The 60931-nt window shown below is 32.1% G+C and overlaps 7 protein-coding genes, 1 non-coding gene and 2 pseudogenes across 12 annotated transcripts; 6 read left to right on the top strand and 4 right to left on the bottom strand.

Moving 5' to 3' along the window:
* Nucleotides 1-1799: 1799 nt before the first annotated feature.
* On the bottom strand, nucleotides 1800-4147 carry LOC100795143 (probable transcription factor At5g61620). Its single transcript, XM_003523594.5, has 3 exons — nucleotides 3654-4147; nucleotides 2522-2724; nucleotides 1800-2110 (listed from the first exon to the last, which is right to left on the bottom strand). Exons 1-3 carry the CDS (start codon nucleotides 3982-3984, stop codon nucleotides 1967-1969), a joined length of 678 nt encoding a protein of 225 aa, XP_003523642.1. The 5' UTR covers nucleotides 3985-4147; the 3' UTR covers nucleotides 1800-1966.
* Nucleotides 4148-8039: 3892 nt separating this feature from the next.
* LOC100794619 (abscisic acid receptor PYL2) lies at nucleotides 8040-9662 on the top strand. The gene has a single exon (XM_003523593.5). The coding sequence runs from the start codon at nucleotides 8595-8597 to the stop codon at nucleotides 9162-9164; it is 570 nt and encodes a 189-aa protein (XP_003523641.1). The 5' UTR covers nucleotides 8040-8594; the 3' UTR covers nucleotides 9165-9662.
* Nucleotides 9663-13770: 4108 nt separating this feature from the next.
* On the top strand, nucleotides 13771-17728 carry LOC100820354 (homeobox protein ATH1). Of its 2 annotated transcripts, none has more exons than XM_006577803.4 (6): nucleotides 13771-14010; nucleotides 14904-15014; nucleotides 15178-16425; nucleotides 16663-17015; nucleotides 17121-17181; nucleotides 17270-17728. In XM_006577803.4, exons 3-6 carry the CDS (start codon nucleotides 15283-15285, stop codon nucleotides 17438-17440), a joined length of 1728 nt encoding a protein of 575 aa, XP_006577866.1. In that variant the 5' UTR covers nucleotides 13771-14010; nucleotides 14904-15014; nucleotides 15178-15282; the 3' UTR covers nucleotides 17441-17728. The 2 variants fall into 2 exon arrangements, with proteins under 2 accessions (XP_006577866.1, XP_006577867.1); XM_006577804.4 differs by lacking the exon at nucleotides 13771-14010 and adding an exon at nucleotides 14097-14825.
* Nucleotides 17729-18162: 434 nt separating this feature from the next.
* On the bottom strand, nucleotides 18163-22410 carry LOC100817684 (protein NDL2). Of its 3 annotated transcripts, none has more exons than XM_006578013.4 (11): nucleotides 22219-22410; nucleotides 21416-21515; nucleotides 20759-20856; nucleotides 20539-20627; nucleotides 19890-19950; nucleotides 19705-19791; nucleotides 19551-19628; nucleotides 19410-19466; nucleotides 19247-19302; nucleotides 18796-18931; nucleotides 18163-18688 (listed from the first exon to the last, which is right to left on the bottom strand). In XM_006578013.4, the coding sequence occupies exons 1-11, from the start codon at nucleotides 22279-22281 to the stop codon at nucleotides 18467-18469; spliced, it is 1047 nt and encodes a 348-aa protein (XP_006578076.1). In that variant the 5' UTR covers nucleotides 22282-22410; the 3' UTR covers nucleotides 18163-18466. The 3 variants fall into 3 exon arrangements, with proteins under 3 accessions (XP_006578076.1, XP_003522239.1, XP_006578077.1); XM_003522191.5 differs by having other exon boundaries at nucleotides 22231-22372; XM_006578014.4 differs by lacking the exon at nucleotides 22219-22410 and having other exon boundaries at nucleotides 20734-20856; nucleotides 21416-21519.
* Nucleotides 22411-32495: 10085 nt separating this feature from the next.
* Nucleotides 32496-35157, top strand: LOC100817153 (NADH dehydrogenase [ubiquinone] iron-sulfur protein 7, mitochondrial). The gene is made up of 2 exons (XM_003522190.5): nucleotides 32496-33178; nucleotides 34696-35157. The coding sequence occupies exons 1-2, from the start codon at nucleotides 32772-32774 to the stop codon at nucleotides 34928-34930; spliced, it is 642 nt and encodes a 213-aa protein (XP_003522238.1). The 5' UTR covers nucleotides 32496-32771; the 3' UTR covers nucleotides 34931-35157.
* A 1131-nt stretch (nucleotides 35158-36288) lies between these two features.
* On the top strand, nucleotides 36289-41252 carry LOC100815560 (far upstream element-binding protein 1-like; annotated as a pseudogene). Its single transcript, XR_136437.5, has 5 exons — nucleotides 36289-36704; nucleotides 36832-36921; nucleotides 37052-37123; nucleotides 37350-37469; nucleotides 39967-41252. The product of XR_136437.5 is annotated as a far upstream element-binding protein 1-like (transcript).
* A 1063-nt stretch (nucleotides 41253-42315) lies between these two features.
* LOC100813423 (ferrochelatase-2, chloroplastic) lies at nucleotides 42316-45741 on the bottom strand. The gene is made up of 9 exons (XM_003522187.5): nucleotides 45505-45741; nucleotides 44592-44922; nucleotides 44322-44465; nucleotides 44059-44160; nucleotides 43771-43874; nucleotides 43560-43686; nucleotides 43296-43448; nucleotides 43058-43158; nucleotides 42316-42923 (listed from the first exon to the last, which is right to left on the bottom strand). Exons 1-9 carry the CDS (start codon nucleotides 45570-45572, stop codon nucleotides 42608-42610), a joined length of 1446 nt encoding a protein of 481 aa, XP_003522235.1. The 5' UTR covers nucleotides 45573-45741; the 3' UTR covers nucleotides 42316-42607.
* Nucleotides 45742-48391: 2650 nt separating this feature from the next.
* LOC100794081 (uncharacterized) lies at nucleotides 48392-48849 on the top strand (annotated as a pseudogene).
* Nucleotides 48850-51614: 2765 nt separating this feature from the next.
* On the bottom strand, nucleotides 51615-51717 carry LOC113001537 (U6 spliceosomal RNA). Its single transcript, XR_003266931.1, has one exon. It is a non-coding gene; the product is annotated as a U6 spliceosomal RNA (small nuclear RNA).
* Nucleotides 51718-51998: 281 nt separating this feature from the next.
* On the top strand, nucleotides 51999-54633 carry LOC100811289 (zinc finger CCCH domain-containing protein 23). Its single transcript, XM_003522184.5, has one exon. The coding sequence runs from the start codon at nucleotides 53686-53688 to the stop codon at nucleotides 54385-54387; it is 702 nt and encodes a 233-aa protein (XP_003522232.1). The 5' UTR covers nucleotides 51999-53685; the 3' UTR covers nucleotides 54388-54633.
* Nucleotides 54634-60931: the final 6298 nt, after the last annotated feature.

Below are 60931 nucleotides of genomic sequence, written 5' to 3'. Positions count from 1 at the left end.
TTTATTTACTTATTTAGAAACTTTTATTATAGGCTTTTAAATAAGTTAGAACAAACTTTTGAAAGGGTAAAGTTATATCTTAAAAAGACATATTACAAAATAGATTAAATTCAAATAATAAATTTAAAAAACACATTAGATTAGTATCTTATAAAGTTTAACATAACCTAATTCATTTTTTCCTACTAAATATAAGTATATAAATGCCAATTGAATTTAAATAAGAACACAAAAGTAGTTACTTGAACAAGTATAGATTCCAACACAAGCCTTTTTTTTTTAATATGGATATGGAAATGATTGCTCTATTGCGTACCCAAATCTTACTAACTCCTAAAAAAAAAAAAAAAGAAGAAATAGAGATAGAGATAGTTTGTTCAATGGTGATGGAATATGGACAATATCCCGACCGAGTACATCAGCTCAATTCTGTGGGCTTTTAAAGCGAAAATTAGAATTCAGCCTTCCTTTTCAAGCTTTTCGAACGAAAAATACTTTCACAAGTAAATACTAAAAAAAAATCTCAAAATCCTTTTTGAAATTTAAGTTTGTGTTTGCACTCACTTCTATTTTTTTTTCTTTAAACATGATTTTGGTCCTCTAAATATTTTTAATCCTCCAAAAATAATTTTATTGCATTTGGTCCACAAAATTTTCAAAATTTCTCTTTTAAGTCTTTTATTTAACTCTGCTTATTTTTTCAGTTAAAAGTTTACCGTAATAGTTGTTTCAACACTTGTATTATCATTTACAACATTAGCATTTAGTGTGCCATGAAATAATAGAAAAAATCAAATAAAATTCTATTATTTTCAAAATAAGTACATACAATTAAACTCATATATTATCACAGTTGATAGTGAAACCTAATTGTTGAACAAATCTTAGCAGGTGTTTTGATTGTATCAATTTGAGTCTCAGTGACATTGTCTACAATAGGTAGAGGTAGCTTAGATTTAACAGAAAATACTAACAGAATTAAATAAATGACTTAAAAGAAAAAAATTGAAAATTTCAGGAATCAAATGTAATAAACTTATTTTTGGATGACTAAAATAAATATAAATATTTGGAGGACTAAAATCATATTTAATCTTCTTCTTTTTTTGGAATAGCTTGACTCCTCCTGCCTTTGTGCATTGAGAATGAATTATGAATAATTAAAATTAAAACATGTAAGTCACATGAGTTCACATTCACAATAAAATTGATAGAAAATATTTATTTCTCCTTCTCATATAAAAAAAAGTGTACAAATCTTAATATAATTAGTTAAAATTAAAACATATAAGTCACGTGAGTTTACATTTATAATAAAATTTAATAATTAATATTTATTTTTTCTTTCCCTTCTCACAGGAACAGAGTGTGATATATATATGGGGCTACTAACATGCACCCAACAATAAACATTTGTTTATATTTGAAATAACACTTTGTCAAAATAAAATAGTATGATATAATATTATTTAGTTTCTGATTTGAATAAATTTTTTATAGTATAAACTTAATATTTCATAAAAACTTTCAATTCAACTTTTAAGTTGTTTAATTTTGTAAATTCTATAAAGTTATTATGTGGTATAAGTGGAAAAGTTTCATACTAGTGTATTCATTTCCCGGCCGTAACGTTATCATTGTGTTTTTTTTTTTTTTTGGTTATCTTCCATTCTCTATTTTATTAATTCTTAAATTAAAATAGTCATGATTTAACGCGAGTTACGAAGGAAAGAGTAATCTTTTGTCCCGTGAACAAAGAAATTAATTGGGGTAACAAATTCTCTTCAATCGGATATATTTAAGTACGTATAAAGTGAAAAAATAAAGATAAATATATATAATACTACATTCTTCATTCCTGTCTTTTTTTGAAAGATAACACTACCCTTCAGGGCTAGGAAAATATACATAATTTTGAAGTCACAAAAAGTAAAGCATGCTGACTAGAAGTCAAATATCACACATTCTATGTATCTGCTACTGGTAGCTCAAATGGCGTGGGAGTTGCAAGTTTGAGGTCTAAATCTGGGTTCGCTCTCTGAACAGTGCAATTAGTTGAAGTTGAAGTGGTAGCCCAATTCAGCACTGAATGAGGACGAAGAGAAAGCCACTGCATGTCAAAGAAAAATCCAATCCAATTGCTACTTAAGTGGCTGTAGCAGTTTATGTATCACATTGAAGTCAAACTAGTAAACAAAAATAAATTAAATGAGGTTTTACTTTCATTTCCCTCTGCGAAAATTTTCAAGATTAATAGAGAAAATGCTTATTCCATCCAATCCATAATGAGTTAAAACCGATCGACTATCTAGCCAAATAGTAAAAACTAATGTTTGTGCAACAATAATTTAAAGTTCTACCGAAGACAAAATGGGACTCAATATCTAAATGAAAATCAAACAAAGGAGAAATATTAAGGTGGTCTAGCGCATTTGAATAAAATGAGTTATTATAAATTTTTAATACTATTTCAATCAATTCCAAAAGATTAAAAAAAGGAAAAATGTTTTAATTTACTCACATTATCTAACAGGCTGGGACGGTGCTTTCTTTTATTGAAGCTATTCTGTGATTGACGGAGATAATATTTTTGTGCATGACTAGCCACTTGGGTGGGTGTTCTTGTTGTCACAAAACTTCTAGATATGCCTCTCCAGTTCCCCTTACCCAGCTTCTCAAGCCCTATAAGAAATATCTGATGCTCCTCCTCTGTCCACGGGACACCTGACCACAGACAGAAAAAAAATAACACCACTTTTTTTTTTGGCTGAATGAATAATACAACTTAATGACTCAAAAACAAACAAGTGGAAAGCTCATCAAAAGCAACTTCCAAAATTTTCCAAGTTACTAGAAACTTTTGTAGCTTTTGCATTTTAGGGAAAAGTTAAAATTAATCTTTAATTTCTATTCCTATAGTGAAAGTGTCTATTTAGAGATCAACTTAATTATTTATGTAAAGTCTGACTCTCTTAGGCCCGATCATTGTTTAACTTTAAAAAAACTTAAAGTGGTTTTTTTTAACGATTTTAACATGCAAGTTATATTTTTTGTTTGTTTGTAATTATAAAAGGAAACTTTTATTTTAAATTTTAACTATAATTTCAGGATTTTAAACATTACTCTGAATGGAATTTTAAAATAACTAACAATTTATATTTTTAAACAGTAATGTTATCTTTTATTTAAAAGTCTCACAATATTTTTTTTTCTCTTTATCTTTCTCTCCATCCCATATATAACTCATTTTTTCTTATACTCGTCTCTTCTTTTTATTTTATGGTAGATTTTTTTTGTAAAAAAAAAATAAGTAAGGATAACATTATTATTTTTCTTCATTAAAAGCTTAAATAAACATATTAATAATTTATAAAAGTGATTTTCTCACGAAATGAGTGAAAACAGATGAGCTTGTAAAATAGAAGAAATTATCAAGTAATTCAAAATTATCATAATATTGAGTAATCTTCATGTCATACATAATAGAATTATTCATTATTTCCTAAATAAAAAAATTTAAATATATGTTACATAAAAAATAGTTAGAATCATAAACATGATAGTCTGGTACCTAATAATTTCACCTACCAAAGGGACCCGAAAATTTATTGGAATCCATAAGAGATAAGAAAATATGAAGTGAGAAAAATAACCTTTTTTTGCGTCTTGAATTGTTGATATGAGGCTATTTGCATTGAGCAAGTAACCATCTAAATTTTCATTTGCACCAAGTAGGGAAGGCGAGGAAAAGGAGGAGGGTACAGAGGAAGAGGGCCATGAAGACAACAAGTAATTCGTGCTGAAACTTCTTTTCATGGCAGAATATGAAGGTGATGATGAAAAAGAATTTGAGGATGAAGAAAAAGAAGAAACATCTAGTTGCACTCCGAAGAGCTTTAGTTGTCCTTGACTGAGAGTGCTTTTACAAGTCCTTGCATTGTGGCCTAAGTTACCACAATATGAACATTTCCTTGCTATTCCCATATTCTCAACGAGACAAAGAATATCCCTCGCATAAACTACTTACTAACCCACCCACACAATACCTAATTAACACCCGAAACATACATGCATATATATAGACTCAGAAAACAGAATAAAAGCAAAGAGACAAAGAAAGCCATAGAAATCGTACATTTTGTATTGTGCGGTCTTTAGTGGCGCTATTGTTGAAGTGCGCATTGGAGTTTAAAAAAAAAAAAAAAGTGGAATTAGAGAACATAGTTTTTCTTTTGGGACCCTTTCCAACCCAAGGTTTTGCAGTTGAAAACAAAAACAGAAAGAAACCCAATTACTCTCTTTCAACTATAATTGGACAAACTTATAAAAAGCTTATCCTTAATTAATACATAATAAAGCCATCTTTTCAAGTGGCACATTAGGCATTCGGGGATCAAGAGAATTATTCTTCATTTCATGTCTGCACTGCATCACCCATCAGCTGAGAACAGTAATTCACAAACTCCGTACATTAAAAAAATCATCGTTTTCCTTTTTAATTACTATTAATACATTTATTTTAATTTTCCATGTATTTATTTTTAAATATAGAATCATGTTAAGTGGTATATCTCCCGAGTATAATAATTAAGAAATTAATAACTAATTTTTTTTATTAGAATCGCATTAAAAATCACGGAAAATTATTACATTTAAAAAAATTCTACTGTGTTTTTTAAAATAGAAAATTTCTATATTTTATTCTCTATTAAAACACTGGTTAGCATTTTCATACGATGATCAACCACCATCGCCAACTTCGTTTTCTTAACCTGTGCGGAAAAATAACTAGCTGGAACACAAGGACTGGGATTATATCACATGCTTATAATTAATCTGTGTGAGTAACAGTTGTCCCCATCTAGGAAGAGAATCCTCCTTACTCGTTGATCTTTCTTTAACAGCCACTTGTTTTGGCAACTCGGTTTCTTTTTTATCTTTTTTTTTAAAAAAACTTCCCCCCTCCTTTGTATCAATGTGTCGTATATATATATATATAGTCCTGTATTTAGCAATTTCACTTTTTAGCACATAATTCTTTCGACGTTGTATCCTCAATTAATTATTCCAATGGCAGAACAAACTGATGCTCTGCATTTGATTGTGAACTAGTTTAACGTGATTAACCTCTCTAAATAGGTATGGGATTAAAAATATAGTTTTAAAAAAAATGCATTCTCTTATCGAATTTTTATGAAATGATAAGTTATTAAATTGTTAATGTGACTTTTATGTTAATAATTACCGTTGTTACTTGAGAATAGAAATTAAAACTGATAACAAAAACCAAGTTCAAGAACTTTAACTTGTTTAAAAGTAAAAATATGAAAAAGTTTAAGAATCAAAGATTTATTAAATAAACCTAAAAAATTATTTTCTCCTAATTGATTGCGTAAAAGTGAAAAGAAAAAATATGTATAGAAAAGACTTAAATAATGTAAACAAAGAATTAAATTTAATATAAATAAGGATTTTTTTATTATTATATATAAAATCAACTTTTTCTCTCCTTTTCCATTTGATTTTGAAAGAAAAATTGACTGATATTGGACCCATGTATTATCTTTCAAACACCAGGACTAAAAGTATAAAGCCTTACAAATTAGCTTCTAAAATTAAGAAAGTTTTAAATAAGGCTAGGATGTTAAATAAGCTCATAAACTTAACAACTTAATATCACTTAAGTTCTTCTACATATTTTAATATTATCACTCAAGTTACATAATTTTTTTAACTCTGAACTAAAATAATTGACAAATTATGTTTTGAAGAATTTTTTAAATTTTCTTATTTTTAAGAATTAATGTGAAAATGTTACAACACTTTCAGGACTCAAATGATATTTTACTTTATTATTTTCATTTTATTCTTTTGTCGAGCTATTACAAACAACAGAAGTATAAGAAAAGGCAAGGTTTATTTTTATTAATATGAATAAAACAGATTTTTTTTTTCTTCTAGGAAAATTATACTCATTCATCTATTTTCTCTTTCATTCCATTTTTTTTCTTTATGTTTCTCTTCTTTTTTAATTACATCGCCTATCATAATTATTACTTTCCCTTTACTTTTTTTTTTCTTTTCTTTTCTTCCTGTCTCACTTATTTTCACCCCATCCATCCCAAATAATCAAATACATAAAAATATCATTTATATCTAACTAACCCAGCCCATTTATGTTTCGTTCAATTCAACACTTGGTAACTGGTAAGCATGGAAGAAAGTCACACACCACAGTCCACAGTAAACATCGTCATATCGCAACGCAACGCTTTATTTCACTGATAAGCAAGGGAATCTATAAGCAATGTACGATTTCTCATTTTTTATCATGTAATATCAAATCAAATACAAAACAAAACATTGTATTGCAGCAACAAAATTAAACATACACATTATTATGTTGGTCATAATCAATGAAAAACAAAATTGCAGGAGGAAAGGAATGGTGGGTCCAGTTGAGGGTGAGAGTTCGTTAAAGAGTTCACATGAACCGCGTATCTCCAGTTCAGCCTTTCCCTTTTCAACGATTGCGACCACTTTTTCTCCTCTCCCACCTCTGTCTCATCTTCAAAAATCAAATTTGCATTCACATAATTAATTACTAACTAATTATTTCCTGCCCTAAATTTTTAATTATACTGTTAATTAGTAGGGTGATCGAGCTGCTTAATTGAAAAAGAAGAAAATTATGTTTAATGACTTTCATATATTTTTAAAACAATAACAAATAAAAGACTAAATAAATTAATTAATCATTTAATTATTTCATCATAAATTTGTAATTAATATGAGGTCTCTAATTGCATATTTTCACAATATATTTTTAAATTATTTTATTTGTAATTAAATAGTGCATGAAACGTAATTAAATGATATATTTTTAAACTAACAATAAGTAAAAGAGTGAATAAATAAATTTATCATTTAATTATTTTATTATAAATTTATAATTAATATGTTATCTCTAATTGGATCATTATCATAATATATTTTAAACTACTTTATTTGTAATTATATAGTGCATGAAATGTAATTAAATTGTATTTTAATTAAATCTTTTATTATTGAAAATTATTGTTTTAATTCGTTTAAAACTGCCAAAATAACCTCAAACTTTTGGGGAGAAAAATTAGACTCGTATATATTATTTTACATAATAAAAATATGATTTTTTTAGTTTATTCTTCATCTAGAAAGTATAATTTGATGCATTGTCTGTGTGCAAGATTTTAGTCAATTATTTAATTATAAATTATTCTAAATATAATTTTGAAATAATTATTATAAAAATTAACAATTTTAATATATATAATAATTTATGGTTAGATAATAATATAAAAAATATTAATATTTTAACACTATTAGTCTATTAGACCATTTTAATTAGTTTCTTATAAAAATTAGGAATGATAAAGTGGGTCACCCGATTTGTTTTGGTCCGCCGCGCAGGAAGCTGGGACAAAAACAGGTTGAGATTGACAAACACAGCTTCTGAGCTGCTAGTCGCTGGAAATAAAAAAAAAATAGTATCTTATTTAATAAAATTAACCCAAATTAGTAAATTTAATTTTTTTTTAAGAAAAACAAATTTAATTACAAAATATAAGTATATTAATTGTTTATTCTAAATTTGATCTTAATATAAATTTTCCTATAAATATTAGAGAAATTGAAGATATAAAAATAATAACTAATATGTATTTTGATTTTTTGAATTATAAACTTAAAAAAATACAAAATGATCATCCAAAACCTAAATACCTATTAGTATTTATATATTTTTTATGTATGAAAAATCTGTGTCATGTCCTATCGTCAGTTAGCCCACCGGGTTGGTATGTTAAACAAGACTAACCAATGCAGGCTAACAGATTGAGTCACTTAACCCGACCTTGTTGAAAAATAGGCGAGTTGAGAGTTTGAACCGTGATATTAACATATCACTCAAATTCCTTATTACATTTTATAACTTTGTGTGTCTTGTTTAACTTGAAAACTTGTTTAATTTTACCACTTTTTTCTCAAAATATTATTTTTAACTTAAGAATTCAAAATATTAAGAATTTTTAAGCTCAAATTTTTGTAAAAATGCTTAATTAATTATTTATCTCTAAATTATTTAAAATAGCTTAATTTAATTGCTAATTTTCTAAAAATTCCATTCAAGTCTTCTAACTTTTGAGAATACTTCAATAAGGTCTTTTCGATTAAATAATTATGACGGATTTCACTTATAAATATTGACGATTTTTATTAACAACGTCAGTTTCAATTTAATGGAAAAAACTTGATAATATTTATAAAAAAAAATCTAATTGAAGCATTTAAAATTTTAAAGATTAAGTTGAATAATTTTAAATAATCTAAAGACAAAAATATTAATTAAACCATTTAAAAAAAGAAAAGTGGAGGGCATATCTGTCTAAAAGAAAAGAGTAATGGCATGGTAGCCAGAAAGAAAGATAAATGAGAGTGAAATGAGGAAGCGTGTTGTTGGATTTGATGTTCAGTATTCATGTTCATGTATGAAGACAAACACCAACCTGAGCTCCTTCATTAGCCTCGTCCCTCAACTAAAATCATAATAATATATGGCTTCAGAAGCATATCCTGTGCTGGGTCTAACCCCAGAGGAATTCTCGGAACTCGAAAGCATCATCAACACGCACCACAAGTTCGAACCTTCCCCTGAAATCTGCAGCTCCATCATAGCGCAGCGCATCGACGCGCCGGCACACACGGTGTGGCCCCTCGTCCGGAGCTTCGAGAACCCTCAGAAGTACAAGCACTTCGTCAAGAGCTGCAACATGCGCTCCGGCGACGGCGGCGTCGGCAGCATCCGCGAGGTCACCGTCGTGTCGGGCCTCCCCGCCTCCACCAGCACCGAGCGCCTCGAGATCCTCGACGACGACAAGCACCTCCTCAGCTTCCGCGTCGTCGGCGGCGAACACCGCCTCCACAACTACCGCTCCGTCACCTCCGTCAACGAGTTCAAGAACCCCGACAACGGTAAGGTTTACACCATTGTTTTGGAATCTTACGTCGTCGACATACCCGAAGGAAACACCGGTGTCGATACTAAGATGTTTGTTGACACTGTCGTCAAACTTAACCTTCAGAAACTCGGCGAGGTCGCTATGGCTACTACCACACTGCACTGAATTATATAAGCACATAATTAATATTAATTTGTTCCTCCATCACTGCTATAAGTATTACATTAATTGGTTGATTAGTGTTGCATCAGCATGCTTTATTTGATCATCAAGCAGGTGGATTAATATTTGAAAGAAAAAAATATATTGTCTATAATAATTTTATTTTGCTTGAACAGAATTATTATCAAGGGAAAATACACGTTGTTTAAACAAAAAAAATAAAAAATGCATACTTTCCTTGCAACCTCCAACATTTCATTATTAAATAATCTTACTTCTATTGCCTTTAATTACTTAATTACGGTCGGGTATATTTTGATAAAATAATTAATTGTTAGTTTAATTTGCATGCCTCGTACATTGAATTAGGCTAGGCTCCAAGAATATTGATTTTGAATGTAAGTCAAATGGTTAGTTAATCATTTCCGATTTATGATTGTTAATTACTCACTTACACCCTTCTTTAATAGAAATAGCATCTAATTATGAATTACGTGCACTTCCGACTTTTTAACTTATTATTGTTATGGTATAGCCTCCAAATCTTGTATTAATTTGGTATTGCGGCCAGTGGTGTTTAGAGAGGAAAACAGAACATAACAAACAAAGAAAGGAAAATAGATTACGTTTAAGAAAAGGTCAGGTATTTAATCTTAAGACGACGATGAAGAAGAAGAATGTTAGTGATTACTGATTAGTCGTCATGGGTTGAGATATTTGACAATTTATTGCCATCACTTGGAAATATGATTTAACATTTGCGTATGTTATTGGGGATGGATTATTGGCTATTAATTTGCATTGCAACTTGCGAGATTGTTGGGAGCTTTCGTGTACTCAAGTATGAAACAAGAATTATCCAATAAGTGTAGCTCATATCATAAGTGTGTAATTAATTATGGACACTGCCAAAAACATGAAAGTAGAATGCTAATAAGAAGCAAATTAAAATCATTTTAAAATCAATATAGAGGTCTTTAATTTAATTTAAAATACATTGTAATTTTTATGTTATGAATTAATTTTTTTTTAAAATGAATAGACTTACACTTATATTTAAGATGAATTCACGTTAATATAATTACAGTATATTTAAAGGTTTATTGACACATATTAATGTGAATTCATTTTAAATAAAAGAAAATTAAGAAACATTTCATATATTTTATTATATGTTCAAACTAAATACAAATATAAATATTAAATATTAAATATTAAATATATAATAAGCATTTTGTACTCTTTTAATTTTCCTTAATCACCGAACAATATTTACCTTATATTAAGAAGAAGAAAAAATAGGGTGATTGGAAGAAAAAGGTAACAGGTAGTTGAGGTTAAAACCTTTTCGTGCGGTCCATATGTTAACCCTGAATTCAACGGCAAAAATTAAAAGTTACAAAATCTTGTGATGATCCCTTGTGACCAACCTTGAGGAACATGTGACTGTGAAGCCTCACCCGCGTAAAATCTGCATCGCTGAATTAGTTATTTAGAAGTCAAAAAATATTAATTTCCATTAAAAGTTCGAGGGACAAATAATTTTCATTGATGAAATTAATGTTTTTTTTAATTTTTATAAAAGATTTGATTTTCTAAATATTCTTTGATTCACAGGAATTTTGGTTATATATTCATTAATTATGAATTCCATTTAGTTCATCAATTTGTTTTTCCTCAATAACTATGTAAAAATGTATGAAATACAAAAACACCTTATCAAAATAATTTTTCAAAAACATTAAACAGATCAATCTTTTGTTTACACTTAACATCATCTCATGAAATAATCATTAAAAACTACTAGTTATTTCTATTATTACAAAATGACAACAATCACTATTAACATGCTATTGGTCCAAATGAAATTCAGCTCAAGTTATTTAAGTAATTTGTCCTGTTTGATTATTGTGGAAGAATCAAATGTTCAAATATGGGGCCACTCAAGTTTTCTAATGAATATCATTATCGATAAAGTTAATAAATATTTCACACTCATAATATGGTGACTAAAAAATAATAACAAAATCTTAATCAAATTAAAATAATAATAACACGTAAAAGAAACAAAAAAATGTCAAAAAATAAGCAACGAGGTGCAGTACAAGTATATATGAAGGTGAGGGGTATGTGGCGGAGAGAAGAGAATACAGGGGTAAAGAGGAGAAAGAAGAAGTGAATGACAGGGGTAGGAGGTGTGAGGGAATGAGGTAGAATAAGAACTTTAATTAAAAAAAGCATGTGAGAATAGAAAAAAGAAGGTGAAAACAACAAAGCCCTTAACATTGACAAGTGAGCTCGGCCTGTAAATGGGCCATTTTCTTGGGTTGAAATAGCGTCGGACATGTGATTGTAACAAGAAGAAAAAATAATGCCCATGACCTGAGGCAAATTTTTTTTATTAGTTGTTAAGCTAAATTAAATTAAAGCTTAATAATAATAGGTGGACCTATTGGCAACAAGCCAAGGCCTACATAGCAGATATGGCCTTGTCATTTATGACACCCCGTGGCCATGTTGATGGCTTTTTTTATATAAAGGGTTAGACAGAGCCCATATATGACCTTGTATTCATTACTTAATGAACCATGTGAGCATTCTGCACTGCTCGCCTACCAATCAATGACATAGTGAATAGGAAACAAAGAACAAATAAATAATTGTATGACACGTGCACAGTCTTTCTCTTTCACATAAAAATAAATGTGTAACAGAAAAATAATTCTTTCTTCACTATAAATTGTAAAAAAAAAAAAATCCTAACTTATTTTATATATATTATCACTTCCAACATCTGAATATACTTCTAATAATTTACTATCTTAAAATTAGGACAATAATTTTTAAATTCCATATTATAGAACGATGATAAAGATTTGACATTTTATGCTTAAAAGAATTGTGTAATAGTGGCGACAAAACGATCATGGTGCCCTATGGTCAACCAATATAGTTTTAGGCCTCAAATAAATTTTAACGGAATAATTTAAAATTAGGATCTTACAAAAAATAAAATTGATTTTTCTTGAAGCATAGTTTGGACCCCATTTACCAAGAAAAGGCACAACTTAGCAACAACTACATTAAATAAGCTAATAATAAAAGTTGTATAAATATTAGTGGAAATCATGTCTTGAGAGAAACAAATCAAGTCACAGATGGCCAAACATGTTCTCAGTTTTAGTAGTTGTTGTCATGTTTTTTATTTTGCCCATAGTTGTACTGTTAATGCTTTGAGAGCTGATTCAACTCATGTTTTGTTACCCAAATGCTTCTAGTCCTCTTATATATATATATATATATATATATATATATCACCAAAAGTAAAATAGTGCTAAATAAAATTTTTCTAGGGGGCTAAAGTAAGGGTTTTGGAATTGTCTTATGCTTCGTCGACTCTGAGGCTTAAGGTGCTATTGACAATGCATATTGTCACTTTGCGGGCGAGAGTTAAAGATGTGAAAGACAAAATGTGACATAGCTGAGAGTTAGATAATAATAGGTAATAGGGTTTATAAACTGAAAAAAAAAAAAAGATAAAAAATTATTTCAAGAAATTAACAAGGATAAAAAAATTGGTAGACTTTGAGTTAAAAACTATATAAAGTAACTTGTAAAAACAAGGTCCGAGGTACTAAATGAAGCTCGTGCATCAAAGAAATTTATTTTAGTCAAATTAACTTATAGCTAATCAAATTATTAGCTCATAGTCTACCAGAAAGAAAGAAAAAAAAAAGCTACCTGAGTAACTTATCAACTACATTACTATATAACTTAATAAGTACTCGTAGGTAAAATAAATAGATTTGTTTTTCTAACATCTTACTACATTAACAAAGTGGAGCAAGTAGTAAGATACTTGTATCCATGTATACTCTTTATTTATGATTTTGTTTAATTTTAGTATAATATAAAAGTTGCACCTTAATAAAAACTCTAAAGTTGCCATTAATGCTTTGTTTGGTCGTGAGAAAATATCCGTTATCTTAATAAAACTTTTTTCTTTAATTAAAAACAATACGTTACATTTAATTACTCTAAGAAATTGAAAGCATTCCACTAAAAAATGAAATTGAAAGTTGTTCGGTGGATATTGTTCAAAACCGCTTCGATGACATAAGTACGTTCCAGATCCAAGATCTAAGGGTTGAGCTTGCCAGAATAACATGACAACGATGGTGGAATATTTGCAAGCAATTCAATACTCAAGCAAGTGTTTGTGAGAAATGAAGAGTAGATAATGAGAAATGAAACTATTTCATATCTAATATTGCTTTATATATTAATGTTTTAGGTAAGAAATAAGTTACAGTCACGTAGCTTGCGTGACCTAGGTGGGTGTCACGTGTTTCATGCGTGCCCCCTTTCGATAGATGGTTGGAAGTACTCAATCTAGTGCTTGTTTGGATAGCTATAAACTTTTTTTTGACAACTTCTCTACTGGAAATATAAACTATAGGTTAAAAAAAAAAAACTATGTATTATGTTGATGACTCACTCTTTCAGCGCACCCACACTTTTTATTATTAAATGGAGTTCACGTAAAACCATTCAATTATGTGTGTCCCACAAAATCAAACACAAATTTTATAGTGGCACTGTTTGCATTTGCACGACGAATATAGAGTTTGTGGTCTGTAGTTACGGTGATTACCCGATATGCAAAGTTATAATTCTGTGTGAAGTCATGGATTTGGTCATGCAAAGATGGAAAATCTTAAGTAGGCAGTGGCAAGTGGCATGCAACCAATAGCAGCGAACAATGAAGAGTTGATAGCAGGTTCCGTAGTGTAATCCACTTATCGGTATTGGTAATAACAAAACATCAAACAACAATAAATTGATGAAGGTAGCTACCAAAAATTGTCGTCATTAGTGTGGTTTGCTTACATCAGCCTTGAATGAATGAATGAATGAATGAATCTTCTCTGTGTCTGGTCACCACCAAGAAAGGACACTGCTATAAAGGCTATAACAGTGTTTCTCTTTCTCTGTTCCTCTCATTTCATTTGCCTTGTGCGTTTAGTTGTTACATTCTGAAGGGAAAGCTTGCAAACTTATTTCTTTATTTACTCTCCTTTCTCGTCACATTAGCCCCTTCTTGGTTTTAAAAATAGCTAAAAAGCAAAGGGCTTTCTCTGAAAATGTTTCTGAGGGTACCTGCCATGAACAGGAGTTTGAACAGAGAGAATCCAGATATTTTGATTATGATGATTGCAGGGAAACAGAAAAGAGATCAGATCAGAGAGAGAGAGGGGGAAGATGGGCCCAGTAAAGCCTGCAACTCAAATGAGTGCCATTGCACCAAACACTCCTCCCCTCTCCTTTCTTGTTTGTTTTCACTCTTTTACCTTTCCCTCTTAATTTTTGGCTTTTTTTTTCATTTTCCATTCAACTTCAACACTGGCGCATCCCCCACTCCCTTTTTGACTTGGACTTTAAACAAACACTTTCTCCCTTTTCATGGTTTTCTTCTTCAACTTCTTGTCTTAAATGTGCAAAGACTAGATAACATTATTTGACAAAGGAGGGAATCTTGATGGGGTCTAAGAAAATGAAACTCGTGTTTTGGGGTTGGGATGCTTGAAGAAGATGTTTCTGTTCATGCAAAAGTAGTCAACACAACTTTGGTGTTGCTCTTTTATTTGGCATGGTGTAAGCAAGGTTGGAATGCCTTGGCTTCTTTTCCTTGTTGGTTTTTCTTATAACAAATAGCCTTGTTGTTCTTTTACATTCCTGTAGGTTCACAATGGAGAAGATATCTTGGTAAGGAGTTGTTAAATATTAAGAAGATATCTGGTTTGACATGAAAAGTCTCGTGTGATGGACTACTCTTTTGCAGATTTAGTCAAGGTTGGTTGATACTTTAATTCATTTGTCTGTTGTTATCATCTATTTTGAATTTTGAAAGGAGGCTCAATTAAGTCATATGCTGCATAATTATTGATCCTTTTGCTCCCTTTCTCCTTCCAATTTTCTTTTCTAGTTTATGGTGGGGATGTTTCTTGTTATGTAGGTCTATTTTCTACTACTGTGGGATCATACCGTTCCTGAAGTAAAGTTTTTCTGGAAGACCACTGCAAAATCAAGAGCCTCTTGTTACATTTACTAATTACTGCTTATGTTGATGGAGAGTGATATGTACACCGCTGCACTGGGCATTTCTGGCCGAGATGCTAGAGTAATAGATGAAATTTCCCAACATTCCACCTCAAATCCTCTCGTTCAGTGCTATTCACTTGACCTTAACAACCAATCCCACATCATAAATGGAATTTCAATGCTTTCTGGAGAGCAAGGTGAACCTATAAATAATGTCCATGGTGATGCTTGCTTCATTAATCCTTCAATTATTGCGGACTCTAGTCCGTTAGTTACATCACAAGGAAAAACTATTGTGGGAGATGCCTCAAGTCCTATGGAGAACACCGAGTTTCAAGAGCATTTAGTTGGAGGAATGTCAATTACTCCCTCTTCCCTTGTTGCCATTCTTGCTGCTAGAATTGGTTTTGAAGAAAATTTGGAGAACTCATCATCAGCCTTGCCTCCCTCCCTCTGCTCAATAGGGGCACTGGGGGCATTCTTCAACAATTTGCAAGGTACTTCAAATTCAAACCCTTTGTCTGCAACTTTTGAGGACTGTGGTTACAATGAAGTTCCTGGTAATTGGAATGCTAACAAGTTTCCTAAAGCTCCAGAGATTCATGGAACTGGGTGTCAGCCTTATTCTTCTTTAGCAAATCTTGATCCAAATGAATGGACATCATCAAATCTAGCAAACATGGCCAATCATGCTAACCATTCCTCTAGCTTTAGTAAGGAACTTTCTCTAAGTCTCGCAACATCGACAACCACAGGACAATGCTCAGAGGTAAGTTGCTCTAATGTGACCCCATGCATGAATGGAACCATGTCAGGCTTGGAGCAAGCCTTCTGCGGCAGTAGTAGGGAACTTTCTATGAACTTGGGTGGTGATAAATATGTACAGTTTTCACCAAAAGTACTGGAATCGAGATATCTCATTGGGATTCGAGAGATACTTGCTCAAATTGCAAGATATTCATTTGAAAATCTAGAACAGTTAAATTATTCAGCTTCTGGTAATAGATCAGGTGGAAACAAGTCAAGTTCAGCTTTCCCACCCAAGAGAAGAATATTGATAGATAACAATGCAAATTCTACGTATGAAGCTCATGCAGAGCCTCCACTGCAAAGGCATGCTGCTGAATCAAAGAAAGCCCAACTCCTGGCACTTCTACAACTGGTATGATGCTACTACATCTTAAATTACTTCATTATTGTGTTCATATCAATTATGGTCATGGACAGAATCATGTTAGCTTTGCGTTGCACATTTCCATATTCAAATGCATGGATGGAAAATTAATTGCTAAAATTGGTTTATAATATTGATCTGAAAAACGGATGATCTCCATATTGCGATACTTGTTACTCGCACTTGGACTCCAACAATTAGTAATATCTTTTTTTTTTTACTTAGGCGGACAATCGATATAGCCAGTGTTTGGATGAGATACATACTGTTGTATCCGCTTTCCATGCTGCTACAGAGCTGGACCCGCAAATACATGCACATTTTGCTCTTCAAACCATCTCTATCCTTTACAAGGACCTACGAGAGAGGATCAGCAATTATATTCTTGCCATGGGATCAAATTTCAACAACTCGTGCTCAGAAGAGAATGAATGGTCTGCTGAAACTTCATTCCTTCAGAAGCAATGGGCTCTCCAGCAGTTGAATAGAAAAGATCAGTTGTGGAGGCCACAAAGAGGCTTGCCAGAAAGATCAGTCTGGGTTCTACGGGCTTGGATGTTTCAGAATTTCCTGCATCCGTGAGTTTCAACCATAGAAACATCAGTTTATACTTTAATCATCAGAGTATACATGAAATGAACTTAGAGAAATTATTTATTTATTATTTGATGATGGATTTTCAGGTATCCTAAAGATGCAGAGAAGCATTTACTTGCAGTAAAAAGTGGGTTGACGAGAAGCCAGGTATTTTACCTACTAGTCTTGTTGTTTGTTACTTGGTTTAAAGAGGAACAATCTGATATGCTTGGTTTGGTTGTGTCTTCAAACTCAGGTATCCAATTGGTTTATAAATGCTCGTGTTCGTCTGTGGAAACCTATGATCGAAGAGATGTATGCTGAAATGAATAAAAGAAAGGCTTGTCGAAATGAAGAAGGAATGCAGAGCAACCACGGAAACAGGATAAGCATGAGCAATCAAAGGTTTAATCAGTGTCAACTATAGGTGAACAAAGTCGCATAACGATATCATGGACCCTTTTCTTTGTTAAAATAGAAAGAACTGAAGCCAAAGTCTGCGCATAATGCTTTTGCATGGTTGGAGTATATTAGTCTGAGGATGTCCATGACAAAAATGGAATCTCAGAAAATAACACGGGATTTATTTGAATGTCCATAATAACTCGTTCGTTTTAGCTTAAGATTTCTTTTTATTGGGATGCGGTCGTAGAAATTAGTGTAAGGGTATAAATTGTAAGTGCCGGTTAAATCACTTTGGAAATTCATGTATTAACTGGTTAGTGGTTATGGAATGCTGCTAAAACGATAATAGCGGTTAAGCTACTTAAGAAGATAAATCCAACAAGGCTAAAAGGTGAGCTAATGTTACAGCAAAATAAAAGGGGTTATACTCTCTAACAAGATAATCCAAGTCAGATAAAATTAACGGGTTGATGCTATAAGTCATCAATTGGAGGTTTGGGCATACTTGCAAGTTGCAAGTTATAGCAAGTTCGTCATTGGAGAAAAATGATAAAAACTTTTTATGTTTTAACCAATTAATTTCCATAACCGTGTTAACAAAAATTGCATCATTATTTCATTTCAGGAATCTCGGGACGACGAATAAAGTAAACTAATGAAAGTATCAGTAGGTAGAAAGATAGTGACGACATGAAAACAATGTGTAAGATTGCATGGTGTCGGCATTATGCTCACCGCGTTAGCTTTACAGTTGTAACAAGAACTTTATTATTTTATTTGTCCAAAAATAACAATTTCGAAGCTTTACCAATCATTCAGGCTCGCTAACTAAAGTCTATGATTACAAATGAAAGAATGACTATAGCTGCTTTCAGCTAAACTCTTCCCCTTTTTCCCTCTGTTTATTTCTTTCTCGTCTCCCTCTATCTACAAGGTTATGACATCCCTCATCAGATTTTTGACAAAACAAAGAACTATAAACTTGTTCAACAATCAAATCAAAAAGAGCGGCAATCTTTATTCACCTACTACCATTACTACTACTGTACTATATCTCCTCGGAAATTCGTGTCTTTATTGGTTTCAATTTCAAACCCATACTTTCTGGGGAGTAAAGCTCAGGAGAAATGCAAGAGGGACTCAGGGGACTTCTTGGGCTGACACTCAGCTTAGATGGTCTGTACAAGCCATATCCCATGAGAAAATACTCCATCGGTATTAACATGGCATGAGGCTGCTCCTCTGTTACCATTGATCCACACGCTTGAACCTGCACCTCCGCAAACAATAGCTATTAAATCTAGCTCTTTTTTTTTTTGTTGATACACAACAAAATTCTTATAACAAATTAATATAAACTTGAATTATCTTACACACCTCGACTAAAGCACTGAGTCGTCTATCCAACTTTGATGTCATATGGAGAGCCTCACCGTGAAAGCAAGACATATCTCCAACAAAAATTAGTGAACGACACTCTAATTTTCTCAATCCTTCACTTATGTCATATCTCCTGCAAAATGCCAATACAAAGTCATGGGCACATTGTTGTTCACAGTACGTGGAACCTACAGCATCACCACATGCATTTGTGCATATAAAGTGGTAAATTAAAAGCAACGAGTGCATGTATTATTAAATTCTGACTGATATTGAAACTCTAGCAATTATCTTTTTTTGGCTACATAGATGGCATGGAGGTTTCAGGCAATAATTGATATCCCGCAGAGAACTCCACCCTATACACCCCACCCCACCCCATACATATATATTATAGGTAATCACATCTGAATTGGAAGAAAACCACAATTTTGAAGTGTTATCTTACCCATTAATTGCTTCAAGGAACCGCCACACATTCAAACTCTGCCTCTCGTCTAATGACTGTCAGGAAATATTTCAAAGAGAGTCAAACAAGAGTTCAGTTTCAAAATTCCCACTGTTAGTTATAACCCAGTCCACACATGGAAACAAAAATAAATTGGGCTAACCCTTTGGCATGCTTGAACTATATCTGACTCTGGCAAATAATCACTGCCTCGAACTTCCTATCACCACCAATAAAATTGACTGACTCAATCTTCACACACTGAAGGAAATAGGGGGGAAATTTTCTTTTGAAAGAGGCATACCTTGCTGAAGTACCGCTTTAGCAATATTTCTTTTACCACCCCACACATGCCATAAAAGTAGAGTAAATTTGACATGACCTGCAATTATCAGTCTTTAGCAAAAGGTGGTATGTATTTTCATAAGGAGACAGGCTTGCAGGTTTAGAAAAAGAACCTTGTTGTACAACCATTCAGTCCAAGATGGTGCTTTACATAAAGGAGAAACAAGTATCAAACCAAGAACACGATGTCTATACTTCATCTGTTGTCAAGAGAGAAAGATATGAGATCCCATTATTTGAAACTAGGCTATTTAAGAATGGAAAGGAGAGAGAAAGTGCAGCATATATAAAGACTCACAGCAAATAAGGTAAGAATGTAAGCCCCAGCAGTTACTCCCATACACATAACTGTACTATGACTGCAAAGAGAGAGGGGAAAGATATTAGATTGCCATTTCCAGATCAAGGAGACGCAATATCAGCTTCTAGCCTCAGTTGCAAAAGCTATAAACCCATCACTTTCAATGCACAACAGAAGGAACTTTCAGTCACAAATATAGTAAATTAAAAGATAACATAAGCAAATACAGCAAATTGAAGCCAAATGGAAATTGATCTAATTAACACTAGGAGAGTAAAAGGATGGAAGTAGGGAATAAGACCCTTGTTTAGGAGTTCAAAAGTTTCCGAAGAGGAAGAGATTGTGCGGGGTACAGCTTAGCTTCTATTTTGAATACTTGTCATTCACTATTTCACTCCATAAACTTGGTTACTTGAAAAAAGTTTAAGTTTATAAAGGTTTTATTGAAATTTTACTTTCAACCTTTTACTATCACATTTTCTCCATCATTAGTAGTTAAATCTCCAAACATAGGGAATGAACTGTTTTCCATTTCATATTTCATTCCATCACTTCAGTTTCCATTTGATCCCATTTCATTATCTCCAAAACTTTCTACCATAGCCTAAATGGAAAGAAATTGACGAGTAAGGTAGAACATGCCCACCCAAAATAGTTAAGAACTTCAGCTATTTGATCAACCAAGTCATCAGCAGAAAGAATTGGATCATCTGGATCAATGGCAGCAGCTCCCAACTGCAATAACTCATGAAAAAGTACAAAATGATAAGGAACTAGATACATCCAACAACAAAAATATTTACAAATGAGGAGAGATAAGTAGCAAGTAACAGCATATTACAGTTTCAAGACATAAAGTTAGAGACCTCATGCCCAGGTGGACTAATATGATATATGCAGAAATTGTGGAGCAGCAATGAACAGGCTTCTGGACAAAATAATAACCCCTGAAAGCAGGAGACATCTGATGAAACCACATGCAGGAAAGCAAATGGTCAGATTGTTGGTTTGTAAACAAAACAAACAGTGTTAACAAAGTCATAAAACATCGTTCTATCTATATTTTGGCATTCTCATCATAAAATCTTTTAAGAGAAAACTAGCTAACTACCATTATTTCAAAATTCTAGCATTGAATCTACCTAATGAGACGGCGTTTTCATCTTATGATTAAAACAAATCTATAAATGCCCATCAATTTTTGTTCTTTTTTTTAAAAAAAAATTGACTTTTGGGGGGATAATAATAATAATAATATTATTATTATTATAAAGGAAAATGCTAACTAGAACTGAAATGGTAAAGAAACTAAAACAAAAAAGTATAATACAAAATAAAACATTTATTTTATTTTTTATAAGAAAAAAATTTATTATATTAAAAACACAAAATCATTTAATAATTGTTTGTGAAGTAGTAATTATTAGCATGTAATAAAGTGTATTAAAATGACGTTAATCATGGCCTAAGAGTACTCATTGCTAGAAGAATCATATAGAAAAAGTAAAAACCATTTTGCTTACAATTTAAAGCCAAATCAGGATACGTGATAAGCGCTGGCTTGTCCTGGTCCCCATACACAGCAACTGAGACACAACCATGACGAGTTCTAACAACATGTTCCTGCAAAAATATTTCAGCAGCTCGTTAGCCATAATAGACAAGAAAATCAGATATGAATACGAAAAGCCATCTCTTTCATGTTTACACAACAAGAAAAAGGGGCAAACTAAAGAATCATTCTCTATTTAACCACATGTATGATTTCAGCATGGGCAACAGAAGCCTGTAAACCCTCTGGTTCTTTCTTATTCTCATTCACAGAGGGAAAGAAAAAAAAACAAAAATACAAGTTAACAAAAAGTGCAAATATTTGTGCATGCGAAGAGGTTAAAAAACTATATTAATCTGCATCTGCGAGAGTCTTACCAGTCATAGAAAAGTAACATAAAAAGAGAAAAATTCAAAAACAAATCCCAATTATTTAACTAGAAAGCATTTACGCATTTAGAAATGAATGATTAATATATAACCGAAATTCACATGGCGAGTGTCCAGGTCAGGTCCCCCGCTAAAACAGAAACTAAAGTGAGCGTATAATCCTATTCTTAATTGACTGAACTCAGAAAGATTCTATTGGAGCAAACGCAACAGCATTGTGTGATGAAACGCAAACGAAGAATATGGTTTTTTGCTTAACGAAGCGATGAAGAAACAGAATCAGTTAAAAAGATAGTTGAAGACGTTGTCAAATGAATCGAGAAGGGAAACTGGAAACGACGAGCGAGCGTGTAATGAAATGGTTGTTAGTTAGTTAGTTACGTACGTGCGTACGTACCTCGGGTGGAGGAGAGATGGCTTCCATGTCCACCGACACTGAATCCGCCATTTTACTCTCAATAGCGTTTAGAATTTGTTACTCACTCACACACACTACATTCCTTTTTCTTTCGCTTGATTCTTGCTTTTATAGCTGTTATATTAGTAGCAGTATGTGTCAAATTCTCTCTCTTCTGTGTTTGTCTCGCACGAGTCACCGACGCTCAACCCCGTGTCAATTCAATTCAAGCCGTTTCACACCAGCCTTTCTTAACCCCTCACTTTGGTTCGCTTAACCATAGTTCCCAAGCCGACACTTTTCTTTTTTCTTCACATTTTTTTTTCCTCCTTCTCCCTCCTTTTTTAAAACACTAACACTATTTCTTTCATATTAAAATCGCTTCCCATTGTTTTTTTTTTACATTTATTCTTTCATATTAAAATCGCTTCCCATAGACCCGCTCTTTTTTTTTTCTTTTTTTGTTTTACCAATAGCTTGTTTTAGTTGCGGTAATTATTTCATGCACCCAACAATTTAAGTGAATTGTCAAAAATATCCTTCACTTAAAAATTTAAAAGCTCCCTCTTCTCTTCTCACTCACCCTAGCCTTCTGTTGGTGCTCTTCTTCTTTTTTTTCGTTTTTGCTTCTTCGCATCGTGCCATCAACACCCCGCCTTTGGTGCCTCCAATTGGTCATTGTTGTCACTCCCCGCCACTGTTGTTATTGTTGTCGTCACCATGAGTCTCTTTGCTCTTTGTTGTTGTATTTTGGTTTAAGTTTACGCTGTATAACTTTGCTGTTGTATTATAAGAATTGAAAATCCGTACAATGCATACAGATTAGTAATTTGTATAATTCATACGGATTGTCAATTCGTATATTTTTTTAATTTAATATTTAATAAAATAATAACTGAATAAATTATTATTAATTAAAAATTAAATTAATATTTTTTTGTTATAATATTTTTTAATAAATAAATATTGTTGTATATTTTTAATATATATTTATTTAATTAATTATATTTGTTTTTTGAAGTTAGATTTTAATAAATAATTTATCCAATAAATAAATAATTTATGAATTTTTTTATTTAAAAATAAATGTATAAATGTTTATCAAACCCTAATTTCATTTGGGGAATGCTTTTATCATTCAACACCAATTGCAACGCAAGGTCGAGGGATCGCTCAAATCGATTGTCGAATCCAAGAAGGAAAACCACAAGGAAATTGGCAAAATAGTCATTTTATGGAATTTTCTGGGCCTAAGCTCACCTAGGCTAGCATCTGGCTCGCTTGGGCCATGAAATATCTTCAACCTTAAGTAACCAACTCACCTTGGCGAGCTTCCCCTGCCCCAAATGGCTTTTTCCTATAAATAGCCATGAAGGGGAAGGGCAAAGGGTTCAGAAAGTTTAGAGAGGAAGAAAAACGAAGGGAAAGGAAGGAAAAAAAAGAAAAGCGAAGCCGAGGCGTTGCCGAATCGCAACCGAGGATCATTCCCTACATCGCTTTTCTTGCTAGTCTTGTGCCCTGTGCAACAATCGGTTAGTTCTTCTTCCTTTTCTTTTCTTTTCTTAAGAGTTGAATGTAATTCATGTATCCTTATGGGTCCTCTCTGATATTATATACGTATTCACCTTCTCCCCTTTATCGTTGGTAATTTCATTTTATTTGTAAGGTTTAATTCTAGCCAACCACCAGTGTCGTGAAATCATTTTCTTTTCTTTTGTGAGACTAGAAACTAGTAAACAAAAAAAAGAAGAAGGAAATCAATTCAAAACCAAACTTCTCTTTATTAAATATCACTTAAGATCGTTTTAAGGTCCAACACCTTAACGACTCCATCCGCTTTTCAAAATTTAAAATGTAGTTTCAAGGTCCAACGCCTTAACGACTCTATGTTCGCAAATAAAATAAATTTTTCAAAAAACATAAAATCAATTTAATACACAAACATTCAGACTTAAAGAACTACGTAGGTCTGATTTCCTCATCGCACCTTAGGATACATAGGAGCAAAGGCAACACCCTTGTCGACTCGGAAAAAATAAAAATAAAATGAAATAATGTAATAAAAGCAATTCACCGCTCTTGGGAAAATACATAATTTTGAAGTCACATTGTGCACACTCGACTAAAGGTTGTCGTCCCTATGCGTAAACAATTTCCGAACCCTTGTTTTCAAAATTCGCAGACCTCTTTTTGATTTTTCTAACGTTTTCGTTGAATAAACGTTGGTGGCAACTTTCACTCATTTTCTCCTTAGGAGACCAACGATGCTTTCATTATTTTTTCTTTCGTCGTCCCGTCGTGAGGTAGGTTGCGACAATGTTATTGTTATTTATTTATTTTTAAAATATAAGCAATTTAATTATATTTGATATTTAAAATAATTATTTATAAATTTGTTAAATATCATTAATTCCAATTTTTAATAAGTAAATATTGTACAAATTAGTTTAACAAGAAAATATAAATTTGTAAATGACAATTTTTTGTATTGATATAGTCATATAAATATTATTACACTAGTAGTATTAAATATTTATATAAATAGTGTTTGAAAATATAAAATTAAAATTTCTTCATTTTTTTATAAATATTTAAAATTACTCAAATACTAATTTTTTTAAAAAATAAAATAGTCATTTATTAGAAATAAAAAACAAAATTATACTTAGATTTTGATCATATATTTAAGTTTACTAGAGTTAGTGATGTGGAGGCTATAAATTTTTAAAAAGAATTTCAATATTGATTTATGAATATATAAAAGTATTTAAAAAGTTAATTAAAAAATAATTAACTATTTATTTATGAATTATTCAATAGTAATTTATTCAATATTTTAAATTAAATTTATTTATTAGTCAATTTGTTAGTTAGTCTATGAAAGCCAACTATTATTTGAACGATGAAATTAATTGTTATTATTATTTAAATGTGCAGATTATGGTTAGAACCAAAGGATTGTATTAGTCTTTAGACAAAGTTATTGGAAGAGCCTTAAGGACACAAGTTAGTGGTGATGCAGATGAAGCCCCTCAGCGTCGAAGGTTGACAACATATGCGCGTGGACAACGGATAACTACACCTATTGCTGAGAATGTTGAGCATATGGATCTTGCAATTGACGAGGTTCATGAGCAGCCTCAGTAGGTAGTTACTGATGATGCACGTGCGGATGCCCAGGGTTTTCCAAGGGATCCCACAATACATCAATTTTGACAGAATATATTCATCATGTGGCAGTCACAGTTTAGGCAGGAAAGGTACTTATTTCTTGAATTATATAATATTTTCCTAACTATTTGTCATTTAACTTGAAGTGATTAATATTTTTTTTAGGAACGCCCTAAGTTGAAGTTGTCCTCTCATAGAAGGAAGGTACAAAAATTTAGAAGGTCTACTCCATAGATTGAAGGCATAGTGACTGCCACAGGATTAAGTCTTCTAATTGCATGTTCCTTAGACACTCGTGACAAGGGACTTATATTTGCTTTTGCGGAGAGGTGGTACAAGGAAACTAGTAGTTTCCATCTTTCGGTAGAAGAAGTCACTATCACCCTCAATGATATGGCATCGTTGCTTCATCTTCCTATTACATACGTCTTCCATACCTTTGATGCTCTTCATGCAGACCAAGTCGTGGACTTGTTAATTGAGTTGCTTGAAGTCAATACATAAGAAGCAAAAGATGAGACATTTCAATGCCATGGGGCATATGTTCGGCTAGCTTGGCTGCGAGACATTTATCGTAGCAAATGTGACGCAGGATAGTGGACCATAGCAGCTCAAGCATATATGTTGCATCTACTTGGTTGCACATTGTTTGCTAACAAGAGTGTCACACACGTGCTTGTGGTATTCTTGGACGCATTTCATGACCTCAACCAATCTGGAAGCTATTCATGGGGAACAGCTGCATTGGTCCATATGTATGACAATTTGAATGATGTGTCAAAGAAATCTGCCATGCAACTTGTAGGATATATCACACTGTTACAGGTATTTATAATTTCGTTTAACTTCAATGATTAGTTTTATAGTTTATATTTACTATTGATTAGTATTTTTTTTGTTTTTTAAATATATGCAGTGTTGGATCTGCGAGCATTTCCCTATTGTTGCTTCATGTGTTGCTGATGAGGATTATCATGAAAGGAAACCACATGCTTTCCAATGGAAGTTTGGGAAGGCATTATCAGTGTCAGGGTATCATAAGTGGTTGGATAAATTGACGTCCAATGTTGTGCGTTGGAATCCTTATGGTGACCATTATTCATTCAGAGAATTTGAGAAGATCTCCTTATTTTTCAGACAAATCAGATGGGGTCCATCTATTGTGATACACCGACCAGAGAGAGTTGGGCGACAATTTAGTTATGTGCAAACCATTGATCCACACCTTATTGCCCCCATCTTTATCTATAGAGGAGATTAATGATAGATAGATGCAGTTCTCTGAATACCTTGCATCGGTAGGTCAGATTTGTGTTGCTCTTGGACATTGTGCAGTAGACTACATAGAGTGATTCTACATGATATCTGATTCCAGCATGAGTCCAACATAGCCTGAGGATCCTCCTAGACATCCACCTGTGGTACACGATGATACATTTATTGAATCAGATCCTCCTTAGTATCCCATCTCTGCAACAACTATGCCAAAACTACCTGCACCTACACTTGCACCTGTTGATGTAGACATGCCTCAACATGCAGTACTATAGTAAAATATTAATTCACTTTTAGTCATTTTTTGTGTCATGCATTCCAGAATTACTTTCTACCTTGTTGTCAATGTCGTATGAGGCTTGCCAACGGATAACAGAAAGGTTAGAACACTTAATCAACATGGGGATGGTTACTGCTGGAAATGAAGCATACACCGTGACTTAGGAGTGCCTGAGAATCCCCAAGGGTGTCACTGAGCAACAAAAATGTTTATGTTTGGTCGAGACGAAGGCGACATACACTAGACACATGAAGATTCTTGGGATTCATTAAGTTGTATAGGAAATATGTATGTTATATGACTGCACAATGTTTAATATTTCCTATTATTTGACAAACAAGTATGTTATGACTAAGGTTTTAATTTGCATTTATGTAGTATCTTCACCTAACTACAATATGTTAAACCATAATTCATTAAATAGCATGCATAAACCCTAATCTCCTAAAACCTAAACCATACACTAACTAAACCCTGAAGCCTAAAATAAGTAAAGCCTACACCCTAAAACCTAAACCATAAACTAACTAACCACTATACCCTAAAATAAGTAAAGCCTACGCCTTAAACCATAATCCATAAACTAACTAAACCCTAAACCCTAGACCAAAACCCATAAACCATGGACCATAAACTCAAAACCCAAAACCTTAAGACATAAACCCTAAACCATAAAATAACTAACCCATAAACCCTAGACAACCAACCATAAACCCTTAACCATAATCTTACTAAACCCTTAAACCCTACCATAAGTCAACCCTAATAGCAATGTGAAACCGACACAACAAATGGGTAGACTCAAGGAAAACAATTTTAACTGCATTCGTCAATGTCAAATCTTTGTCGGTAACAATGACTTTAGGGAGTGCATCACATCTCAGAAAAATACCTCGAAACCGCTCTAGAGCTCAAACAACATTGTTTACACGTTCTACCTCCAAATAAGCAAAAAACAGCTGAAAATGTCACCCATGTTAGTGTTACACCAACAATGTCAAGTAACGACATCATATACCTGTTTGTTTTGTAGGTGCTATCTATGAGAAATACCAAATTACAGGCATTGGATAATTTCACTACATTAGAATGACTCCAAAATATATCGCGTACAACATCTTTATCCTTCAATCTATGACAATGAATATACTGATCCCGTTCAAGAAGCTTCATTAGTTATTGCATTTCAGTATTACTGTCTCTTATGAAAGAACAATATGCATATCTTGCATTATATACTTGCTATATTGTTGTATATCTGTTGGCATTGTGCTTCTTCAATGTTAGAAGAATATTTCTTTATTTGACCATTGACTTTGTCATATAAGCAATAATAATCTTCTCATCCTTAGTTGTTCGATTAGCATATGGATGTCCAACTAATAACTTAGCCAATGCATGATTATGACTCTCACATATTAACTTCATCATCCATCCTTCACCTCTCACCACTAGTTTCACTCGCAGCTTAAAGAGACATCCACATTTTCTACTTCCAGTAACTGTTCATACTAAATCTTTCTTCCTGACCCTATATTCTCACTCCTTTCACAACCTATTAAACCAAATGAGGTCCTTCCTCTAATAATAGTATTTGTGTCTGACCTCATAACCACCGCCACAAAACCAATATCATACGCAACAGATTGAGCTAAATTCAAAACATCATCACAGGTACCAAACACCTACAATAGGGATAATACATGCTTAGACATTCATTTACTTACTTTAACAAAAAAACACATATTAATACCTAAGAAGTATTGAAGACATCAGAATAATCAACATGTTGATGCATACCAGGTTCCTCTCCATTTTCTTCATTCACACCAGGTTCCTCTTCATTTTCTTCATTCATATCAATTTCTTCAGATATTATATTATCATACATCCATTAATCTTCGTCCATCTTAACAAAACATTAAAAAAAATTCAATGACAAACAAATGACTCCTAACAACACCATATACATACCATCACATAATTTTTTAATTTTTTTTACTGCATTTAATAATATAATACATCAAAATTTATAATCATATATATTAAAATTTAGACTTACATAAACTAATATATGACACAATATAATTATTTTTTGACTTCTATAAAGTAGTTAACTTAATAATACTTACAAAAACATTATAAATGTTTAAATACTCATCGAGTACTAGTTACCAAAAAAATATAAACTCTTTTAGGGACTTATATTTTAGTCCTTGTTACAAAAAAATATATATAAATAATTACCTATAAATTAGTTATAAATATCAACTTTTTTTTATTACAAATTATATTACGATAAATTACTTACGAATGTATTGCTAATATTTTTGTAATTCATAAAATTATAAAGACTAAAAAAACAATTTTAAAATAAATGACTAAAATAAAATAAAATTCTAAATTATTTAAAATAAATACCACTTTCAAACTATATAAACTAAAAGGTACAAATTATTAAACTATACGTATTTAAAAATATTTTAAATAATAAAACTAATTACATTAAAAAACAATAAAACAAATTTTTTTAAAAATAAAATAAAAAAATCTTATGGATTAACGATAATCCATAAGAAACTTAGAGATTGATAATTCGTATGTTTCTTATGGATTGACAATCCGTAACAATAATACGAATTACCAATCCGTAAGAACCTTACCGATTGACAATTTGTATGGTTGTTACAGATTGTCAATCTGTAAGAAACATACGGATTGTCAATTCGTAACAATTATATGGATTGTTAATCCTTAAGTTATATAAAACTTAAAGATTATCAATCTGTAAGTTTTATACGAATTGCAAATCCGTATAAAACTAGATCGAAGTTGTAGAAGAAAATCAACGTATGTTGCATCCAACGTTAAGAGCCACACCAACCACCACCACTTGTCAATGAACCACCGCAACCAATGCGTCTCAACCAAAATGGACACAACAACGAAGAACCACCTCTCACGAGAATGAATGATTGCATAGAAGAAAGCAACAAAATGAATGGTGCGTGAAGAAGTTAGCAGGGGATATTTTTAGAATTTTGAAAAATTGCTAGATGCACCAAGTAGTACCCTTTGATTTTGAATCTTCAAAATATACTCTTACATTTATCAAAAGAAGTATTTATTATACAAAAATATGAAACTTATTTTAAGAAAAAAGTTCTGCTAACCAGTATTCATACGATATTGATTAAGAAATTAAAAAAAAAATTATAGGGTAAATTATAGGAAAACTTAATATCACAGACAATATAATTTTCATCTTTTAATAAAAATATTTATATTTTAAATTTTTTAACCAACATCCTTTATGATACTGGCATTTGCTTTACAAAAATTAGCACGGTCATATGTTTAAAATAAAAAATAATTTTTTATTCACTGAAGATTTGGAAATACTTTGTAATAGGACGAGATCTTTAATCAATTTGACCTTACCATCAATCTTAAGAATTTAACTTGTCTAGATAAATAAATAAAACTTTTCCCAAGTTAAATTTCATTTTCAAGCCTTCTTAATTTATTTGCCCTCTTAGTTGAGAAACTTTTACATTTTCAGTGTCCTGGTTCACATGAAAATGTTTATGAGACTATCTTCTGAACAATGGTTATAACGTGAAAGGAAGATGTGATAGGTACGTAATATCTTAGCTACCACGTAAATTAAAATTTAACTAGAAATCTAAATTAAAAAAATTAAGTTATTGCTCTGCCGTATATCAACTATAATTATCGATACTTGATGGCCTTTTTCTCTAGCGGTGGGACTTGGGAATCCATTTTGATGTAAGATTTCTAAGCTTTAAAAAAATTTTAATTTTCAAGATAAATATATTTATTTTTGGTGTAAGATTTCTAAGTTTTAAAAAGTATTTTAAATACATTTTAAAATTAATTTTTAATTCAAACAAAATTAACTATTTTAAACTAACTTTTAAAATATTAATTATGAACATAAATTATTTTTAAAATATTAATTCTTTTAAAATACATTTTTATATTGTTTTTTTTAAATCCAAATTTAAATAGAAAAATTCCTAAATGGTTTTTTTTTTAAATGAGGTGATTAAAGTGCCCTTATTTAATAATAATTCACGTTTGCAACATATTTGAGTTTTTATTATTAAAAAGTATAATATTTGTATGCACGGTGTACTCTCTTTTTAAGTAGACACGTATTTTTAATTTTATGATATACATCTTTTGTATTTTATTTTAAATCAAATTAATATTTTATTTTTAATTTATTAATGAATTAAATTTTCAACTTATTCAATCATTATACAATTTTTGTATCAACATCAAGTATATTGAAAATTTATAAATTAATATTTAAAAATAGTATACTAATTAAATATATTTTTGACGTTTTAAAATTTAATTTTGAATGATCTGTTTAAGGTTTCGTTACTAAAATATACTAAAATATATTTTGAATGATATTTTTAATATTTTTTATTTATATTTTCACACTACATTCCTATTTATAAATGCTTATACAATACTAGAAATGCTTACTATATAATATTTTATAAGAAAGATAACATAGTAATCAAAATATATGAAAATAACAACGTAATTCATATCATTAATTTTATGTATCCTTATGAAAATAAAATTTGCTGAATCGTTTTTTAGCGTCGGGTTTTAGCTTGCATGAAGTGAAAATCTGATATCAGATGAGGTTTCACTGATTTCGATCGTTGACTATATACATTGCACTAGCTTCTTTTCTCATTAGGATGGCACCACTATTTCCTTGGCAGAATGGCACATTTGTGATTTATTTGTCTGAGGAGAGGCACAAGCCGTCATCAATAATAATAGTTTCCATCGCAAAGCTCAGTTGATCTAATGACAGTACTGTGTTGTGTTGCATGGCATCATTCATATTTTAATCAGGACCATTCGTTTTTCAAAATGTTATACTCCGGAGCATGGTCCACGAATGCACCAGATCCAGATTCAATGATGCAGTCATTAATAACGACAAGTCCAAGTTGAATCGCTCAAAATCAGCATGGTGCTGATCTCACAGCATGCAGGTTGCAAATTTCAATAAGCCATTACTTGTTTTGAGTTCTGAGCATTTATTATTAAAACCCAATCCCGATGAAATATACACTACTACTACTACTACTTCCTGGAAACTACTGTACGCCAACTGTTAATTAATTCTTAGATTTTCTTTTCTTTTCTTTTCATTTTAGCTTAATTAAATTTATAGTTTCTTCCCTTATCTTGTTTCCTTTTATTTCTTTCTATCTTGACATTTTTTTTTTCTTTTTCATGCATAAACCATAGACGGAGTAATGTTCATCAAGAACTTGAGCTAGGAGATGATAAAGAAGAATCAACGGAGTGTAGCTTAATTGTTACTAGTATCTCCTATGGTACAAAATACTAAAATAAAAACAAAGTGAAAAGTCACCGTACCTTTATTCCCGCTCGTGGTTGAAAACTAGAATCAGCCATGAAATATGCGAGTGAAGAGTGAAGAGGACAAAGCACTCTGTGACTGCGTAGACAGTGAAGGAATATAAATCATATATGTCATTGGGCCTTTACCCCACTCAAAAGGATTTCTGTTCGATCTTTCTACTACCACTTTTGCTTCCCGCACCTACAAAATTTGCTTCTAGCACTCTATTATCCAAAATGTAGATGTAAATTCTACTACCGAGACATCTATTTAAGAAAGTTCCCCTTTAGGGCCTGTAGAACAAAACACACAGAGTCTTTTCTGTTTTTATACAAACCTCATGTAGGTGGGAGAGAGAGTGTCTTTCTTGGCTCATAGCATAGCATCACTATGGCTCTTCTGAGTCGAGCCTCTTCACGCTTCCCTCAGCTGGTTTCCCCTCAAAGAGTTGTTTCCCTCCACACAACGCTCCCATCTCTTAACGCATCAACATCCACACCCACGCCCGCCCCATATGCCCCGCCACCGCCTCCGTCCGCTTCCCCTCCCGCCGGCGTGTCGAAGGCGGCGGAGTTCGTGATCTCGAAGGTTGACGATCTGATGAACTGGGCCCGGCGCGGCTCCATCTGGCCCATGACCTTCGGCCTCGCCTGCTGCGCCGTCGAAATGATGCACACCGGCGCCGCCCGCTACGATCTCGACCGCTTCGGCATCATTTTCAGGCCCAGCCCTCGCCAGTCTGATTGCATGATCGTCGCTGGCACTCTCACCAACAAGATGGCTCCCGCTCTTCGCAAGTATTCCCTCTATCCCTTTTCTAGGGTTTTTACTTCCCTATTTTTATTCCTTTCCACCGTAGATTCAAAATCACATGACTCACTTGATGCACTGATTTGCTTTGTTTGTGTGTGGATACATAATATTCGATTTGGAGGCTGTTGTATACATGTTGAGGAAATTTTAAAGATAAATTTTATGGTCGGTGTTGAAGGAGTTGAATGAATGTATGTTAATTGAGGATTTCTGTGACTAAATTGCACTCCAGGGAGATTTAATCTTGCATATGATATTGTGTTTTGTTTGTTTTAATTGACTCTTGTTTTGGTGATGTAACCTTTGAGTTTAGTATTGGTAGGAAAGTGGAACTAGGATACTGTTTTAATGAAGAAATCTCGTAGAGTTCATTATTATTCTGATAATGCTGATAACAGTACCGGATAGGGATCGCTAAATACTGAAAATGAACATTGATATATAAAATGGAAATGACACACTAACTGTAGTCTGTAGTTTCTTTGAGAGGCTTGATTCCTATCTTCCCAATCCTCAGTTCCTCACTCCGTCACTTGAACTGAACCTTGCTTCTCCTGTCCTCTTCTCTCACTCCATATCACTAACAGAATCAGGTTCCTACGTCCACTGCCCACCACTGGTTGTTGCAATCTACTCCCCCAGACTGATTCCCCATTTACATTTGTTTATCTCATTGCCTCCACGTGCTTCTAATTCTCTGCTACCTTGCCTTTCTTCCTGAAATAAAACTAAGTAATAGCTGGGTAGCTAATATAGAGTTGTCTCTCTGTGTATGCATGCTGCTATAGAAAATAGTTTGATTGAGTGCATGCCAAAAGAGGTTCTAATGTGGATAGTGATTGTCTTGCATTGAGTTAGAGGTGGGAACATTCTGAGTTATGTCCTGTAACTATAAAGTATAAAATAAGGTTTTAATTTGCATCAGTTGTTATAGAAAAGGAGTACAAGAGAATGTCACTTCTTATACCCTTCTATAACACAGATTATTGGTTCCTCATCTTTATGTGTTTCGGTAAACTGCTTAATTAAGCGTTAATACAATAAACTCTCCATAAGTTCTTCCAAGTGCCCCCTTATAAGTTTTGTTCTTGGCCATTAGCCAGCTTGCTATACCACTTGTAAGACTCTGCAACTTTTTTTTTTAATTTAAATTGTCAGTTTTTTTTTTCCTTTTGGGATCTAAATTGCTCTCTACAATCTTAAGAACTTATATCATAATGCTGGCAGTTACGTCCATTGTAATGCCTTATCTATTTGGTTGTTGGGATTTTTTTCTACAATAGATGTTCATGAAACATTAGTAATTAATTCTCATGCCCTTTTTTTATCTCCTCTTTACAATTTCCCTGTGAAATTCCTTGTTTCCTATATTATTGTTATTCTTTATATTAATTTGTTATTGTTATTGCCTTAGAACTATAGTCATGTTCTGTTTTAGGCATGGCAAAACTAAGTTAATTAAATTTACAAATTTCTATGTGATGATGAAAATTTCTTGCAGGGTTTATGACCAAATGCCTGAGCCTAGATGGGTTGTCTCAATGGGAAGTTGTGCTAATGGAGGAGGATACTACCATTACTCTTACTCCGTAGTTCGGGGATGTGACAGGATTGTTCCTGTTGACATATATATTCCAGGCTGTCCTCCAACTGCTGAGGCTTTGCTGTATGGACTCCTCCAGCTGCAGAAAAAGATCAATAGGCGCAAAGACTTCCTCCATTGGTGGACAAAGTGAGGTCGATTCAATCTATTTTCTTGGCATCGAAGCTATTTTATAATAAGCAACTACATGGTAGTTTACCTTGCTAAGAAGCACCCATGTTTGATGGAGATTGTGTCCATACAATACCTTGTCACAGTTTCTGAATGCTTTTACGGGGTTTCAGGCCCCTTTGAGGTTGAATGTTTATTATCTGTACCTGAGAGTAAACAATTTCTGAATGACTAATGTTTGGTTTGTAAGTTACGGTTCTTACATTGGACCAATTTCAGTCTCATCGCCTATTCCTGATTAATGGCGTTTCAATAGATATTTTTGAACTGAAGGTTTCTTCCCTACCTTACACCTTCCGCAGCTCCTTTCGTCTCGCCTAGTCGCCATTCAAAAAGAATTTAATACAAAGAATGTGTTTACACAGTTTAATGTTTGGATTTATTATTAAGTGCCTACTCCTTTGGAAGGGAAGCAAAAATAAGGGAGGGAGCAGGGACGAACTTTGTCTCCTTACTATTCTGTATTTTTTTTTCTTTCGAAATTTTGTATCAAACCAGGGAAGTGATTAAGTGTTGATTGCCATGGGAAGTGAAATTTCAAAGAAGGATTATTTGCAATGTGGGGGTCAATTTAATTTGAGATAATTCCTGTACATGTTTTATGAAAATTCAATATAAAATGAAAATGTTTAATTCTGAACTATTGGTAAACATTAAATTATTTTCTCAAATAAAAATATTCAACCCCATTGTTTTATTTGTTTCATATAAAATAACGCGACTTACTTTATCTGATTTATAAAATATCTTATAAACAACATAACTTTTATGATTTTAATTTTTAATTTAATTTGTAATAAATAAAAGTCAACTTACCATGTTACATGCATACAAGAAAAATACAATAAATAAAAATTAGTAAGCTAAAATTCACGTGTAACATATAATAAAGTTTCGAATAATTTTAGAATTATGCTAATATGTATTTTAATTTAGTTACTTTAAAAATGTTGTATAAAAAATAATAAATAAAATATAAAGATTTATAAATATGTAGAAATACCGAAAATAATTGATATTAAGAGAGATAAATTGTTATTATTATTTTTATATATGAATATTTTTATCAATTTCAATGTATTATATATATATATATAAATTCAATTCTTTATTTTTAAAATATATTTTATAAACTATTAACATTAAATCTTAAATAAATAAATAAAAATGTTTCATACTATATATAAAAAAATTCTATTTTTATGCATTTAATAAAAGCTTATCACTAAACAAATACTTGATTAAATTAAATTATTTATACAAACAGTCATAGAAAAATAAATTAAACAAAGTAAAGTCTCGATTGTCGAATCTCAATTCTGTGGATGACGTAAAGAAAAAGAACTGAAGACCTTATTTTGGTTGGGGTTGCACTTGCACAGGGAAAGCAAAATATCTAATCTTTCTCCCTTGCCCCAGGGGAACAGTAACGTGACAGAGTAGCGAGTTTAGGGTTTGTGGCAATGGCGGAGGATTACGCCCCCCTCAAGCGCAAGTACGAAGACCAACCCTCCGGCATCGAGCTCGCCAAGCAGCGTGCTAATGGCAGGGTTGGTGTGATTGTTGGTAAAGGTGGAGAGACCATTAAGTATCTCCAGTTGCAGTCTGGTGCCAAAATTCAAATTACTCGTGATATCGATGCGGACCCTAATTCTTCCACTAGGATGGTTGAGCTTATGGGCACTCCTGATGCGATTGCCTCTGCTGAGAAACTCATCAATGAAGTTCTTGCTGAGGTATCGCACCTTATTCAGTTTTTTTTTTTATAAATTAAGTGCGGTTAGGATTTTGTTAAATTATCTTAGATGTTGATGTGATGCTAGTCATAGTAAGATGATATAAGATGAATTGTTTCTGTACCAGGCTGAATCTGGGGGTTCTGGCATTGTTACTCGAAGACTGACCGGACAAGCTGGGTCGGATGAATTTGTCATGAAAATCCCAAATAATAAGGTGTGAAAAGGAGACGTGTATAAGCTTATGCTTTGTACAGTGTTTTATGTTATTGGTGTGTTCTTTATTGAGGATAAATTTTTCTCTGGTCTGTTTGGTGGTTCATATGGTTTGTTTTGTGAATCTTCAGGTTGGCCTTATAATTGGTAAAGGTGGAGAAACGATAAAGAATATGCAAGCTTCTACTGGAGCACGGATTCAGGTTTTCACTTCTAAGTGATAAATATTATATTGTTGTCTTCATTGTGTGTTAGATCTAGGTGATAAACCATAGTTAGCTTTGATTTAGTTGCTATGGTTTTTTTTTACTGTGGCTTTGTGATTACTACTAATTTCAAAATAAGCTGTGGTAACACTTAAAAGCAGACTCTCAAGACTTGGAAATTCCTATTTAGTGTTGCTTTTCACTAATATTTATATTTTTTCAGGTGATACTTCTGCATCTTCCCCTGGGTGACACATCTACTGAAAGAACATTAAAAATTGATGGTACTCCTGAGCAAATTGAGTCTGCAAAGCAGTTAGTTTATCAAGTCATTAGTGGCGAGGTATGTTAAGGGTGCTTTCTTTTTGTTACATTTAGCTTAGCATGTTTACCTGCCTTGTGCCAAGTCTAGTTGAGTGTTTAAAATTGTGGATTTTCTACTGAGTTTTTTGTGTTCTGTATACTTTAGAAATCTAATAATCTTGAATGTTTGATCAAAATAGGTGAATTTATGTCCATGCTTTATGTGATTGTTAGATGAATACTGTGTGCTTGTGATTGCCTGTTGGGTCTTGTTATTTTTTCTTACGATATTAAAATATAAAACTAGAACTGATGGATCTCTTTAACATGTTTCATGATTTTTGGACTCTCTTCAACAATTGCTTTTGTTCCTTTGCAGGGGAAAAAATAACTTTGGTAAGTTATGTGATGGTTTTTGCTTTAGGTGGCTTAAATGATTTTTATTTTGTTCATATTTAATACTACTAATTTATTGATTATTAATTCCTTGATATTATTAATGATATTGCATCATATCATGACCATCATTAATTAACTTATACGATACATCTTTGATTAATTGGACCTATGTTACTTATTGTATTCTTCTCAGAAGAAAATTAGTGCATAGTTTCATTTTGTTTAGGTGTTTCAACTTTCAAGACTACTATAAAAATAATGCACAAAGGTAGAAGATACATTAATTTGCTAATTGCTGTTATGGTGTTTCTGCTTGTAATCTCCAATTGCATCTGCTCGCCAAGTGGAAATACCATTAGGGAGACTGGCCACTGCAGTAATCATCATTTATTTGATACATTATATTATGGTGTTGACAACTGCATGTTGTCTTGTTCAATTAGTTGTCTTGATATAATAGTAATATGCACAATTATTTTTTGGTTTAGTCTAGGCTTCTGTTGATGGTCATAAACTTTCAGGGTCTTTCTAATTCTGACTTGCTAACTGTGTCTTTATGTTTGTGTGTGTATCTGTTGTCTGCTATATAGGTAGATAATATGTCTTGCTCATTATCTCTTTTTATATATCCACAAACTGAGGATATTGGTGGGAATATTTGAGAATTGCATTGTTCAGTTTTGTTGACCAAGATACCAAGCTCTTGCAAAGACTGTTTTAACAGTGGTAAAGTTTTGCTGTTAGCCCAGTGCTTTGGTGAGGTGGGTCTTTCATCATTTTTGTGGTTTAGGTTCCTGGGGCCGTGAAGGCTACTGTAATTATGGCAATTTTTGGTCCAAGTGGATACTCATTGGGATTATAGCCTGTTCGACAATGGAATATGCTTCTTAATTGTGTATCCTATGACTGATCCTAACTGATGCTATTATTGGGACTATTGTAGGGTTAGTCTATTGCACCATTGGTGACACCAATGTGAATTCCTTTGTTGGTTTTCCCTCGGCATGCCCTGGTATGGTTCTAAATCTCAGTTTTGATATTTATTATCACGGGCTGTAGTCTCCTATCAATATTTTGTACTCTATGAAGTGTCATTATTAAACTGAATATTGAATTATTGTGTTGAAATCCTTTTCAACTATACCATTTGTGCTTTTCAGTTCACTCCTCAAAAAAACCTTCATATACTTGAAATAATATTTTATCCTTGTGTCTTATATTGGACTTACATTGCCATTTGACATATCTGCCTGAAATTTGCCCATTGTGAAGCACTTTAATTTTATCCATTTTTAAATCGTAGTTGTTTCAACTAACAAGTTATGTTGTTCAAGGTTTCTGTTATATTCTGTTGTTTCTGACGTGTGTAATGGGTTGTACATTTCTTATGTGTTTTTCTTTTCTTTTTTCTTATTCTTGTGTCATTTAACTGTAATCTTTTGTGAAGTTTGAGCTGCATGCAGTAAATATGTTTACAGGCCCTTTACCCTTATTTTAGATTCCCATTCCATTAAAATAATATTTAATTTTATTTGCTTTTTTATTTGATGATCCTCTGAGGTTGACCTGTTACATTGGGTCAAGGAAAGGTTAACAGGATGTACATGGGAGGACAGAGAAGTTGTCTCGATAGTGTACATATTTGCATTTAGGGTTTCTCCATCTTATACACTGTAATATCTGTAGTCCAGCCAGAGTCTCTTGTTGAATTAATATATGATTATGAATGATATATTATATTGTGTAGCAATTGGAACAAGATCTTGCATATTTTGAGATACTATATGAGGGATTGCCCTTTTAAGGCAATAAATATTGTATGCTTGTCTGCTTCTATGGTCCATGCTTCCTTTTGTACCCATTCAATTCAACTAGGTAAAGGGTGTTCTTCAGCTGGAGTAACTCAGTTTTATCACGAACCAGTACGGTATGTAGTTATTTATATCCCTTTCTGATCTTGTATGCAATCAGTTAATGCAAGAGATATATCCTTTATCTTGTGTTCTTTATATGTTGATTTTTATTTGTGAAACTTTAACCCGTGTATGTGTGTGCATCTGTTGCTTTGTATACTTGTACTATGTGGAACCTTGGTTGAATTCAATCTTTATTTTTGGTTTCAATGGTTGTCTCCACAGAATCGTGTTATAAATCCTGCAATGTCTGGTGGTTATCCTCAACAAGGTTACCAATCTCGACCACCCTCTGATTGGGCTCCCCCTGCCCCAATGCAGCAAGCTGGTTATGGCTATGTGCAACCTGGAGCATACTCTGGTCCATCACCCCAGTATAACATGCCTCAGTAACCATATGCAGGCTATCCTGCCCAGCAACCTGGTGGATATTCCACCAATTGGGACCAGTCTACTGCACCACCTCCACCAGCAGTCTACTCATGGTGGTGGTTATGATTACTATAGTCAACAGCCACAGCAACCACAAAATCCTGGGGGTACTGCACCTCCAGCTGATGGCTCTGCATACAATTACAGTCAGCCACCTTCCTCTGGTTGTAACCAATCAGGACAGCAGGGTTCTGCACAGGACAGCTATAATGCATATAATGCGCAATCACACTCAGGGTATGGGCAGCCACCGACATTTGATCAGCAGCAAGGCTATGGCCCAGCTACTGGCTATGGCAGTGGGAGTAACCCGGCACAGGAGGGCCACACTGCAAACTATGCAGCACGGGGAGATTCAGCCCAAGCTCCTTCTGCCCAACCGACTACTGTTGTGCAGCAAGGTTATCCTACCAATCAACAGCCCAGTTCAAACACTGTCAATTACTCACTTCAAGGAACTCCTCAGCCAGGTTATGGGGTTCCCCCTACATCCCAAGCAGCTTATGGCAATCAACCACAGCCTGGTTATGGAACCCCTCAATCTCAAAAGCCGACTGGCAATCCACCTGTTTATGGAGAGTCACAATTTCCTAGTGCTGGAGGAGGCTATGATCAGTCAGCATATCCTGTGCAGCCCCCTCCTTCTGGGTATGCTCAACCAGAGTCAGGTTCTCAGAGAGCACCAGCATCTGGTTATGGTGGTGCAGTGCAACCAGGGTACGGTCATCAAATATATGGTGCTCCTCAGGGTGGCCAGCCTGGTTATGGTCAGGCATCGCCTTCTTACAGCAACAGTTCTTTTGGTGCTGGTTATACACACACTCTGGAATATACTGGTGATGGTGATGGTAATGCTCAGGCACCCCATAGTGCTGTTGCTAAAGCATCACCCAAGAGTTTATATTTTTGCCACCCTTCCCCTCCCCTTCTCATAGACTATTTTTATTGTCTTTCACCGTTTATTGTACCAGTGACACCTATGTAGCATTGCACTATTTAGATGGAAGAATTGGTGTATTGAATTTTTTTACTTTTTGAATATCTTGGTACTGTTAAATAGAAACACATTTTGGAGGCAACTTTGGGAAGCTTATTTGAACTTATGACAATAATTTAAAATTTTCATTATCTTTGTCCTGACACTGCGGTGAAGTTATGCCTTGGTGACCTGTTGATCATGGATCGAATCCAGAAACAACCTCTTTTTACATATGCAAGGGTAAGGATGCATTCCGTATTCCTCCCCCATACCTTTGCATTGTGAGGAGTCTTCGGGCAATGAGGTACGCTAGGTTTAGTTTATTTCATCTGAGAGAAAATGGTTTCTCTTTATAACAAAATGACTTCATTTTTTATTTTAATTTATTAAAAAATGATTCCACAACAAAATTTAAAATTGTAATTTTATTTTATGTTAAGAAAAAGTAATGAAATAAAATATAATTTTTTCATATAATTTCTTTTAACTTTTTGGTTCATCTAAACAAGTATTTTTTTTACTTGTTTCTATCCATCTAAGTAACAATCTTTTCACTATTTTATTCATTACTAATCCATCTTTTTTTTTTTCTCTCTTTCCTTTTCTTTCTATTTTACTTTTTTTTTGCTCAATTTCTTTCTATTTTACTTTAAAGAGAGCACAAAAGTGAGTTTGGATACAGTATTTTAAGAAGGGAAAATAATTCAGGGGATTTAAAATTTTTCTAGGCTATAATTTGTTGTTTGGGCATTTTATTAAATGGAATTTTAATTTAAGATTTTAAAATAAACTTTAATTAATTAATATTCAAGAATTCTAAATTTCATCTAAAAATAAATTTCAAGAATTTCATATTTTTCTCTTCCCCTCAATTTATTTCTCAACGTGAAAAATAATACTTATAAAATTTATCCACAATTGCTAGAATCATATCTGATAAGAAATTGCATTTTGCATAATCATAAGGAGTGATATTAATCTGGCCAAACATGAAAAAGAAATGTAAGAGTTATCACATTTCTTACTTTTTTTTCACCTATTCCCCCTTTCTCTCCTTTTCATCCATTTCACACCCCATTCTTCTGGCGTGAGAAAGAAACATTGCTCAATAATTAAACAGTTTATGCAGATATAAAATGTAGAAAAAGTGTAAATAAATAATATACAAAAATCAATAACTTGTTCGGGGTTTAATATCGGAGATGGAGACAATGCCTCTTGGCTCCTGAATAGATCCTGGTCTACAATTATTATTCTTTGAATCCTCTTTAAGCCGAGGTGCAAGTTCTCATTATAATCAAGTGCGAAAAATTGCTTCCTTATAGCTCTGTGCTGTATACAGTAGAGGTTGAAATAAGTAAAACAAAGACAAAAAATCAAAGTATACTTTGTTGCTATCAATAGGCTTCATCTATATGCTTGCAGATTGAATTCAGCAAGCAGGATTTAATTCTTCTAAATGACATGATTCCTGAATGCCGTGATCATTTTGGGTGACAAGAACAAGATGAATGCCAAGATTGAACCAAAGAACATCTTGATAAAATATCTAACTGGGTCATGATCAACATCTTCAGAGGTTCTGGTCGGTGCATATATTGCTGTTGCTGATGGGAGAGCTTCTATTACTGCATCTGCTAAATCTGTAATGAAGGAAGGGGTAACACCAAGGGCAGGTACACGTGCCCAATTCTTGATGCCAGATTCAAGAGCCAATTCCTTGTACTCCATGTCAATTTCTTCAAGGGTTTCAATATGCTCACTCACAAAACTGGGACACAAGAAGACAAGATTACTTTTAATCTCTGGGATATTCACAACTTGCAACAAGTAACGTACTATAAAATCCATATGCTACTGTCTAGAATTAAAATCAACATGCGTAAAATATCAATAATAATGTACCTCACTGGAACAGCTAAAAGACTCTTCACACCTTTTTGGCCAAGCTCAACGAGAACTTCATCAGTATATGGTTTCAGCCACTGTACAGGACCCACTCGACTCTGGAAATTCATCCATCAAAAATGTATGATATCAAAAAAATAAAAAGTACACCATAGAGTACAACCCAGCAATTAAATATGAAATCCCCATTTAACTCAGGATGCAAGAAAAGCAAGTTGAAAGGGTTAAAAAAAACCTGATAAGCAAGAGTGTGCTCATTACTAATTCCTCTAGCTTTCAACTCTTGCATGATCAAGAAGATGCACTCCTCCATTTGGTCTCGGTATGGATCCCCAGCTTCCTCAACGTAACTGACAGGTACACCATGGGCACTGAAAAATATCATTACCTAACATATAGAAAAAACAAGATACACCTTCAGACTGCAGTAAAATACATCACATAGCCTTCAATTTACGTACGAATCATGTTGAAAGCATTTAACACAAGAATAACCCACCTCTTTTGGTTCAGAAAAACTCTGGAGCTCTTTCTGAATTAAGTTAGCCATTGACTTAATATAACCTTCTCGTTGATACCAAGAGTTTATAATGGAAACAGGGAGCTTAGACAAGTAGGCATCTTCCCTGACAATTAAATGATGATATCAGTTGATTAAGAATAATCCTTGAATCACCAAAGAGCATTGACAAAGTGCCAATAAGCAGTACCTGAATATATGCTCAAGAACACGGATGCTTGATCCAGTTGTGGATATAGAAAACTGGGGATAAAGGGGTAGTACCACAAGCCTTGTTATTCTGTCCCTCTTAATCTGTCACGCAAGACAAGCTTTTGATTTTAGACTCAAGTCTAAGGTGATACAGTGGAGCTCAGAATAAATAATGTAATTCATGATTAATTATCCTGTGTGTGATTTAATTATGAAAGGAGGAAATGGATGTATGATGGGAATAATGCAGAAAGACAATGTTTGACCAAAAAGCAAGAGAACTTACTTGCTGAATTGCTTCTTCAGTAAATGGGTACCAGTATCGCATCCCAACGTAGACATTTGAAGAGATGCCCTTTGCTTCCAAAGCCATTTTAATTGCAAGTGCCTGCTCATGGACAACGAACCAGCTTCATTAGTTCCAGCACATTACCAATACAGAGAATTTTTATTGAGTGTATCAGGAAAAGGCCAAAAAAGATTCATGTTGCGGAAAGATAAAAGCTCCACAAAGCAGATAATGGGAAAACCAAAAAATTTAAACTCCACCTGGTCATCTGTAATTTTTCGTAAAGGAGAGCCACCACCAATAGCAGCATACCCTTCCTTGGATTTAGGAGCCCGAAGTACAGAAATCAATTTTGCCAATGGTCGCTGGAGAAACCGAAACAACCTTGGAAGACGAATGATATCCTATGTCAATACAAGAAACACATTAGCATACAAATCATATGAACATGTACTAATGCTAATGGAATTTACATAAACAGGAAAAAGAAAAATCAACAGTAGAAAAAGCACAAATACAAACTAACATACAGGATCTGCAAAAAGATTAAACAGAAAAGGTTGCACGTCACTCAATGTCTCTGGTCCTCCTAGATTGAGAAGCAGCACACCAACTTTTTCTTCTGCAACACGGGAAGGAGATTCTAAAGCAGCCACGTCATAAGCACTAGTCTCCAGAGAATAAAAAGCTGGACCAACTAGGTTTCTCCTGCCAGAGGGGTTCACACAAAGTGGTCTACCAAAAACACCATTTCTTCTACTGTTGGAGTCGGAACACAAAAACAAAGACGCTTGAGATGTAGACTTATTACAATTTGAATGGCAATCAACATAGCCAGGATTTTGGATATCAGAACAAAACCTGAAAATAAAGAGTGACAAAGCATTTTAGTTAGCAAACTCTACTTACAAGTGATAAATCCGAAGCCAGTGTTTGCTGCAGGTAGACATTCACAAAAAGAAAGAAAAAAAAAAAAGAAGACATTATTGAATTTGAAAGAGAATGGCTGACTCAGGTTTTTTTTTTTTAAAAAAAGCCCAAAAAAAAACTTTATTGATAAAACTGCTAAAACACAAGTTGTGTGTAGCCGTATGAACCCAGAAGATGCAATGCTACTACATTAGCAGCCATCCAGGCTAGTACCTGATCATGGAACCGCAGTAACAATTTCAAAGTCAGTATCATGAAAAGTGGCCTCAGGCACCACCTTTCATTACAATAATCTATCTATTTTATCACGCCTATATGAAAGCCAGCATACAGTGACTAAAGCGGCGAAATTCAATAATAAATAATCATAACAAGTCGAATTAAGGAACGAAAGATAGAAAGATGCGGAGAGTACAACTAGGGTTTGGTGAAGGTTTTAGGAAATTGATGTTAAATCGATCAGAGTGAAATGCAAATGCGAGAGCCTTAAAAGTCGGTGAGATGGAAGCTTACGCTGAGAAATTCCGATGATGGAGACTGCGGAACGTAGAAGGAAGAGCAGAGTATGAGGTTGCGTTCATGGCGACCAATTTGTAATTTGGGATCGAAACCCCTAATCGAAGGAGTGTTGGCAAAGAAAAGAAAGTTGAACCGAACGAAGGGGGTGGGTTCTGAGGTGTAAGTATTTATATTGTTAGTTGGTTGCCAAAGTTGAACTAAAGTTAAAAAGTCAACACCAAATACCAAACCAAACCAAGTAAAGAATCGGTCCAAGCTCACCTTCTAAATCTAAATTCTGATGAAAGTAACGTCTACGTGTTCCAAATTCCAACGACACCTTTCACAGAAACTCCCCACTTTTTTTGTCTTTTAGTGATACACTCATTTTTATATGGGTTTTCTTAAAGTATTTATTATTGCTTTTCAAATTGAAAAAAAAAAGTTTTATATTAAATAATAAAATATATATTACTTTAAAATATAATAAATACATTATTTTCATTAAAAAAAATTTATTACTTAAAATTAAATATTAATAATGTATGTATATCTTCTTATAATTTTTTATTCATCGTATCTTCTTATTAATTTCTTATATTAATTTGTAATTATTTGTAAATAAATTATTAAAAATTAATAGGTTTTGTAAGTTGAAAATGTAAAAAAAAGAAGAATCACTATAAAATAAAAATATTTAATATCTTATAATATAAAAAGTAAGAATTCATTTAAATTATTAAAATAAATTTAATGTCTTAAAAAAATGTTTATAATATAATTGTATTTACTGTATAGTGTTGTTCTTTTTCTCGGCCGTTAAGAGGAGTCGAATGTCAACTTCATTTGAAACTTTCATTTTGCAATTAAGGTTGGTGCTTAAGTATATTTCAATATACAGTAAAAAAAAAAGGGTGTTGTTAAGTGCACCCATGTTGGTGTACCCAATATTTTTTTAAAATATCAAAATTGCTCCTGTATTTTTTTCGTATTTGTGATGGGTGTGTGTGAGGGTGATCCGTAAATCGTACGAATCAAGTTGATCCGTAAGGTTGATACGGATCAAGTTGATTCGTATTGTTCTGTAAAAGGCTTATGGATCAAGTTGATTCATAAAAGACTTATGGATCAACTTGATCCGTAAGCATTTTACGGAACAAAATAGATTAACTTGATCCATAGAAGCCTTACGGATCAACTTGATCTGTAAAAGTCTTACGGATCAAGTTGATCCATAAAATGCTTACGTTGATTCGTAACCCTTTTACAGATCAACTTAAATGACTTACGGATTAAGGATATTTTTGTCATTTCGCCTTAAGTGCTGGGTGCACCAACAATAATGTTGGGTGCACCTAGCAACACCCTAAAAAAAGTATATTTAAGTATCCATCTTTTGATGCGGCCCAAATTCCATCACTTATGAGCTAAATATAATAATGCCACTTGAATTCTTTCTTTGATTTGATAATTAGCTATTGACTTAAATAGTATTACCTAACATGAAATTGTTAAGGTTGTGTTTGGATAGATAAATATAATTTTAAATTTAAGAAAAATAAATTACATCAATCTAATTCCTTTCTTTTATAAAATATCTTGCTTGAATATTTATTTTAGGAAATATATTGGTGAAAAAAATCAGGGGGTAACTTTAACTATACTATTATATTGTATTTTAAGTTGTCAAGCTCCTATTAACTCAAAACCAGCCTTTGATATAACTACCTACAAAAGACCACAACATATATATATATATATATATATATATATATATATATATATATATAATAACAATAATAATAAAAATAAAATAAAAACTTGTGAAACAATCAAACAACTTCGGAGGCTTTAAAAAATTGCCATAAATGAGACAACCCTTCCTCAGCAATAATTTCCGATGAAGGATATAACAAAAATCTCTAGCATTATTTTATTGAATAAGAAGAAAGATGAGAGAAGTTATCAAGGCATATAATGCTTGAACTACTTAATTAGGAATGAAAGTTATGGGGAGGCAAGAGTTGTCGTAGAGAACTAGGGCGAGAGATTTTAAAAACCATGTTATGTTAGATATAATTTTAAATTATTTATTTTCGATGATAAAACACCTAATTAAAATTCTTTTGAATTATCATGGAGTGTATTTGTCAACTGATTGTAGAGTTATTTTAGTTTTATCACTAGTCTTATATTTAAGTATTGAGTTTTTTTTATGAATTATCAAATATAATAACATGTGATTGGATTAGAGTATGGAAGACTTTTAGATTTATAAAAGAGTAATTTACACCCTTCTATCTTAATCTTTGTTTATAGGCATAGGCAGACCTACATTCACCTGAGAGGATGCAGCTGCATCCCCTGATAATTTGAAATTTCTTTCTATACTTGAGGGACTATGTAGCATGATTTCTAATGCTTTAGGAACTACTTATATACTTTCATTAGTTTAAGGACTGTTAGAGAAAGAGAGAGTGACACTTTCAGTTACTATCTAGGAAGCACCGATACTGACACTTCAATTTGCTTCACGTATCTAAGCTTTTGGATACTTTACCTTATACTTATCCTCCAACAAATTCAATACAACAACATATGAGACACTGAAGCATTTACAATATAGAAAATTGTCCCTTGATGAATTTAACAAAAAGGAATGAGACTGACGCTATTCTATTGAAAACAATAGTGAGTGATTTATAATGACAATGTTTTACAATGTTTATTACTAATGTCCAAGAAGTATGTTCTTAATTTGGATTTACAAAATTGCAATTATATATTTGTTATGTTTTATGAATTTCTATATGTATCTTGCATGTATCGTTTCTTATATATTTTAGAATAATCTTACACGTATCTTACACATATTGTATTTGTGCATCATTGGGGACCAACAATGATGGTTTATTCTATTTAAAATTTATGAGTAACATAACACTAGCATGGTATTATGATTATGAATCCTAATATGCAATGTGCTACATGCTACTCCATTGTAGATTTTGTTCTACTGCAGATCATCAGAGCGACCACAGCATCAGTGGCCTGTGAACCAGAAGCTCTTCACTTTGGATGTTATGTACCTTCATGATAAACCTGGACCTGATAACTGCCCCCAGGAGGTTTATGATACACTGGTGGAGGCACTTGAACATTAGTGAATATGAGGGTTATATCTTGGAGAGTGGACAGGGGTTGGCACGTGTTCTATTCCGTCATGTGCTGATACTATTGTCGCATCCTCAGCAGTGTTGCATCCACGAGTATATTGACATACCAAAGTCAATTGCAAAGAAGGCTCCTCAGGTGGAGCCTATGGCTACTGAAGATAGTGCTCCCATATCCAGCCAATAATACAATGTAATTGCTTAGTTACTTCTCTCATGTAATTTAAGTTTTTGGTTTCATGTGAATGTATGTGATGGCTTCTTATATATGCAAAGGCTATTGATTTGGATTTAATGTTATATAAGTAATGTTTAACATGTCTTGAACCCATACCCACTAGGGGTCGGTCTAGTGGGGGAGGGGCCGAGAGAGTTTGTTTGAGGTCTCTATTCAAACCTTATTGCTGCTATTATGCCCAAACAAAAATAAATGTATAACATGTCCTGGTAATTTCTGTGAGATATTCACATTGTCTCACATTGTAGAAAAATTGTATGGATTGTCACTTGGTCAGTTCACTGGTGTTTTAATCAATAGTTTTTACACGTTTTGCATATGTCAGACTCTGTCCCCCGGATATGCTGACATCAAATTTTCTACCTGATTTTTCCTTCACTTCAATTTCAGGAGTTGGGAAGTGGATTGCACTTAAGGGTTATGGAATATGATCATAATTCAGCCAAGTTCAAGTTGGAGCATAGTATTCCTAGGTTGACAAGGGAATGATTGTTACTAGCATAACAATTTCCGAGTTTGGATTCGATTCCTACAACCCTCTTGTTCTCAAGTTGATAACATTTACTATTTTGAATCAAATATATGAGAAGTGTACTTTAAAACATTTCCATTAGTAATCAAGCGTTTAGGCCTGGTAATTAAAGTGAGCAAGGGATATGTGACTACACTAGCTGGTCTAGACAGTATCAGATACTTGAGATTTCTGTTTCATTTGTCTACATCCAAATGCATGTATGACGATGTATCGTGTATAGAGGAACGACGAGTTTATCATGCGATCCTAAAGCCTTTTTTTTTTCCAGGAGAAGAACTTTCGATGTTATTGTGTGGTGTACCTAGAAGGGAGGGGAGGGCAAGAAAGGACTGAAGGAGAGAATTTTATAAATAAATAAAAAAAGTTAAAAAATTTAGGTGGAAGAGTGAAAATGAAGGGTAAAATTTCCTCTTTCCAACTTTTTAGAGAGCATAGAAAATGATTTAAAATAAGGTAAAGAATGATTTTTGTGCCTTCAAAGTTTTCTTATGTTCATCTATTTAATTTGGAAATATTAAATCAAAGTGTATTTTCTTAATAGTTTATAATTGCAATTAAATGTAGTTATAACTATTTTTAGAAACAAAAAGTGGAATATTTTCAAAATTTGTTTAAAAAATTTGGAATGCGATTCATTCTCATAAATTTAATTGATAATTTTTTTTATAAATTATGTTATTTTTTAATTATGTAAATAGTTTGTTTCTAATGTTAAACACACATACCGATGTTGGATTACCCGAATAGGTGGCAAGTGGAAGTGGTAAAATGCAAAAGACATAGTGCAGACTGTTATATTCTCTTTTGGTAGGGTCATTTCGGCACAACTTGTGCTTTGAAATTGGTTTTTAATAAAATTTTATTTGCCTATAAAGAACCTTTAACATTTTATCATTTTAAATGTGTCATTAAATATGTTATTTCCCTATTTGAATTTGTTTATACAGGCTAATCATATTTCATTGATAATTAATTATTTAATACTTTGAATATATTTTTTTCTAAAATTATTTATCAAAGGATATCCACTAATACTTTATTTAATTCAGTCTAACAAAATTATTTTTATAGTATATATATTTATTTATTTAGTTTTATTCAGTAATTTCTCCATGAAAACAATTTATAAACTGAAAAGATAGAATAACACTTTCTTTGAGTGTTTTTTGTTTTTATTTTTAAAGAAAACAGAAAATAAGAATGAAAATAAGTTCATTTAAAATTTGGAACAGGTCCAGAACTGAAAACATCAAATGAATGTCTTTAGTCTTTTCTTTTCTAAAGAAGCAAAAACGAAATGGCACCTTAGATTATTTTTTTTAGATACATGTTTTTAAACCTTAAAAATTCAAAAATAAAAATTATTTTCAGAAAATAAAAGTTGAATCCAAAGTGTCACGTGGACTTTTAACATGATACAATACTCAAACTTTTCTTCTCGTTGAGATGATCCGATTCATAATAATACTACTCAAACTTTTTGGATGTATCATAGCAGATGAGCTTACCCACCGTGCTCGAACTACATAAACTTACCTATGATGCTTGCTTCACCTTAATAATTACGTCCCGGGAGTTAAACAATTGATGCAATGCAAGGAATATAAATAATGAAAGGAGAAAATGAAGGTGGTTTGGTGGCCATAGATTGCTAGGAATACATCCTAATTAATATGGTCTTTATCAGTACAGTGTTGTTTTGCTTAGAGAAATCATGAGAATCAATTGCATATAAGAGACTAGAGGTATTCATAAGGTACGAATAAAAATTGCTTAAATAAGAGACTAGAAGCATTCATAACGGAGCCACTGCAACCAACTTAACCACACATGTTTTCTGAGGATCTTTATATGCAGCCAACCAAAGCACCTATCAAATTAGTTCAGTTTGTCCTATTTAAATTAAAGAGCAAGTTATTCACTCTTTCAAAGGTCTATATGCTGAAAATCTGAATCTTGTAATGAGCAGACAAACTTAGACAAAATTATCTCTGCAATGTAAAGAAAACTTTGCCAAAAGGTGTGCAATTGTGCAGTGCGTAGTGTGCTCACTTCAAAAGCAAGTACGAACAGTGATAAAAATTCTCAAGAGAGAGAGAGAGAGTGCATACTCCTTTGAAATGCACCCTAGTCACCAGATTCATAGGAAAAAGTAGGGAAACCAAAAAAGAGCGGAGAAAAAAATTTGGACCATTTCTCGATTTGTGCGTGTCATCCTTGCGCAGGGGCCATGCTAATCTTCTCTGTATCGTTCCAATTTTATCGGATGTCCCCGAAGGGACAATAAGTGATGCAGTGCATCTAATTATAAACGCTAATATTGTGGTAAGTTTAGACGGTGTGGGACTCGTTTGCGAACGAGACCTGAGTCTTGTGGGAAAGGGAAAGAAACAACAAAACAAGCTAAAGTAATGTCGAGTATATACACAGCCTCGGAGCCTCCACCGGGAGCAAACGGGAACCATCTTTCTCAAGTCTCAATATAAACGGAGTCAGTGAAAAATTGATATTAGGTTTTTTTTTTGTATTTTATTTTATAACTCTTACCCAAAAAAATATTATTCTAAATAAATTTATTATTTAAAATAAATTTATGACATTCATAGGATTTCAGGTTTCATATTCATAGTACCTTGACTGTAATGTTTGATTTGGTTCAGTATTATGATAACCGGTGGAGGAAGCAAGGGAGCTGAGTTTAAAAAAAAAAAACTGGAAGGGAGTGTGAGTATCATTTAGAAACAAAAAATCATGACCTGAAAGTAACCTACCACCATCCACGTCACTAGCCAGTTCCATGCATCATCTAAGTCGAAAACTAAATCTGGAACAACTCCACCTTCCTCAAGCATCCTTCACCACCAACTCCATTTATCCTGGTCATAGCCCCAGCCACCTAAACAGAGGAGTTTTATGCCTTGTCTTTGTATGTCCATTTATGAGTCTAAAATGTTTCTTCAACAATGCTCAGGTCTTGTCTCTTGTTGCATAAAAATTAATTAAAGATCATTTTAACTTTGTAACTACTGACTTCTTCCTAGCCAATCTCCAATGTGTATCCGCATCTAATTTAGGATAAATATGTTTTCCTTTGTTATTTATTTATCAAAGCAGTCACCCTACTAAAATACCATAAACGACAACTAATTAATAAAAATGAAAAGAGTATTTAACTCTCCTAAATTTTACCTTTTCGATCAATAAAAAAATTGGTACACAATAAAAAAAACATTAATTGATCTATAAATTTTATCTCATTTATAATTAACACCTATAAATTTGACATTAAGCTATCAATTAAAAATATATTATAACCCTTTATTTAACTAAATTTTAGTTATTACATATGAAAATTATAAAAAAAAAAGTTATTATCTTTTTATAACAATTAATGATAATAATAAATTTTATATATTAAATTTGACTCACAATTTCTTTTCAACAGCAATAACATTGATTACATTAAAGGCACAAGAAGTGCAGAAAATTACAGCAATGAAGGCAGCAGACTAACAGGCCAGTCCGCTCCCTCTATACCAGTTTACACAGCCTACACGTATTGAACCACCCACAGAATATACTATGTTGCAAATAATCCACCATAATACATGTATAACATTAGCAGCAACTTGATGTAACTGTTCAACGAATCATTCTATTTAAAAAAAAATCAGCATTCCCCTCTTAACAAAAATCCAAACAAGCCTTATATTCCTTTGCAAATTCCTCATACACAAATACACGTGCATAGATATAGTAACTATCAATCCCGTAACGGAGTATCAATCAATCACTTAACGGAGTTTTAACAAAATTGAAACATTTGTCGTTTTATTCAACTGAGACATATAATGTTGTTACCGCTAAAAACAAAGAAACTAAAGCTAAACACGAACCCTTATAATGCAAGCTAGACAAAAACAAACCATGTGGACAGTGGACACGTCATCATGGGAACTATAGATATATATGGTTTTAGTTAATATATTTAATTAAAAGTTAAAGACTAATCCCTTAATATATTGAAAGAATAATCCAATCAAATGAAGGATTAAACTAAATTTATAATTATATATTTAAGAAATAAAATTATCCGCTAATTATAGTAACCGGATGAGACTAAAGATATTTTGTTGTTACTTAATGTTGACTCAACCTTGGTTAAACAAACCGCAAGCCCCCTTCCATGGCACCAGGCACCACTTTATATATTTATTGTTAATGACCGAAACAAACTGAACCACTAAACGATGATCCCAAACGTTCAAATCCCTACCTGGGACGCGGACGGAGGAGGAGCACTCTCCCCGTCGATCTCTTCCAATGCTGACACGTGCTCATTATTCTCCTCCGACCATTTCCGAATGTTCCAGTTCAAGGTGCGGAACTGTCCACGTGGCAGGTCCCACGACTGGACCGAGTGTCCCTACGCCCACCCCGCCGAGAAGGCTCGCCGCCGTGACCCCCGCAAGTACCACTACTCAGGCACCTCCTGCCCCGATTACCGGAAGGGGAACTGCAAGAGGGGCGACACGTGTCAGTTCGCGCACGGCGTCTTCGAATGCTGGCTCCACCCTTCTCGCTACCGGACCCAGCTCTGCAAAGACGGAACAAATTGCCGCCGCAGAGTGTGCTTCTTCGCCCACACCAGCGACCAACTCCGCGTCGTGACGGATTCATCGTCGTCGTCGTTTGTTTCCTCTCCCACTTCGGTGCTCATTAACTCTTCGTTCTCCGATTCTTCGCCGTACAGCTTCGTCCGCGGAATAGTTAAACTGGATGAGGAAGGGTCGTATTCGGGTCTGACCCGTTGCGTGTTCGGGTCGCCACGTGGCGGGTTTATGAGTGTGAATGGGTGCGAGGAGGAGCCTGCGATGGAGAGGGTGGAATCGGGGAGAGACATTAGAGCGAGGATATATGCGAAGCTTAGTAGGGAGAATTCCATTGGATGAGTATCGGAACTCGTGAAATGAATGGATTCCGTGGCCTTTCATTTGGGTCTGTCTGTTTGTCTCTGTACAATATATAATGCAATTCAATAAAATAAAACTATATGTACATAGTTGAGAAGGTAGAGACCGTTTTGCTCTCTGTGTTTTGTTTTTTACCTTAGTTCCTGGCTGCCCAAAATTGGGTAGCATTTGATTGTATCAATTGTTAATTTTGGACTTCATTCAAGAATCATGTTTTTCTTATTATTTTTTTTTCGCTGAACAACGATGTGACGTAAGTGTTTTTTATTCGAGACTTGGAAGCAAAATTGTTCCAAATGCAATTGCTCGATTATCTCATTTTCTGCTTAATTTCTTACCCTCCTGCCTACATTTTTGTATGATAAATCGTTGTGAAGCTTAGTTCCGTCAAGTACACACGTTTTGGCATTCTCCTAGACTCTTTTTTTTTAATGCTCATATTCATTTTCTCTGATTTTGGGCTTTTCAGATCATTCACTATTTAGGATTTTGACACCATCTTTTTAGCACTCTATTTGTATGAAGTAGAAAGAAGACATTGTTTATCTACTGTAGATTCACGATTGCAGTGTCTGAAATCTGTGTGTTACAGGTGCGGACGAAGTTTTGTAATGGCTTCTTTTTGTTTACAGAAAGTAAGCAACATGAGGCAATGATGGTGACATTTAATTATTTCTTTATCTGAAGGTAAACAATTTGCCCAACGAAACCACTTTGTTATCTAGGTTAATGTTTGCTTGATGTAACTTGGGGTCTAATAAGTACTGAAAACAAACATTTTAGATGAGCACTCAATTTAATGATTGAAATTTATGAAGCTTCTTAGTGAATATCAACAAAAATGATAATACTTCACTCTTTAATATACTATTTTAACTGTTAAGTGTTTTATCTCAGTTTATTAAATAAGATGTGTTAATTTTTATAAAATTTATAACATTGTCTTTCATTTTTACCAATAAAATATATACTCTTAAATATATTTCATGATTGCATATAATAAGATTGTGTCAATTTCATTTCTTATTTAGAGAACTTATTCAAAATTTTATGTTTTTTAATAAATTTTAATCAATAATAAAAAATATATTTCTAACACCTCTCTAATTTTGAAAAAAAAAATTGTTATATACTCCCTAGGAAAATAAACCTAATGAAAAATAAAAAAATAGAATATTTAATGAGTAATATGATAAATAAATAAATATATATATATATATATATATAACATGAGTTAAACAAGTGGAGTTATATCATTATTAGTTACTAAAGTATATGTCTTTGTCAACATTTACTTTAAAGTAACTATATAACATTAATTTTTAAAAGGTATAATTATATTTTGGTTATATTTGACAAAATTAACTGAAAGCGAGTAACTAAAAATTAAAAAGATAACTTATTAAATTATATGTGTTCTGTAAAATTAGTTATTGAAGTAGTTAAAAAATATAAAATGACAGAAAAATAATAAAATTATGATTTATTTTAAAAAGATAATTAAAAAATTTGATAAATATATTGAGGATAAAAAGAAAAAATATATAAAAAATTAAAAATTATCATTTTTAAAAAATGTTACTTCAAGTAACATTTTAGAAAATGCTAAAAATTATTAAAAAAAATTATTTGTCAAACACTCAAACAAGTTTTTCAACAAAAAAAAAATAGAAACTAATTTTTGTTGAAATAATTTTTATTAAATTATTTTTTAATTTAGTAGAGAAAAATATACTATCAATAAATCCTTAATTGTTATATATTAAAAGTTATTGAAATTTATATAATTATTTTAAAAGTCATCACCAAAACTGTTATTAATCGATAGCATGAATACATTTACATTGATAATTCATTAAAACTAAACTGCTTAATAAAATAATATTATTTTATCAATATCTTCATGTCATTAATAAAAACTTTAAATTAGGAGAAAATTTATAAAATACATTAATTAGTTGGCTAGATTCAAGAATTTGATTTTTTATTAAGAAAAACGTAAGTAGTTTATTATATAAAATCACAAACTATATACTCATTCAAACTCATCACTACTAATTTGAGAGTTGAGCTTACTCGTTTGGAGTTAGCCGTGCAAAATGTGTCAAAGTATGGTTGTTCAAATAATTATATCAGAGATAATAAAGAAATAATAATAGAATATTATGGAAGCCTCATGACTTATCACTAACACCAATTGCTTATATATTAATAAATGCACTAGGATTTATCTGAAGCTAGATTAGATACGGGACGTGGATGGCGATGCTGACAAGGCGGAGCTTATCCCAGAGACGAATCTTATAGTCTATCCACTTGGTGCCACTTGGTGTTTCTTTATTGTATTGTATTCGAGGAACAAAAATAAAATAATGTTTGATAATATCCACTCATGTGGAAATCTAAGAGTTGGAAGAGACAAGATGTGGTCAAGGATGCACCATTTGCAATGTGGTTGTTTAAATTTTAAGTAAGAAGTAATGAATAACTAGGCTAAGAGAGGGGACAAGTAGGCGACAAATTAACGTTAATTCCTATTGGTAAGCAAGTTTATAAATGAAAAACGAGACAAAATGGACAGTGGTTAATTTCTCGATTCCATCGAAAATCGACAACGTTTTCTGAATTTTTTAGGAAAGGTTACTCGAGTTGGGAGATGGAGTGCTGCGTGGAACAATACCATTATGCCATCGAGATTATCCATCAACAATCACAATACACACAGGAAGGTTTCTTCACCAAGCAAGATCCATATTTAGGATAGTTTGGTGGCTGAAATTTACTATTCAATTAATAAGTCGGATAAACAATATGACAATGTTATATTACACAATAAAAAACCAACATGCTACTCAATTAGTTAAATTTAGATAGGAACACATAAGTTCGGGAAAAAGAATTTGGATTTGATTCACACTTAATATATCTTTTTTGAAGTTTTAAAAAATATTTAATAATTTTTTTATTGTATTATTATTTTTTAATACGATTTATAAAAAAATTAATATTGATTAAATAAATTTAAGTATTAAATAAAACATGATTAAAAATATTAAAATTTCTTTCAATTAAATAATTGATTAAAGGAAAAATATTAATTTATTTAATATAGAAGGTCATAAGACATGACTTGCAAATGAGGACTTCAAGTTGTGTCTTTCAAGCCATATAATTCATGTCCTTGTGTTCTTTTCTGAACCCTTCACGTTTTTTCCTTCATTTTCCCACTTTTACCATATAATTCATGTCCTTGTAGTCTTTTCTGTCCTTCCATGGCGTCTCATGCGGGTTCGTTTATTGGTACAACCGTACAAATATTCTATCAAAATATAAATTATTAACATAAGGCATTGATGTATCCTGATATAAATTATATTAATAAAAATATTTTCATTAACAATTGACAATTGTAATTGATCGTTTAATTCAATCCGGAGCCATTAAATTAGTAAAGGGATGGATGGAATTAAAACTAGATTCGTGAAATAAAACTTCCCTTTTCTTTTATTATTGTTTCCAGACTTACAGATTTGAGATTGAAATTGTGTTCAGTGTTTACCATTTTTTATAAAATAAAACTTTTTTTACTCACTAAAGACCGGCTTAGTAATGGAACTTCTAGATTTGAATCTGGTGTCATAATTTTATACCAAAAGAAAAAAAACGATTTTTTGAAAAAATTAAAGCTGAAAACAAAGATACTATTTAAAATAAGTTTAATGATTATATATTGTTAATATAAAAACTTTTATACTGTAGAATTGTCGATGGATCAATCAAAAATTATTATTAATATAACTTTTAAAATAATTATTAAATAAATAAATAAATTTATCATACATAATTTAATAACAACATAAAATTACTTTAAACTATTAATACATAATATATTTTATCATATAAAATTCAATCCACTTTCTAAAACATTAAAATGAATAACTAAATGTATCAAGGTAACTATTAGTGACATTCAAAGTTGTAAAAAATAGACAAAATATTATTAAAAACACATTAATAATTATTCATTATTATTAAGAGATTTTTTGTTCATAGTGAAAAGATTAATATCAAACCCATATTATTTTTTAGATAATGGAGTGTACATTTTAAAATAAGAAAATAATAAAATTTATTCATATGTGCTGAGAGAATAATTTAACTGATTTTTTTATTTAAGTTTTGATTGAATATATGTATACTTAATCTAAAAAATCATACATGAAATATTTGATAAATAATCTTAAGCAGTGAAGGCTAATTGATGTAATGATGAGTTTTATTTATTCTGTGTATAAAATAAAAAAAATCTAAAAGACCATATTCCTGTAACCGTGATCCGTGGGATATTGAAGCAATTTGAAGAAACGAGTTGTGAGTTGTGGATTTACAATACTGACAGTACTTTTCTCCATTTGTTGTTTTGACAGTACTTTTCCGTCTTTGGAGCGGTGGCTTCGGCGTGCCGGAGACAAAGGGCATGGACCCCTTCTGCAATCCATTCATTCATTTCATATGTATGTGATCCAAACTTATTCATATATACGATGTTGATGGGCTACGTTCTAGAATTTGACTTCGTTTACTTAAGGATATTAGAGAAGATAATGAAATAAAGGAATAAAACAATCAATGAAAAGTGAAATGATTTTTATATTATTTAGTTAAAAATAAAAACAAAACAAGTATGTGTGTTAATTGACATAAATAACGTAAATAAAAAATAAATAAGGATATTTTTGTGATTATAGTTTTTCCATCCAAATTGAGCAATCAACTACGGTAAACAGATTCCACATGAAATATTTCTTTCCTTTCTTTTATACGTGGTTCCTAGAAAACTAACTACAGTGAATATTTTCTGTTAGGTCAATTACTATTTTAGTCTTTAAACATAAAGAGTGTGTTTTTTTTTTAATCTTCGATTTTGACAAATTATCTTTTTAGCACATCACGCAATAAATTGTCACTTTTAAATAATTTTAACATTTTGTGACAATTTTAAAATATTAACTCTAGTAGCTAAAAATAAAAATTAATTTATAATAGTTAAAAATTATCATAAAGTATGAATTTATTATGCGAAGAATTAAAAATAATAATTTATCAAAATTCAGTAAAAAAATATCATTTTAACTTTCAGTAATTATAAAAAGCACACTTCCAAATTTCAAGGTTAAACCAGTAATTAATTATTTTCTGTTTTCCATCTTTCTGCCCGATTTCATCCACACTAAACAAAGGTTTTTTTTTTCTAAAAAAAAGTTCATACCAAACAAAGGTTAAATACAGCTAAAAGTAAGAATTCGGAAAAGGTTGTAGATATGCTCCCAGCTTCCCACTTAGCCCAAGAGAATTGGACTACAGCTTACACAGTTACACAAATGCAGATAACCTATAAGGCCCAATTTAATTGCAGGAGACAAAGCTAAAGCATAACCCAGACCAGACTTGAACAGAAAAATCCCCAACATCTCAGTGTAATGTCATTCCTTGAAAACCAATCACTTTTCCCAGCTATATCTAAAAAACCAAAAATCAATGTAAAAATTTACAATTCTATGAATTGGTAATTAACAACGGGTAATTTTGGTGTTTCAAGTAAAAAAGGCTGGCAAGGCTTTAATGGTGTGTCATTGTAGTAACTAGTAATGCTATGACGATGTTCTGGCGTCTATTATCTAAAAAATAAAAATAAAAATACTAAATGGATATGTTCAAAACCTAACTAAATGTTCTTTAAAGTAAATTGTCGTTTCTATTAAACCTAACATATTAAAAATAATCTCCATAAAAAACATTAAAAATAATGAATATCAACATTGATTTAAATAAAGTTTAATATTTACTTACAATGATAATCTGAAATAATTTTACACTATCATTTAATCATAAAATATTATTTTAATTAATTTAATATAATTATTTTAAAAGATAATTAACTTATCATTCATGATAGGTTATCGTAGTATAACTCTTTTTCTTTATAAAATATAGACTAAATATGGTCTCCTATAATTTTAAATCCGTTAAATTTTCATATTTTTAAATCAAGATATTTAGTATTCCTATCTTTTAGAATAAATCATTTTTGTCCATCTGTTATTTATGTAGTAGAAAAAAGTTAAATAAAAGGAAAAATAAAAATAATCTTAAGAGAAATTGAATTTGTAATATTTTATTTAAAGATAAAATAACAAATTCCTAATACACTTGTTTTGTTTAGTTGATTTTATAAATATTATTTTACTTGTATCATTAATAAGGAACAATTAATTTTTTTAGAATTATTAAAATTCAAAATTTAAAATATAATATTTAATATTTAAATATATTTAATATTTAATTTTACATGTATTTACTTTATTATAAAATATTATTTTAATATAAATTTCCAAAAGTTTTTTATTATTTTATTATAATTAAAAAACACATAAAATAATATATAGATTATTTAAAAATTTATTTTATGTAATTTATACAAATTATATAAATTTAAAATAATATTTAAATAATTTTAAACTTA

This window comes from Glycine max, chromosome 4 (assembly GCF_000004515.6).
Source record: "Glycine max cultivar Williams 82 chromosome 4, Glycine_max_v4.0, whole genome shotgun sequence".
In the NCBI taxonomy this organism is placed as follows: Eukaryota; Viridiplantae; Streptophyta; class Magnoliopsida; order Fabales; family Fabaceae; genus Glycine; species Glycine max.
Note: the sequence above shows the minus strand (reverse complement) of the source record. Positions and strands in the feature narration are given on the sequence as shown.

Bases quoted from the DNA above. Each gene is read 5' to 3' on its own strand.
- LOC100795143 (XM_003523594.5), bottom strand. From the start codon at position 3,984: ATGGGAATAGCAAGGAAATGTTCATATTGTGGTAACTTAGGCCACAAT. The intron at 2,725-3,653 runs GTTATTTTTCTC...GTCTGTGGTCAG, and splicing joins AATTCAAGACGCAAAAAAAG to GTGTCCCGTGGACAGAGGAG. The intron at 2,111-2,521 runs GTGAGTAAATTA...TTTGACATGCAG, and splicing joins GTCCCAGCCTGTTAGATAAT to TGGCTTTCTCTTCGTCCTCA.
- LOC100794619 (XM_003523593.5), top strand. From the start codon at position 8,595: ATGGCTTCAGAAGCATATCCTGTGCTGGGTCTAACCCCAGAGGAATTC.
- LOC100820354 (XM_006577803.4), top strand. From the start codon at position 15,283: ATGTTGATGGAGAGTGATATGTACACCGCTGCACTGGGCATTTCTGGC. The intron at 17,016-17,120 runs GTGAGTTTCAAC...ATGGATTTTCAG, and splicing joins TTTCAGAATTTCCTGCATCC to GTATCCTAAAGATGCAGAGA. The intron at 17,182-17,269 runs GTATTTTACCTA...CTTCAAACTCAG, and splicing joins GTGGGTTGACGAGAAGCCAG to GTATCCAATTGGTTTATAAA.
- LOC100817684 (XM_006578013.4), bottom strand. From the start codon at position 22,281: ATGGCGGATTCAGTGTCGGTGGACATGGAAGCCATCTCTCCTCCACCC. The intron at 19,467-19,550 runs GTATGCCTCTTT...TGGTGGTGATAG, and splicing joins TAAAGCGGTACTTCAGCAAG to GAAGTTCGAGGCAGTGATTA. The intron at 18,689-18,795 runs GTGTGTAAGATA...GCGGAGGTGCAG, and splicing joins GACTCAGTGCTTTAGTCGAG to GTTCAAGCGTGTGGATCAAT.
- LOC100817153 (XM_003522190.5), top strand. From the start codon at position 32,772: ATGGCTCTTCTGAGTCGAGCCTCTTCACGCTTCCCTCAGCTGGTTTCC. The intron at 33,179-34,695 runs GTATTCCCTCTA...AATTTCTTGCAG, and splicing joins ATGGCTCCCGCTCTTCGCAA to GGTTTATGACCAAATGCCTG.
- LOC100813423 (XM_003522187.5), bottom strand. From the start codon at position 45,572: ATGAACGCAACCTCATACTCTGCTCTTCCTTCTACGTTCCGCAGTCTC. The intron at 43,449-43,559 runs GTGGGTTATTCT...TCTATATGTTAG, and splicing joins GTTTTTCTGAACCAAAAGAG to GTAATGATATTTTTCAGTGC. The intron at 42,924-43,057 runs GTACATTATTAT...CTTGTGTCCCAG, and splicing joins CTTTTAGCTGTTCCAGTGAG to TTTTGTGAGTGAGCATATTG.
- LOC100811289 (XM_003522184.5), top strand. From the start codon at position 53,686: ATGATCCCAAACGTTCAAATCCCTACCTGGGACGCGGACGGAGGAGGA.